Raw genomic sequence first — 72,089 nt, forward strand, 5'->3', positions numbered from 1 at the left:
AAATCAGGACTAAATATACAATAAGTAGAGCAGACAAATTCTCATCTCTTTTCAATGTTGTAACTGTGCATATCCAACATCTGAATACACATTTGCTATCTAAAACAGTGATTGCATGAGCAGGTGCTTGTTCTCCTAAATACCTAGGAAGATTAAAAATAAACCATATATGTATAACTAGGTATGACTTGTTACTGAGGGGGCAGCCATATGCTAAACCCTTACCAATATGAGTCAGTGGCAGAAAAGATTTAGTGATTACTAGTATATGGAATGATAATAGCCTAGGAAGATTGTTAAATTGAAAGGAATTAATTCTAATGTAACGCTTGATCGCACTGAAATGCCAACGACCAAGTTGCTGAATGACATTTTCGGCCAACCCACTCTTTGTTGCCTCTGTTGCAGCACCAATACAAAAACTATGCCCTGCATACTGTGATGTGTCTAAGCCAATGAATAATATAGCATGCTTTAATTGTGCTGTCACATACTGTGAGGAACTGGACGCCCTGATTTAAATGTAAATAGTGGGCAAGAACTGTGTTTAAATTGAGTAGTGAATGTTTTCAAGGCTTGAACTGGACAAAAATTGTGGTTGAGGGCATTTGCAGACAGTGTTAATACTATTGGTTGACTGTTGGTAAAGTTTTTGGCATGCCTCAGGATAATCTGCACCGCATTATCATCCAAAAAACTGAACATCTTGTCTTTGTATAACTTTCGTGTAAAAAGAGATGTTCCGCGGAACCAATTCGCCTAGCCGCATGAAGGCATGGAAGGCAAGAAGAAAAACAGCTGCCAATAAAACTTTTACGTCATGTTCTTGGACTGTGTGTTGTAATGCAGAGAGCAATTTGATAAGAATAGATTTTGTAATTAGAAGTCTGGTGTCAACAGATTTTGAAAGATTGTGTGAACCCTTAAGAATTTTTCTAACCAGAAAGGAATTGGTTGGGTCGAAAGCATTATACAGTTTATGGACATAACTTATGGCCGAAACATGTGAAGTGATTGTGGCTGGGCCTAAGCCTTGTGTAAATAGGTCACCTACGAAGTTACAAATAATTATTACTGAAAAGGGAAAGGAGAAAGGTAAGTTATTAGAAACACAGAATTTGTATAGTAGAGTCCAACTTCTGAGGTACAGTTGTTTTGCAGATGGGGATAATGATGCCTGAGGGAGTTGTTGACATGACTGTAGATCATTTCGTTTTGCACTACCGTTGGCGTCAAGTCCAACCATGGGGCAATCTTCTTGGCTTCCTGGAATTTAAAACGGTAAAGGTAATCGGCAAGTACATTTTTGCTTCCCTGGAATGTTTTATGCTTTGAATAAGATGTTGTTTTTCATTGCTGCTACTACTAATCGACGTACAAGCTTCATCAACGTTTTGTCTTTGCATGATTGTTTATTAACTACTTGAACAAATGCTGAATTATCAGAAAAAAAGAATTTTTTATTTAGAGAGATGTGTGTCCCAAATTTCCATTAACAGGACAATAGGGAAAAGCTCCTTGATGGAATTGTGATAATTTGCATGTATATCTAGCCATGATTCAACAAACCATTTTAACCCATAGACTGCTGTATAACCCATGGAACCCGAAGCATAAGTGTACATATGAATCTAATGTGAAGACTGCCATTCATCTGGATGAAACATAGATTTGCCAAATTATCTATAAACAATTGCCATGCTTTAATATATGCCTGCTCCTCAGATGTAAAATCTATTTCCTCAAATGGGTCAGAAACATGACACGTTAAATCTGTAAGGCGTCTAAGAAATTCGCGGCCACGGGTGACTACTTGGCAAGCAAAGTTGAGTGAGCCGATTAAAGACTGTAATTCCTTCAAATGAACTTTTCTACTATGTACCGTCTTTGCAAGGAGTTGTCTCAAGTTGACAAGTTTATCCTCTGGTAATCTGCTTATCATATGTACTGAGTCTACTTCTATTCCATAGATGGTCAAACAAGTTGTCGGGAGAATAGTTTTAGATTGCTTAAGGGGTACTCCAAGTCTTTGACATAAGTTCTCAAAGTTATTTACGTCAGCGAGACATTTTTGAGAAGACGGTGGTCCTATGAAAAAGAAATCATCAATTAGATGAGACATACCCGAGGCCTTGTATTTATTCAACATAATCCACTGCAAAGATGTGCTTAATTTCTCAAATAACTGACATGCTGAGCTAGCCCCCATAGGTAATCATTTGTCGAAGTAATACTGATTGCTCCATACAAAACCCAAGAAGTGATAATCTAGGGGGTGAATTGGAATGTTTCTGTACCCATCTTCAATATCTTGCTTAGCCATTAGTGCTCCTACCCCAAATTTCTTAATAAGCTGAATCACATTTTCAATAGATTCATACTGGACAACTGCCTTCTCTCGAGGAATATGTTTATTAACTGAGTTACTTTCTGGAAAGGATAGATCATGGATTATTCTATATTCTCCCTGTAGCTTTTTTGGAACAAGTCCCAATTGAAAGCAGATAAAGTTATCAAAGGGTTTAGAAGTATAAGGATCAGAATTGCGATTGAGACCTAATTCTTTGTCTAACTTTCTCCTGACCACCATCGGATTTTTTCTTACCGATGAATAATTGTTCTTATCAGAATTTGACTGATATTCAGAGCACCCAAGCCTAAATCCAAATTTGAAACCATCAACCAGAAACGTTACCAAACTGTTGTCATAACCTTGCAATTCCTGAAGTAAAACATCATGCTTTATTGTTGTGGGAACTGAAAATCTTGGAGTTTGCCTTGTTTCTGTCTGACTTGTCCCGGTTGTAGTTGATTTTAAGGTGCTGGCCATTGCATAGCTGGCACATGTGCTTGAAATTGCATGGTGAGTTTTTGCACTTTTTACCATTGTTATAGCTAAAGCAAAAGAGTCGTGGTGATCTTGCACTATACTGGGTGTATGACGAGGGACGACGGGAATGAGTGAGAGTAGAAGCTTTGACCATGTACTCTGTGATGGGGACTTGCCAAGGAACCTTATGTGACTGGCGCAGCTTACGGAAGTTCTCGTCGTAATATCTCCAGGCATTATCACCATTGGAGCTCCCGATTTCCCTAACTGTGAAGCAGTATTAAAGCAGATTGGCAAATTCTTGGGGCAACTTTTTGTGTATATGGACATGAATATCAGAAAGGCTGAAGTCCATTGATGTAAAGACATAATTGACTGTTTGAAGGGCTGAGAACTAAATTGAATTGAATTATTCTCTATTTTGATTGACAGATCTTCTTGTTTGAAATTTGGCAGCAGACATTTGAGATCAATGAATTGATCATTCCAAATTTTGTTTTTGACACGGACCGGAACAGTTGACTCAAGAGGTATGCCATCTGCAACTGTGATTGGGACAGGATGAGGAGAGTAAGTGTTAGGACCTATATCTGCCACCGACTCACCTGAAAATAGCTGTTGAAAGTTGTTGAATAGATTAGCATTATTCAAATCAATAGAACTATTGCCACTCGATGAAGCCTGCAGTTGTGTATCAGCAATAGGTGGGGCTGCTTGTAGTCGACATTGCTTGCTGTTGTTGCTTCAGGATGGCTGCTGCCAACTGGTCATAGTCGATGAGAGAGTTGCTGGCACTGCTAACTGATTGTGAGGTTGGATTGACTTGGCTTACAGGTTGTACAGACGTACCCGGATCTGCAACGGTCTGACTACTGGTAATTGTAGAAGCGCGACGAGTGGATCTCTTTGATGTCTTTGCTGGTGGAGTGGGTTTAGGAACTGAGGGTTTTCTTTTCTTCGGTGGCATTATGTTCCACAATTAGTGCATAGATGGTGTATTGACAAGACAATAAGCAACCCAGAATTTTATTAATGCGGAAGTGCAATTTAATATCATTAAAACACAGCAAACATGATGATGGCAAATGTTTATTTAAAACATCATTTGCAATTTTGATATCCTTAATTTCTTATTACATGTAGGGAAAGTTCATATTTCATAAATATTCTTTATCGCATGGCTAATATTGGTATCATATCCAGGAACACAACTCCTCAAAAAAATGTTTACAGCCTAATGCAATGTAGGTATTTACAACTTCTCAATTGTAACATATTATCTGCGAACATTGCCTATTTTTAAAGATTTACATATTTCTTTTTCGTAAACAAATGTGACTCGTGTTCACATATTCCACATTTTGTTTACATTAAATGTGCATATTCTTAACGAAATGCAATTCGGTTTTTAAATCACAATGTCAATAAACAAATCGTCTCTTTACATAAGTTATATAAGTTTGAAACTGATTTTGTCAGTCTCAGGTTTTTTTTATTTACTTTTGGACACATTCGTTTTTAATTTACACTGTAGTTACCATTGTAGCTTACATATTAATTTATTTGGATCTTTCGGTATTAATTCATATAGATTTTCAATTATGGTTTTTTTAGTTGCCTGAATTAAAAAAAAAATGAGACAGATCTTAAACAATGTTATATAAACCTCCAGGTTTAAGGTGAGAAATTGCCTATATATTACCAATTAGGCTTCTTAAACGTAATTGTGAAAATTTTTAACACTTCTTTATTTGCCATTATGTATTGTTTAAGGTAGCTCGCGGGTTTACCTGCTTGTGAGAAAACCTACCTTGAAAATGTGTCCACGTGATCCATAGGTTTTATAGTTTTATTTCTAAAATTTATTTAAGATTCGTCTGCGCGGTAATAATGTTATCGTGTTTCAAATACAGGGTCATTAATAAAATCAAGCAACGCCATTTCAATGAAATATACAGTAAAATGCACATTTTAACCAAGAAACGCATTTCAAAACTATGCTCCACACTTTTAAACGATTCAGACGAAATTAATCATACTCAACACAAAAACAGAGGAGATAATTATGAATCAATTCATAAAAAAATATGAGTATGTGTTCTCGGCCAATTTTTGGCAAAAAAAACTTTAAAGATTTAAAAGATTTCTCAAAACCTTATATTTTTATTACGACGTTAGCATGACGTCATCATCTCCTTACTTCTTACAACACCAAAATTGAAATGCATTTATTGACAAAACTAGCTGTTTAACACATTTTAGAACATGTAAATGCTTATTAGACATTATTGTGAATGTTATCAAATGCAATTAATGTAAGGCTGTAAAGATACAGAAAATTGCTATTTTTGTTTTTATGAAACTCTGAGTCAATCAATGCAAAAATAAAATGCCAGGCAACTACTGACATTATAAGTAAGTAATAGAATAAAACAGTTATCTCAAGACAAAAGAAATTTAAGAATTTAATCGGTAGTACAGATTACGGAAGTTTTAATTGTAAAAAAAGTGAAGTTAATGCATACATTTTATTTTAAAACATGACTTTGAATGGAAGAGTTCTAACGCACACTCATTCTTTATCTTTATAGAACAAAATGTGACAATGTATGTGACATCTTTAAATTTTCAGCACTTGATATTATAAATCTTTGTATAAACAGTCATAAACCGCATATAAGCTTTTTAAAATATTTTCTTTTATGCTTCTAAATATCTCATTTGTCATTTTAAAAAAAAATTATGAGTTTACTATGACGGTCAACTCTTTACGTCGATTCCTACTGTGACGTCAGCAAACCCGCGAGCTACGTTAATTGTCCAAAGTTTTCTTTAAGTAGGATCAAGAGGCCAAACATCATTCACCTGAGCGTGCATATCATAATGTCAAATACAAAAGGTTCTGAATAGTTTTATAGTCTGTATCTTGTGAGAGATTGTTTTAACATTTATTAGAATTCTAAGGATTTTAATTTCAAATTGACTTCGGTTTTCAAAAATTCTCATCCCCCGGCGCCTTGATTCGACCCACTGGGTTTAGAGCAAATATGGTATATAGGCTTGCTTTCATATCAATATCATAACGATTTTACAAAGATTTCCAAAAAACATATAGGTTTCTTAGAAAAATAATTGAAAATATGTTTTTATTTGTTTTTAAACTGCACATTTAATCCCTGGAGGGCACCATCTTGAAACCAGGGGTCATAGTTTGAACAAATTGAAATTTACATTACCAATGTCTTAGTTTAAATGTTACAGACTATTTGGCTCTTGAGTAAAAAAAAAAATGTCAAAACAACCACCCTCATTTTCACTCTTTCCTGTTAATCTCACATTACCTAGCGCTTTATTTGAACAAAATTGACAACTCCTCCTTTAAGGCTGCTTTGTGTCAAGTTGGTATGAAATTGTTGCAGTGGCTCTGGAAATGAAAAAGAGAAATTCAATGTGAAAAATTTACAACGACGACTACCGACATAAAACAAACTTTGATCAGGGAAGCTAATTCCACCTTTGGATAAAGTGAGTTGGAAATTGTAGATATTTGCCAGAAATTCTCGTACGACAATAGTTTACAAATTTTCTAGAAAAATTATAAACTACATTAAAAATCTATAATAATTGTACTCGGCCTTATATTTTTGTATGCATTACCAATTTTGGTCATTTTTGCCAAATATATTGAAATTTTTCACATTCACCATGTAAGCAATTAGTCTCACGTCAACCAATAAATTGACTACGCTCTCTCTCTCTCTCTCTCTCTCTCTCTCTCTCTCTCTCTCTCTCTCTCTCTCTCTCTCCTGATATGTGGTTAGCAATTTTAAGATTATACCCTGTCCCGTTTTTTGATTCCACTACGTTAGCTAATTTTATATTATCATATATACCTTTGTGCCCGAACTACATTTACTCAGCATTATGCAAAACGTCCCATTTTGCTGTTTTGACCCCCCCCCCCCTTTAATGGTTAATGTCCTTATTCATAACAAAATAAACTGAGATTTAGTATTTAGCCATTTTTGTTTTTTGTTTTGGTATTAATTCAATTTTTGATACAAGTCTTTCATCGACTGCACATATCCTTAGTATACATTTTAAATATTAATCGAATTATTCTTAAAACAAAAGATTAAAAAATTTCATCTTTAACTATCATAAGTCTGTTAAGATCGAGTTAATTCTGCTTTAGAATACCGTGTAAATCATCGTAAGGAAAGTTGTCAGACAAAGAGAATAAGTTGTTATTGATTTGATTAGGAAGACTATTATTTTAAATGCATTAAAAAGCAGGAAAGGGAAGATCGATCATGAGATGTATTTTAAAGAGTAGGTACAGTTCAGAAAGGAAGATATTCAAATGTTGAGTATTATATAATAAGTTGCATAATATGCGTCAGAGGAATGAGGGATTGTCATTTACAATTTCCTTATAACGACTGTTGTGTAAAACTCTATTCAAAATGGGATGCTCTTTTTTTACTGGTAAGTTATATGTTTAAAACATATTATCAGTTTATATATTTATAATTATTTTATGCAAAATTTCAAATGCTTTCAAATTTAAGTTTAACATATTCATAAGTCTCTTCATATTAAATAAGGAAATTATTGAATATGTGGTAAAAAAAATATTTAACAAACCAGCCTCTTAAATATCTAAATAACGAACATTCTGAAAAAGTCACTTATTTTGATGTAATTATTTTTATTGTTTTAAAGTATTTGTGTCTTTGTCTTCTTTTATAATTTAAAACCGTTTTATTACTATTTGTTATACTTAAATCTTAAAGATATAATCTTACATTGCTGCAACGTTGTTATACATTATCAAAAAATATTTAGCAAGAAATATACTGTTTGAGTTGCTTTAATGGTGCTTTTAAAAATTGCATGTTTCAGACAAAGATAACATTGGTTTCCTATGCATCACAAACATTGTCATAGGAATCATTTTTGGAATTGTACTGATGTTTCTACGTAAAAACAGAGACAAAACGGACGAATATGAAAGGTTTGCGTAGAGGAATGGCTTGAAAAGTATATTTAAAAATGAGTGTGTCTCTTTAATAACAAGAAATGGTAAAATGCAATTTTAAAATCAAGTATATATATATATATATATATATATATATATATATATATATATATATATATATATATATATATATATATATATATATATATATATATATATATATATATATATATATTATTCTCCTACTTTTATATGTCGATCTTACGAAGACATATTTCCAAGATTCTAGCTAACTAAATTTACTTTTTGATTCAGGAAAATTACATTATCTAGATATATAGCAAAATAATTTTTTTAAAAATCACCTTAGATGCACATATCCAGCATACGTTTTGCTAAAAAAAAAATTTCATTCGATTTTCAAAACCTAAAATTAGATATGAAATAAACGTATCATTGTGTAAAATATGAAGCGTCCTACAAATTTGCGAGAATGTCTGAAGATATTTGATTATAGTTCTATTCAATCCATATTTTGTATGTAAAATTTAATTATATGTTATCAAACTGCCAATCAAATATAAATTCAAACTTATTTTTTTCTGTTGCCTCTTCTGTAATGAGAATTTATAAAATCACATTTGTTTTTACATTTATTTGATGTTATTGACAATAAAAATTATATCTGTTAGTGTGCAAAGATCGACGACAATAAATGACGAATATGCGGGATTTTCCCCTGAAAACATAATACAACGAAATCATCTTCCACGATCAACCAGATTAATAGGAAGAAGTCGCCAGGTTCAACCTTTTATTAAAAATCCATTATAAACAAAACTGTAACATTTAAAACAATGCTGTAGTTTTGTGAAATTCAAGTATTAAAACGATTTCTCAAATTGTAGAGAAACCTACGATGTACAGAGCCAGTTTACGTGAATAGACGTTATGATTACTTAGATCCAGAATTTCACGAAAGGGATCCAAACTATCCTAAACCGATCCATTGTATGGAGGAAAATAGTGACCTAGACCGAACCCAGATGGGTCATTATATAAATGTATGCACGGGCAAAGGACAAGGCAATCAGAATCCACTTGATGATTATCTAGAGCCAGGAGAAAAGTCTTGTAAATAAAGAATAAGACAATTCTTATGAGTTATAATTGTTAATCATATTTAACCGTGAATATCCCTTCCGCAATATGTTTATATTTCAAATAAGGAACAGTTTCTGTAATCCCATTCTATTTCATTAATCTATTTTTCAGATTTCTTTGTTTTATATGTTGATAAGTATCACAGACACTTATATATTACCGATTAAAAAACAAAACTTTATTTCCGCATAGAGAGGAAATGACCTAAGAAAAAGCAAATAAAAAATTACTTGACTGAAACTTTTCAATTTTCAAAAAGAAAATTTAAATCATGTTCATACTGTTCATACAATTGCAAAATAAGGATTATTATAGTATCTTCTATTATACAGTAAATTTTCACAATTATTAGATCCATGTATATTTTCTTTTAAACGGAAGATAAATATTAAAATGTTTTGAAAATAGCATTTGCTTTGAACGAACTGGGCTTAGATATAATAAATACATGACATCTATATATAGATTCATTAAATCGAAAAAAAGAGATTTGATAAATGTGAGAACTCGATATATAATGATTTTATTTTATTTTATACGGTAAATACTTCGATAAAGAAAACCAAACAATTTTGTGCTTTCGCTAGCGATAAAAAAGAAAATTAATGGCAAGAAAACTCACAAGCACATATTGTGTAACATGCATAAACACAAAATTTATATGATTTGACAAGAACGGATAAAGGGAAACAAAAAATAGAAAAACTACATAGAAACTTTTACACGTTCTGACTAGTAATTTTTCCTCATAAATTGGTGAATGGCCTTGTAAGAAATTAATTGAAAATATTTGTGTCGCAACTGAAGGAATCTGGATCCAAGCAATATTGAACTCTAGTCTCGTTCGACTAGACACTCTTCTGTCTTCGTTTATCTTCGACAACCATCAGAGACTCTCTGCTTGTCGGAGATTTACGGAGACAGCCAAGCGTCTTGTTGAACGAGATTATATTGAACTCTGCCGTAGGAATACATACACTGTATGACTACAGAGTTCGTACAATTTAAAATCTGACTTTTTACAAGATATCTATAAATAAGTTTCCTTGAAAAACAATGATTTAGAACACATTACATCGCATTAAAACTAAATGTTGTCAGTGGTGTTGATTTGTAGTTAGGTCCTAAATCTTTCACTCCCAGTTTGCCTGAGTAACTCCATAGGAGTGTTGAATAAAATGAACTCCGAAAAGGAATTCCTCTTCAAGAAATCGCAATTTTTTTGTTGAATCAAAGAGAAATACATTTGCCATTAATATTCATCTAGCTGTCGATGTTGCTGTTGAAAGCAGTGCTTTCAATATTATGACAACTAGAGAATTTCACGTATGTTTCATACTCACGGAATTGGAAGATATATTTTTCTGACGGCTGCGGACATGTTTAGCTGAATAAGGATGTTGTTGCTCCTTTTGGAGCTGTAATTGGTTAACCTTAATACTTTGCTCAGATGAAGGCATTGTTTAGGCAACCCTGTAAAAGGATGTAAAACATAACAAGTTTAAGATGTGGCGTTTCTATTTTTCAATGAAATAATGATAACATGTCACGATGTTTATCATTTTAACTACTACACTCATATAAATTTTTTAAATTGATATAGCTTTGCCTTCATTTCCTTTATTTTTTTTTTAATTTTGAAGATATTTTAAATAAGTTTGTATGCTAACATTATTGCAATTGTTTTCATTTTTATATTATGATGACGTTACATAAATATATAGATTGGCAGAAAAGCTAATATAAATATTTTGTTTAGAAAATCGTATTTCAAAGTTCATCAATGATTGTTTTTGTTATTAATTGTAAAATCGCTGAAAATTATATAAATAAAGATAATGGAAATTCATTCCTCGAATATTATGACGTGGTCCAATACGATGATCAATTTTTTCTTACAGCATTTCAGGCTTTATTTGATTTGATCATCCGTTAAATTAAATGGATATAATATTTTTAGAAAAATACTGCTTTATATTTCGTTAATTATATTTTCAATTGCAAAGAGGTAACGTAATGTTTTATGGGATAATTTAACTCTATTAAATTATCTAATCTATTGAATTATTTACTATATTGCCAGAAAAATCAGGCAAATGCCTAATCTTTCTTTTTTGATTTGATCTAACTATCTATCTATCTATCTATCTATCTATCTATCTATCTATCTATCTATCTATCTATCTATCTATCTATCTATCTATCTATCTCTCTATCTACCTATCTAACTATCTATCTATATATCTATCTGTCTGTCTGTCTGTCTGTTTGTCGATCGATTAATCGATCTATCTATCTATCTATTTTTATATCTAAATATGTATTTATATCTTTATTATCTATCTATCTATCTATCTATCTATCTATCTATCTATCTATCTATCTATCTATCTATCTATCTATCTATCTATCTATCTATCTATCTATCTGTCTGTCTGGGCTTTGTTGAAAAATATTAAAACATATTGACAAAACACAATTTATTCTCTGTTACAAACTTCAATTCTTTGTGTATAATTATAATTCCCGTTGGTTCACCATTCCGGTTTACCCTTTGGAGAGCCCCTTGTTTTAATACATTGATCCTTGGTTACCGTGGTAACATATCAATCATGTGGGGAGCCCTTCGTTGGTACCTTAAATAGTTGGTAAAAGTAGGCACGGGTTGTACCCGGGAACATCAGCCGATAGACGTGGTCGTCATCCCGTCTAGTGCTCAGGGGCATGTTTTAGAAAAACATCAGATATTTAAATAACCCTTTTTTGTACGTTTTAACCACACGTGTTTGAATAGGTTTTCGGTAGTATGTTTTTCTTTTTGTTAATTTTATCAGGGTCTTTTTTGCCTTGTTTTGCTGTTAAATTTTCCGTCCCTACAGAACGTCAATACCTGTCAGGGAAGGAGGGTTCTTGGCTGCTGAAATATTTCCGGCTCCTGTAGTTATAAGTAGCCGTTTCCATTTTCAAGGGATATTTTATACAGACCGCTGTTCTACACTGAGTGAGTGAACTACGGCGGTCCTTTCGACACATCTCTAAAACTTCTTATGAATTTATACCTGAGGGTGATCCTCGCAGTTTTACCAATTTATTATCGTCAATGCAGATACATGCTTTAACTTAACATTTTAAAAGTTAAATATTTATATAATTTGTGTCATTTGAAAACTTTTATTCTGCATATTGAGTTCATTGAAAGAAAATTCCAATCAGCGTATACCAGGCCATGGGTCATTTACATTACCAAAGAAAACTTTCGTCTAATGCAGCCTTGATAGACCCATGCAGTATGTGAACATTTTATTTTAACTTAGTTCTGGTGGTTTCCGATATACCTATACCTGACTGTAACCACGTGTCCATCTGAGCGTTCTTCAATAACACGTGCGCCAGAACCGGGCTGAACAAATATAATTATTCTTCATTCAATTATTTCATTTGTTTGGGGTTTTTTTTTTTTTGGGGGGGGGGGGGTTCTGTTGAATTTTCTGTTGAATTTTTATTTTATTTTGTTATTAAATATTTTGTTAAAAATTTAATACTTGTTCTGTTGATTTATGTAAGTTCATCAGGATGCATAATCACACATCCTTACATTCTCCCTTATTTCATTTAATAAGGAGTTGTAAAACAAATCACTGCTAATATATTGATCTAATACAATTGTATTTTTAGTTTCAATTAGATTAAACAATTACACATTTTAAGAAATTCAATATTAAACACACGTTTTTTATTTTTTCACTAGCATTTGACGTTGTTTTTAAATCTCTTCGAAAGTTAATGGTAAAACAATTGAAAAGGAAATGGTATTTCAAAGAACAATTCATCATTATTTACAAAAGATAGCAAAAACTTTCATCAATTTATCATTTATTTGAGCTCCCAATATTATTCGAAATCTAAAATCATTTGCAGCTGATGTTGACGTACCTTTTTCAGCTTGTAAATCTTTATAAGGACACATTCCTTGGGTTACAAATGCATAGATAGTAAGTGCTTGTTCCAAACTTATTGTGCTTTCAAATAGAAAATATTCTTGCTACTTTTTTCTCATAAATATATCTAAGAAATGTTCTAAGCTTGACTAAAATACCAACCTTGATAAAGGCATTGACTGACTGTCTTGTTTCAGTAAGGTACACATGAACATAGGATAAGATACTATAAAAAAAACATCATTTCAGATCAATGAAACCAACGATTTATATCAGCACTAAATTTCATCGAATGCAAAATGTATCACCGTTATATCCACATAACCACTGAACAATTATAAATATACATATACGAACACGCAAACGAAAATGCAACAGCTTATCATTATAAATAGTTGAAAATGAAATGACACATGTATAACTTCAATTATACGTTTCATTTCATATCGTTAGAAACTTTATTGTAATTTAATAAGTTTTATATATAAATAAAAACACAGCACGTTACTTTACTGGGTAAATTGCCGCAAACTATTCCTCTATATCAAAAGGGACTTGGTTATGAAACAGGAAAACCCGATTTCCATGATAACTAACAGTTAGTATGTATTTGTTTGAATATGTACCTAAATAGATCTTGAAAATCATGTGCAATACTTTGTGTTTCCCTGTACCCTAATTTATCCTTTTAGTTACATTTGATAAAACATGTTTTTATACACAACACAACTTTCTGTTTTTGAAGTGTTAACGTTTTTTCAATGAGGATATATTCTCAAACTGAAGTCATTTTATTCCATGAACTCTCTCACCTTCTCTACGTGGTACGATGAGTAAAGATTTAAGAGAAATTTAACAAAAGAACATTTCTAAAACTTAAAGATGTTTTAAATATTTTTTTGAAATTATGTGACGGTTCATGTACAAAGTCCAACTTTTACAGTTCAGTTGCCATTTTTTTTGCAATTATTGCGGTCATAACTATCGATTTTAAGTATAAAACTAATAACCAAGTAAAAAATAATTGATTTATATGGCTTTTGAAGCGAGCTGGAATTTTTTTTATCTGGGTCAGAGTTCGACCCCTTTCTTTATTTATGGTTACATTGAAATCAATGTTAAAACGGGCATGGCCCCTGTGTATGTGTTCAATAAAAATACGTATGAATCAATGTTTATAAAATATATCCACGAGTATAGGTTAAACAAAAAAAAAATTATTATTACACATTTAGAGTATGACATCAATTACAAAAGCACATTAACTTATTACAATGTGTAAAGCTTGACTAAAGACATATGTACTTAAAAGTATGTATACATATGTACAAAACTAAATTGTATTCATTCTGAATTCTAGATGGGAATTAAATGCAACACTTTCCTCCCACTTCCCGCCCTCGGTAATTTTTTGAACGATCATTGCATTTGTCTTCTATACTTGTTTAAAAAATAACTCACTCTTAAAAATGACCAAATATATAATGAAATCTGATTTTTAAACACCAAGTCTCCTTAGGTCAATTTGTTGAAATGAAGTTGATATGTAAAAAGGCAACATAGTACACACAAAAACAACACCATGATGAAGCTGTAAAGAAAAAAACGCAATGCTGATATTTAAGTTACTGTACAAAAAAATTATGAAAGAGTTTAAAAATGACTTAAGTATGTTTTTAACCAACTCCCTTGCCATTTCTTAGGCTACGTTGACACCAAACCAAATTGTGTGATGAAAAATAGATCAAAAAATTACAAATTAGAAAAAATACATTATACTGATAATAAGAGTATTTTATAAACACCGTTTTATTTCATAGTATCTAGACTTTACATTTATATTCATAGATTGGTCTTGTTAGATGAAAAGAATTTGAAAATGTAGATAATCCAACAATATCCACAACAATTAAATTTTATAGTCGAATATCATAGATAAGACTGTCTTACCCTTGGTTAAATGGTATTGAACCCTTCTCTCTTAATATCTTTATCAAATCTTAATACTATTATAAATGTTTGGGCTTTAATATCGATAAATCAAAAGACTACTGTATTTTGTTTTACATATTTGAAACATCATTGGTACTTGAAGATTACCAATTTGTTATTATTTTTTTCTTAATCAAGCTTCGCTTATTAATACTCAACGAAAATTTCTCAAAAAAACCCCGGAAATTATCTGGATTTTTTTGGATTTTACAATCTTCCGCATGCGCAATGCATTCATGTTAAATCATAGGAGGCTCTTTAGTTTATGTTTCCACAATTTCATATTTGCATGGATAAACTCAGAAACAATAATAAAAATAACTGTATTTTTCATTGGAAAGCTATATATTCTGTTCATCAACAAAAATACGGGAGATAACGCTTACTCAGTGCATTTACTATGAAACATCCCGAGAGTTTCGGTGAAAAAAGGTTGAATTCAAATTCTTCAATATTAGAATTCAATTTTTAGTTTAAAGGTATATATATAGCCATAAAACGGTTTGTTATGAATAATTTGACTGTTATTTTCTATGCAACTTCAATGATTTTCTCCAAAATCGTTTCGGAGCGATTCTGAAATGTTCTGCTGCATAACGAGTATATTGGAGGCATTTTAACCCTGGTGAACTCCTGTCCCGAGACAGTTAGATTATTTTGACCAAGCAGAGTGTACTGAAATTAAAAGCATTATATTGTAGTCTGAAAGCTTGGTTATGGAAATGTCAACAACACGGTGTGTCGATGTATCTATTTCGAAAATATCCGATATCATATGCAATGTCAACCCGTGCACGCACGGGCCAAAGTCTAGTAGTTTAATAAAGTAATGTATTTGCGTTTTTAAGATTTTTTCCTTTTTCGACCTCTTTTCGTCACATTTCAAAACATGCTTTTTCAAACGTAATTGTAATTTCCTCCTAAAAAGTTCAACCAACGTTTTATTTATTTTTATACAATACAATGTAGATAATTTAAGAGCAACCCCAACACCCCCTTCATAAAACAAACAAACAAACACACAAAACCAAAAAAAAAGGCATAGAAAAAAAACACAACAAAACGCATACTTTTAAATGTTTGTGCCAACACCACTGCAAAAATGGTAGAGTAGAGAGGTGATTACAAATATTTAATGTTTGTTTCATTGAACAATACATTTTCGTTCTATGTTATGATCTAAACCCACACACACCTTATCCACCAATACAAAGGTTGTATGCAGTTAAAACATCACTGAGGATTAGAAAATTACAAAGTTTAAATTTATTCCGGTTCAAATTCTGAATTTTTAGGACTTTGTGGCTGATGATTTATCACTTAATGCTTGTAGAAATTTATTTATTCTGATTGGAATATTGGAGTTGGGTACGATAGTTATGATACCTAAAACAATTTAATTCTTCCAAATATTTTAAAAAAGTGTAAATGTTAATTTTAATCGCTTTATCTTAAGAAAATATTATAAATCCTATCCAATATCAATTAAACAAGAAAGACAAAGTTGAGGTGCAACATATTTTGATCATTTGGTTGGCGTTCATTTTAAATTGAATTTTGTAAAATCTAGCCTTCTGTCATTCAAAAATTGGAAAATGTACAAATTGAAGACCTGAAATTTGGTTAAAACCATTACCAGTGTTCAGACAATTGACTTTCAATGTCATATCAAAAGGTAAAATGTCAAATATGATGACGTCATTTAGGATTTTCACCCCCGTCAAATATACGTAAACCTTGATTAATGTAAGACCCCAGTCAATATTTTTATTCATATTTAATATATAATAAAAAATACTTTTATATTTACTTTAAATATGAACTTTACAATTTCTATTAGAGAGTAAAGTTGTGCACATATTCGTCTTAAAAGATGATTAACGAGTGATATTTTTATATTAGATAATATCCCGCGCAAGCGCGGGAATTCAGACTTTACACATTTATATGATACAGTGAACTTAATATTATAGACGTTATTAATTTTTTGTTCATTTTGGTATATAATATGTCCAATATTTTGTTATCTTTCTTTAAAGCTTAAATAAAAAAAAAAAAAAACAACTGCATGGCTGAATATTTGGAGGAGTGAGCAGGGGTGAAAAGTCCAAACTGAAATGGATGACGAAGGCCTATACATGAACGTGGATTTATCATTTTTTTTATTCAAAACAAACTGAAAACATTGTTGTTTATTTTATTTCAAACCAGTGAGTTGGTATTTAGTGCGTTGTATGTCTTAATTTTGTTCTACAAGTCAAATTTCCCCCAAAAAATTATCAGTGTCCCAAAACATAATTTTGCAGATAAAAACTATATCTAAAAATAATTTGGGGCGGGTTCACAACCCAATTCATTCAACTTTCCCGTTTTATGACATACATATTTTTTGCATATTTTAAAACCAGAGTTGTCAGATCCAAAGTATCTGTGCAATAATAAATTCGTAATACATTTTCCGCCATGACGTTAATTAATTAAATTGGTCCATAATATTTAATAATTCACTATTTTGTATTATCCAAAATATGTCCGATCCAAGGTTTCTGTTCGATATGCATGGTAAATCGTCCAACACTTTTCGCCATGACTTTAATTATTCAACCTGCGTTCTTGGTTACCCCGCTCTGGAACCTTCTATTCCATTTTCTCAGCAGACGTCGTGCTTCGCAAGCGTTCTATACATCAAAACTAAGTTTGTTCATTTAAGAAACGAATTGCCTTATTTTATTTATTCAACATTTGTCAATTCTTAACATTTTGTATACTGTAAGTATGTTCTCTGTGAATATGTAATAATGTATGTATTTTGATGCAAACCCCAACTGACTTAGATCCGTCAAAGCCTGTACACCACCTTACTCTCATTTTTTGCTATTTTGGGCTAGTTTATTGAAAATGAAAACTTTTTTTTTATTATTTCACAATAATTACTTATCGGGTATAATTCAATTATATCTTACGGACATCATGTTGAAAAATCGCAGGCATAAGCAGTAACACTGATGCAGACATTTTGTAATTTATTAACAACAAGTCTTGATTTTTAAGTATAAATTACACCGACATATTATCTCAAATTACCAGTTACAATTAATTTCAGAGTCTGTAAGAAACAAAAAGGTTTCTTGTATGAATGGCAGTACAAACATTTGTACATGAAATATGTTAAAAAGTAACTTATTCGCATTGCAAATTCTAACCATGACTGTTTCATTTTGCTCTCCACTGAAAGAATATTCAAATGGTAATTTTGGGGTGATGTGGACAAAAACTGTCAGATCATAATTTTGTTGTTCAAATTTTACATATTTATAGATTTTATTCTATAATAACAAAACATCACATTTTCAGACACTTTGAACCATAGAAAAAGTTTAGCTTATTTGTTTTGAACTACTGTAAAACTTTTCATATGTGTCATATGTAAATCAAAACATAAAAAAAGTTCAATTGTACCTTTAATTAAGGTTTTCCGCTCTCAGCGGAAAACCTTACTATTATTCTGAAAAATTTTCAAATTTCTTATTATTTTTTTTTTCTTCTAGACGCCAACTTTGATCCTTAATATCTCGCTCGTTTGTTCACCGATTGTTTTGAAATTTTCAGGACTGATAACATGCCGCGTGATGTTGTCGTTGCATATTTTAGTTGAGGAAAATCCCCGTCCGGTTTTGAGTTATTTCCCTTTTAGTAAAATTTAACGACTTCTTTTGTCCAGGAGGTTTAGCTTTAACGATGACTGGCAGAGTCTCAAAGATGGGCTGGTTTGGAAGCCAATACATTGAATTTGTGCGAGTTAATTTTATTTATTATTTAAATGCAATTAAAAGGGGTGGTATAGATGTTGAAACAAAGGTAAGAAAAAAAATCAAAAAAATTCGCGTATTTTCCGTGTTAGTTTTCTACCTGATAAAAATTTGTTATAACATGTATTTTAAAAGTTCTTGGTCTTACCCAGACCTTTCATTCGGTATACCGAAAAGGGGGCTAGCCCTTATAATTAAGGAGTTAGAGGCGTCCAAAGTTTCTTGTCAATAACTTAAAAAGGAATAAACAATTCTAATGCATTATTGAAGCAAAGTTGTAATGAAATTAATTTTGAATACTTCTATAGTATTCAATTTAATGTTTTCGTAATTTATAGTCAGTATTTGCAGAAACAATTGTTGTCAGTTCGGTCCATTTTTGTGGGGGTGCGCACGTTTATGAGGTTATGACAGGGCTTCTTGTAATGCACTAACTGATACATGTAGCGCGTAAAAATAATTCCACATAAAATTTCCAAATGTTTTTATACATATGTACATTTTCATTTCATATAGATAAACCTCTTCGACCTTATTTTTGTTGTTTGTTTCATAACTGTGCCCCTGTCTATATTTAGATGCATTACGAGACTCAGGTAACCGATCGATAGGAGAGTCGCTAGCTGTATTCAGGCCGTCGCCTAGACGACAGTGCATGTGCTTGTAGAGCTGGACGTACACGTTTAACGCCTCACTGTGTTACTGTAACAGAGACATTTGAATTGTTTCAGTACTGGGAGATGTGTTAATAAAATGGTTCCAATGCATGGTAATTAAACTCAACTTTTCTACAATACGTATACACGGCCGTCATATAAAGCACAATGTGTATTACTGACATGACAAATGTACGCTGGCAATTTAAACGAACGCGGGATTGCTCCCGATAGAACAATTCTTTTAAAGCAAAAAAAATAAAAAACTGATTTGCGATGGATATAATATAATTATCATCGTGGAGATGATTTTAAAAAGTGAACTTAATATTCGTATACGATAATGTTTGAATCCAAAGCCGCTAGTTTTAAGTTACGGTTATTAGGGATATTAATTATGACTTGCCCCGCGTTTCAGGATTTTTACTTGCAAAACATCTACAAACGAAAATACCAAACAACCTTCAGCAGCAACTTATAAATTATTTATTCCATACACAATTCTAAAGAGGTAATTAAATAAATTTTATAAATGTTTTATACTTGTATTCGCTATCTTCCATGGAAAAAAGTGGCATGGAAAAAATGTTGTTCAATGTTCATCAAATACGCTGTAGCCTTAGCAATCGAAAATAATTAACAAACTGTATATTGATAGATTGACATATCAACAAAGATTCAGACCCGCAATGTTGTTTTTACAAGTTCTATGAAATGTAGACTCAATGACTTAATTCTTTACCGTTTTCCGTCTGGGTTATTTTGAATCACGTGTGTACGTTATGTGTTGCCATATAGATGAACACTTTAAGTGTTTAATTTTTAAAAGAAATTGTGTACATGCAGAGCAATGCAATGCTAGGACAATAAAATTCCAACAATGTATATGGTGAGGCCGGTCAGACTGATACTGGTTCTGCTTGTTCTTCAAATAGCGAATGTAAGACGAAGTATTTAGGTTTATATTTTAAACAAATATAAGAATTGCTTTCTTAAAAGCTTGCATTAGTCAACAAAGTATTTTATTGGAATCATTCTTAGTTACCTTAGCTGCATATATGTACCGCTCGGTCTGTATCACGGAAAAATTGACTACCATCCGAAATTTTTCATACAAGGTCTACAGACTTGCAGCTAACATTACCTTTAAAAATACATTTTAGAATTTGCCGCTGTTTATAAATTCATTAAAAAGACGCACAGAATCAAGTGGTAATTTGTCGTTTGATATGGGATTTATGACGTCTATTTATATTTATTTCATTATTTCAAGCTTGTGGGTGGAATGAAATCAGTTTCACATGTTATATGACATAAAGATGTCCTCTCCCCACTTTTTCTCGAAGCAACTATTTTATAAAATTTACATTAAAAAATTGAATTATCATGGAGTTGCCCCCCCCCCCCCCCCCATTTTGGTAGCATGTACAAAAAATGGTTTGAAAATCATGAAATTATGAGTGAGATTTGTTGGATGAGTTTGCCCCCCCCCCCCCCCACTTTCAAAAACGATGCTACGTGCTTGGAAATTACTCGTTTCTTTATTCCCCTCTTTAATAAACAAAACAAACTAACAAACATAACCGATCCAGATAAATATAATTACATGTATCAAAAATAAACTTAAAAAACAAACTACACATTCATCCTTCACCCACAATATTGCCTTTTCGATATTTGTCATCGTTGTAGACCCGTGTAACAATCTGTTAAATAGGTGCTTGCACGAAAAAGAACCCCTTGCTGATCTACATTTTCATTAACGCATACAAAGAAAAAATATATTTTGATTTATTTTTGAATTTCTTTTGATGTAAAAAAAAAGAGAAGAAATTGGTTCTTAGTCTCTCTTTATGCCTGTTTGTTAGCGGTTAATCCAAGTTCATTTTGAATATCCTTTTTTAATTTAAAAAATGCGATGTAAATTTTTTTCATGCAATATTTCGGATAAAGCAATGAAGAGTTGTTTCTTGAAATTTTATTAGACTATAAAATTGTAAAATGCTAACATTGAAAAGTGTGCCCGATTTCTTTCTTTTTTTAAGGTAAAACTTTATTGATTTAAAAAATGATTCTTTGAGACAAACAAATTGACATAATCAATAAGAGTTTGACAATCTCTAACTGCAGGTCTGTAGTTTTTAGTCAGAAAAAGAATCGGATGGACGACCTAGGACACAGATCGTCCATCCGAATTTCTTGAAAATTGCCATTATTTTCGTACGCGGACGCAATACTCACCGAGACTAAATGGTTCGTATCTTACGTTTTAAGTTTTAACTGCTTTGAAACGTAATATTGGTTTTCTGATAATTATGAACATGAATAATTAAATAAAAATGGTTAAAATTACAGTAAAATTACCGGCATCGGTCTTCTCCGTGCGCGGATCTAGAAGGGGAAGGGTTCAAGCCCCCCCCCCCCCCCCCCAGCGAAATTTCTTTTAATTACGTGTACATTATAAACTTACCAAATATGCCTCGGACATCCCTTGACAAACTCAAATAACCGTCTGACTTTTCAACCCCTACCCCGGAAAAATTTTCTGATCCGCGCATGTTCCCCCTCCTCGAAATACAAAATTATTCTTCAAAACCCCTTGTAAAATTTCCAGGATCTCCGCATATATACTAAAATATTCATTGGCGCTTGCGTTCGATAAAAATGCGTGTAAAACGTTTGCCAATGGTCTTTTTACCGTCGTACCGGTCATAACCACAGTCCCACTTTGTGAATAAAATGCTGCGAATCAAACTAAACACAACGTGTTAAGATTTGTATTTGCTTATAAACATGTAGTATCATCGTGCAAAATGCACTGTTTAATTATATTTTTTTTTTTACTTTACTTGTAAAATTCAACATCTGTTTCGTAATTTTATCTCACAGTTTATTTCTTACATAGTACTTTTTAATTTAGTGATTGACACTTTTCAGACTTTATATGTGATTTCAAAGAGACAGAGTGTCATGTCTCAATGACTATTAATCTCTTAAAACAACATTGTGCAATTATCAGATTTTCATTTCTTGGACATCAAAGACTCATTGAGTTTATTTAATTATTTTATATCTGCGAACCTTTCACTCAGCTTACTTATATCATTACCTGTCAATTTATACTCATTGTTAAGATTCTTATAAATAGTTATGTACAATTGTCAATGCGCAGTCTGGAATACGGCGGCCAGCCCCGGCCACGTCCGACTCTCCCAGAGTCTTGAGTCCGGAGGCCACTTCTGGCCATATCCGACTTGTTTGTAACATGTCTGTCTGTTAAATTGTTATAATGTTGCCATCGTTGAGTCTCGTCCAATAATGTGGAATCCTGCATCAATTGCCTGTTTATTACTCTGGAACTGTATACTGGTGGACCTACGGGAATACGGCAAACCTACCCTTCGTTTTAGCTTACGGCCCACAGCGCGCCCCAACCTTTTACCTTATACACTTTACACCAACATTCCATCACCCGGTTCGTACTGCACACGACCGATGCAGATCCAGACGAATTCTCTATCACCGTAAAATCTACGCGGTCACAGAAATATAATACTTTTGTTTCTCAGTGTTTACACATCTAATATTGTACTATGGTCAGCTATCAATTTTTGTAATACGTCACAAGTATGACGCAGCTACGACGGAAAACCTAATCGTTGCTTGCAACGAGCTCGTCTCTAGTTTCTTATATGTTATTCAAATAGTAGTCAACAAATATTTTACTTGTTCTATGGCTTCTTGAAAATAGCAATTTTTCCGTACGAGGCTGAAAATAGGATAAAGAAATACTCAACGAGGACCTTATCTATACTACTGAGAATAATCCTTGCTCTGTGTTCATTCTAATGATTATGAATATAATGTTTACACTAGTGTTTTGTTCATCTTGAAATATATTTTTTATCTATATGCAGCATTTAAAATAATTATCATATGGTCATGTCTGCTTTTGAAAATATATTCAGCTTTGTTATTTGCTATATACATATATATTTATCTTTAAGCTTGCATTAAACATGTGTAATATTAGGCATACAATCAAGTCGGCGGACATTATGGAATAATGTTCACAATGTTTTGCGTGGTCCTAATACGATTTCGTCAAAACTTCAAAGTGGCGGACACGATGTTACGACTTTTAAAAAATAACACCTTTTTTAATGGCGGACATAATGTTACGACTTACGATTGAAACATCCATTCGTGTTAGCGGATGTTATGCCATTTCATTTTTCAATTTTAGCTTGGTCATTATATAATCTGTTTAAAAATGTAAAGGCGGATATAATACTACAACTTTCATAAAATAGGTGAACATTTTTAAATGGCGAACATAATGCTACGACATGCATCACAGTCGGATATTTTGCCACAATGTTTAGCTTGGTCATAATCATTTATGATTTCTCCAAAAGTTAATGCAGCTTTACATTAAAAATAGGATAACACTTTTTAATGTCGGACATAACGACTTACGATTTAAACGTGCATTCATGTTAGCAGACGTTATACTACAGTTTATTAAGCATAAAACGATTTTTTCAGTTAAACGCGGAAAAAAAATATGTTAAGACTTTAAAAAAAAAATAAGGGAACATTTTTTTAAAGGCAGACATAATGTTGCGACACATGTCCTGTATGTAGACATTATGCCATAGTTTTTCACAAATTTTAGCATGGACATAATACGTTTTCTACAAAATTTAAGGCGGCGGACGTAAGGTAACGGTATTTTAAAAATAGTAGAACATTTTATAATGTCTGACTTAAGGTTAAGATCTACGATTTAAACATGCATTCCTGTTTGTGAACATTATGCCATGATTTTTTTTACAATTTTCGTGTGCGTAGAACGAACTATATAAAGCAGTGGACATAATGTTTCGACTTACGATTTGAACGTGCATTCCTATGTGCAGACCTTATGCAATATTTACATCTACCAAGTATTATTTCCTCTATTTCTTACGGAAACTTATTTTACATTCATAAACCTATAGAAACAGCCATACAGAAATTGACACGCCCTGTTTATCGATTGGTTGAAATCTACAGCGACCTAAGACGTAATAATCATGATGATGTCAGACTGAAAGACTCACAGGAGACGATTTGGCTGTTTCTTTTAGCTAACGTACTTATGTATATTAACAGTAATTTATTATTGAATTTTATTTACTTTTCATAATCAATTATTAATTAGTTAAAGGAAGATATTAATATAAACAATAAAATGCTTCTTTTGATGAATCCTGCGGGTTATGATGGAAGCGATCATTGCAGAAAAAATTACATAACGCGCTAACTCGGGGTATGCATTTTTTCTCCAATGTCGCTACCTTCATATCCCGAATGAATCATTATAGACAGCATTTATTGTTAAAATAAATTTCCGCGTCGGAGATGATACGATCTTTTTGAAATTCTGACGGACACAGGTTTCAACGTTTCGAGATTGTGTGTATATCTATATATATATTTTAGTACGATCAGTGTAAAATGCAAAAGAAAAATTGTATACATGTATATAATTCTCATTCTTAAAAAAGTTTCAGATCAATGAAGGCAGACATTATATTACACAATGTGATAGCAAATATTCTATTAAGAAATAAATCGGGAGAGTAGTGTGTTCAACAGTGGTGGCGGACATAAGACCATACATTTTCCAAAAAACAAAGCTGGCATTTTTAGCGACGTGCATGCATGAAATACAATCTGATTCAAATCAGATCCTCAATGCTCCCGTTTTAATGATGTGAGCGACACATCATTAAAACGGAAGCATCGAGGATCTGATTTTAGTCAGATTGGCATGAAATACAATTTCCCCGAAACTTTAAGGCGGCGGGCATATGGTAATGACTTTTGTGGGAATATACAAAAGTTTTGTAAAGGCAGACATAACGTGATGATTTTTTTTTTTAAAAAGTGGCGGACATTTCGTGATGGCGGACATAACGTGATGCTTTTTTTGAAAAAGTGGTGGGCATATTGTTTCGGCGAACATAACGTGACGGCGGACATATCGTGACTCAACAGGCATTGAATGTTAAATGAAGTCTCATAAACAAGGAATTGTAAACATTATAAAGTTGTAAGAATTTGAGTTTCATTGAGACTGTCGCAATAATTGTTAATTAAGTACTTGGTTATCCGGAGCATTTCCGTGATTACTAAGAACAATATTGAGTCATATCAACAAAAGCGAATACGATAAGTTAATCTTAAGATTAGAAAATATTTAGATTTCCTTTGACAGTTTTTTCTTCTGGAACTCGTTGCAAAAAACTTGTGAATAATAGAAAACGACTGAAAATTTAGGTTTATGATTAAAATTGCCTTAAAGATCATTGTGTGACATCTCCTAAAAGAATGTTTTCTTACAAACTTAGCTTTATATTAAAGTTTATTCCTGTAACTATCACTTACTTCTTATTTGCGTCTAACTACTTAGTCATTCTATCCTATAGCTTTTGGCGCAATTTGGAGACGTCCCCTTCACAATCATTTCCGATATAAAAAGTATTTTGTTTCAAATTTTGAATGATGTTTGTGTTATAAAACCTTTAAATTAATGAAATGTATTCATTCAAGATCCGTGTGTTCGTCTAACAATGAGATTCTAAAAAAAGAAAAAAAGAAGAAATGTATATGGAAAACACAAAATTGATAAAAGTCAAAACCCGATATCCTCTCAAATGTTTGCAAAAGCTAATGAATGAGGACATGTTGTCAAAGATAGGGACACAAGTTTAACTTATTTAAATGCTCATACTTAATATATTTTAAGAGGATTCAGATGATGTATCATATTTCGGATCATCGTAACCCTTGTTTTTCAGGGTAAGTTCTTAAAAAATCAATCTTACAAGACAACACTATAAAACCCCAAATGCCAAAGTGAACTGATGTTTATTCTAAAAAAGAAACAAAGACCCTCTACATTCAACATTGTTAAATTCTTTATTTTTTATCAATGTAGTATTGAAGATTAAAATAGTTCTTTTCATAAGTTAATAAAACCTTTCTTTTATGCTTAGATACTGTTGCGTAAAAATATGAATGATAAAATTAAACAAGAAGATATATATATATTGTATTTTATTTTGTACTCAAATTCTTTAACGGTAGTACCGGAAAACATATTATAGTTTTTAGGTTTTAAACAAAATAATTTTTAAGACACAAAAGATTTGAAAATTTTCACTTTTATTGTCTTCTATAAAATTCGAGTCCATTTTGTCTTACATGTTGTAAATATCGTGTAGACAATTTTAAGGAAAACAATTAGGCAAAGAGAGGTATGTTTTATTGAATAAAAATCTTTATTTTTAGATGCATGAAAAAGCAGGAAGGAGAAGATCGATCACGTGATGTATTTTCAAAAGTAGGTACAGTTCACAGAGGAAGTTATTATATATGTTGAGAATTATATAACAAGTTGCAGAAAATGCGCTAGGAAATGTGGAATTGTTATTTATAATTTTGGAGCAATAAATTCAGCCAAGATTCTTTGTAAACATTCTTGTTGTGCAAAAACTCTATTTAGAATGGTATGTTCTTTTTTTACAGGTAAGAGATTTGTTTAAAGCACATTATCAATTCATATGTTGATAACTACTTTAATGCAAAAAAAAAATCAAGCTTAAGTTTAACCTATTCATATTGAATGAGAAAATTGTTAGAAATCGCGGCAAACAATATTTAAAAAAAACCCAATTTATTCTCAGTAATTATTGAAAACTTTGTAATTTCGATGTGATCCCAAGCTTGATGGCTTGAATGTGTTTTTGTCTTGTAATATGATTTAAAAAAATGTCATTAGTATTTGTTTTGATCAAAACTTGTCTCCTTAACATTTAAGATATATTCTAATTTGTTGTTACTCTTTTTATTATCATACACTATTCATACGATAAGTTTCAAGGAAAAATAGCTTAAATTGCTTTAATTGCGTCTTACACATGGTAATGTTTCAGATAAAGACAATATTGGTCTCTTATGCTTCACAAACATTGTCATAGGAATCATTTCTGGAATTGGACTGATGTTTCTACGTAAATACAGACATAAAACGGACAAATATGAAAGGTTTGCGTAGAGTAAAGGCCAATAAAGTATATTAAAAAGAGTGTGTTCTTAAATAACACCTCTTAGTAAAAGACAATTTTAAATTCTAATTGATACATGTATATTGTTTCACTTACCTTTTTTGTATCAATTTTAATTTCCGCATATATTATTTCTTACTTAATATTTGTTTTAGTTTTAAAAATCTAATATTTAAGTTAAAATGAACGTGTAAATTTGGAATTTGTAAATCGTCTTAAAATTAGTAATAAAGTTTGAAGATGTGTGATTATATTAATATAATAATCCATATTATATATGTACTAGTATATCCAAACTGCCTATCCTATATAATGTAATTTATAAACTACAGTACCGATCAGACCGAACCTAACAAAAAGTAAACCCCAACTAAACCCTGGGTTTTCTTTCTGGGTTTACTCTGACTGGACACAGAGAGTAAACCCAGTTAGAAGTATACCCCTTTAAACAGACGCTAACTGTGTATTCGGAATATACAAGGGGCAGCAATTACATGCATTAGGATGGTAAGATAAAGGACAGGTCTGTTTCACACTTCAGTGAGTACTGTTGACCTCAAAAGCAATATCCAAGTAAACCCCGAGTGGACCCAAATTGTCAGAAAGTAAACCCAGAGTAAACCCAAATAGTAAACCCGGGGTTTAGTTGGGGTTAACTCTGGTGTTAGGTTGCGTCTGACCGGTACTGTATCTTTTCTTTTTACCTTCTTAATCACATATTATTATATTAGTAAAAGACCATTTATAAATTCCTGTAATGTATTTTTATCTTACAATTTTTTGTCGATTTTACAAAGAGACGTTTACAAGTTTTCAATTATTTTACAATTCAATATAACAAAACACTGTTGATATATAGCGAAATGATTTAATCATTATGATTCTCTTTATATCTCAGAACCAACTTAACTATCTATGATTTATGAAAGAAAAATCAAACAATCACGACGTTAAAGCTAAGACTGTTGAAAAGTCAAACATTATTAGAATTCAACGTATTTTATGTAATCATATGTTGCTTGGTATAATAAAACGTTTATTGCATTAATGTTCTGGAAATATGAAGATGTATTCACCAGAAAAAACATTTTTTTGGGGCGAAGCCCTCGGGAAATATGATTTTTCTTGAGGAAATAAATCTTCATACATGTATTTCCCTCACCATCATGCAATAAATGTATATTGTAAATTTTATTCTTAAACAGAGAATAAATGAAACAGGGTATATATATACTAGTAGCAAAGCATGGCATATTGAGGTTGATAAATCGTGCAATGATAGTAAAACGTTGCAAGATTACATGAGACACGTTGAGCAACAGTCTCACGGTCGCAAAACAGACGCAAAAACGCCAGCGATTTATCCTACGATCTTTATAAATCGTGTAACACTCTAACGAGTACACACAACCTTGTAAAATGTTCGTGCGTTGCACTGCGATAATTTGGATCGCGTTTGGTCGCGTCTGAATATTGTGCATGTCCACTTTTCAGAGGAGACCTGATGCGACCAGTATTATGTATGCAACAAATGCGAGTGTTCGTGCAACGTAAGCGAGGGCTCGTGCAATGTATGCGCGAGCTCGAGCGAAGCTCAAACATTTCGATCGCAAAGTGGTGTAAAGTGGTCGTGCGCCAATTGTGAAAGGGGCTTAAAGCGTCATAAAAAGTGGTGGAAAAGTGTAAAGATGTGTGATTACATCAAATTTATCCATATAATGAATGTAAAATATGTATGTATCTAATTGCTTTTTGATATTGTCCTAAAAAATGCACCTCTTCAATAATGAAATTTCTTTTATTAAAAAAACTGTTATACATGTATCTGTTAGTGTGCAGAGATCTACGACAATAAATAGTGAATATGCAGAATTCTACCCCGAAAACAGAATACAACGGAATCATCATTCACGATCAACAAGATTAGTAGAAAGAAATCGCCAGGTTCAACCTTGTATTATAAAAAAAATATGAACAAAACTGTAACATATAAGACTTTTAGTGTACTTTTGTTAATTTTATATATTTAAAGGGATTTGGACACGATTTGAGCTCGAAATTATAAATTTTATTTTTATATTTTTAATGTTTAGAATGGTTAATATGGGTATTTTTTTATTTTTTTTTAAAATTTGAAAGTCAGATATTGAGATAAAAGCATGATACAAAGTTTGGAATTCTTTGGTTTTGTAAACAAAGCTCAAGCTTTGTATTGTTTACAGATGTGTTTTATTGGTATAAGTTTCAATCAAATGTTGCTTTCTTCTATTGATAATATCTTTAAAGAACACATTGAGCAAGTTTGCCTTGTTTCTTACAAGTATTTTGTCGAAGAAATGGTAATTTGATTTGAAAAAATAAATGATGGAAAAAATAAAATGGTTTAATTTGTTGGGTTTTTTTTTCAGATTGAAATAGTGCCTATTTGTTACTTTTTCCTGCTGTATCTTTTTTTTTGGGGGGGGGGGGGGGTGAATCCCTGCAGACCCCTCTTTTAAATTCTACATACGAGCGGTGTACGCTTGTCAGCGTGTAATCTCCATTTTCTTTGTCCACTTGCTGCTCTTAAAATTGACCCCCCCCCCCCCCCGAGAACGCGTATGTGTTATTGAATTGATAAGAAAATAATAGTATGTAATTTTTATTAAACAGGTAAGCAGGATATTCCATGAAGTTTTCTTCCGCCTATCTGAAAGTTAAAAAAAGAAAGAAATTTGTAAGCGTTGTTTTGACATATCTTTATTGTATTCTTTTAATAGAAAGTTTAATGTGTTAGATAAACAAGAGTACGCAAAATGAAATATTGTACTTAAAAAAAATTAATTAGTCTCTCATGAAACATATGATAATCATTTAGGTTTTTATATCAGCAACGAATAAATTAAAACAACGGAATTCATAACAAAGCCTACAAGAGATACAACAATCTATAGGACCTATAAATAGTGTTTATGTTTTTCCGGAATTTTTCCGGTTGAATATACTCGCTTTAAAATTAGGCCTCTTTTTGCATCATTTCTGGATTCTTCTTGAAACTGGTAAGACATGTTTTAATTCTCTGTAATAAAGTATACTCTTTAGATTAATTTAATCGTTCAAATACTTTTATCAATTTTATTAAGTCGAGAAAAGGCATAGATGCCACCGATTTCCGCTCGATGGCCACTGAGGTCCTTTGATTGTATGGATTTAGATGCAACAATCTCTCGTGTGCAATCTTCAATGGCGCACATTATTTTAGCTTGATCTTAAATTTACTGCTTTTTTCGGCTTAGCTACCAATATACCAATAGAATTTTATGAAATTGATTAACATTAATTTATTTACAAATTAATTAGGTAACAATTTTCGCGTTTGTTTTAAAATACCACGAGATCAACGGGGTCAATGCCAAGGCCGAAGAGACAACTTAAACGGGCGGTTGCCCTTGATACTCAAGACCCAGGACAAGCACGCAGGCCAGGCCGGCGCAGGGCTCAACGCCAACAGACCAACAATAACGAACAAGATGTCCAGGCTCAACTGGCACCCCCTCAGCCCCAGGCAGTCCAACTACTCCAGGCAGCCCCACAGCATCCGGCGGCACTGTTACAACAGGCAGCCCCACCACAGCAAGCCCAGGATCAGGCGGGTAATGTGATTTTTAATCCCTCTGTAGCAACATTACAACAAAACACCACTCTAATGCCTGGCCTCATTTCGCCTGTCAATTCTAGTCTCACATCTACATGCACAGATACAGGGATAACTTTCATTATCACCTCAACCCATCAGCCTACTCCTGAACCAATCAACTCTATTACAGTTCCCATTGGGTATCATGTAAACCAACCAATTAAGCAAAAAATCATCACGGGCGAATTTGTCAGTCTGGGAACATTATTGGTAAGGGACCCCACTAATGCCCATGCAACATCTACTCTCACAATTGATGCGCAGGGTAACATCATATCACAACCAAAACCCACAACCAGAATAACATCTATCGAAAAATGGACAGATGCATTTCTCATTTATTTTAGCATTTACACTGCAGTGCACCCACTTAGATCGCAACAGCTTATTAAATATATGCATGACGTTCGCTTAGGGGCACAAAATTCTAATGGGTGGGTTCGTACGATGAACAATTTAGGCTAAGGATTGCACACAACCCGTCACAGAACTGGGGAATCATAGATAATGAGCTTTGGTTATTATACATGACTGCCAATTCAAATAAATCTTATAGTACCCAACACCTCAAGTGCTTCGATTACAATCTCAAAGCAAACTGTTACAAACCCCATTGTCCGTACATACACCGTTGCCTTAAATGCAATGGCACCCATCCATCTATGTTGTGCAACAGTGCTAACCCACCCCCGAGTCATGCAAATAACTCCTTTCGGGCATCCACTCCAGTCCGCAACAACTCTTATGCCACATTCAGGTATCAGACACCAGCACACCAAACACGCATCAACCAACATTGGGCGGGAAACCCTCGTCAACCCCAGAGACATTTGGGTCCTAGGGTATTCTCCCATAATCATTAGCGCAATTAGCAATTATTTGAGTCAATACCCAGATAGGGTCTCGGCAAGGTATTTAGAGGATGGTCTAAAACATGGCTTTAAATTGCAATACTCTGGACTACGCATTTCAGTTTTCTCAAAAAACTTGAGTTCAGCTTCCGACAGTGAGGAGGTTCTCTTGGAAAAAATATATAGTGAAGTTACGGCAGGTCGAATGTCTGGCCCATACTTACTCCCACCCATGCCTAATTTACACGTATCTCACATAGGTGTTGTACCCAAAGCTGACGGAGGATGGCGTATGATAACACACTTATGCTACCCACCCTCTTTCAGTATTAATGAACACATATACCCACAGTTCACTACAGTTACCTATACATCATTTGACACAGTGGTCCAAACCATAAGCACACTAGGTCCTATGGCTCTATTAGCTAAGGTGGACATTAAAAATGCTTTTTCTCTTCTGCCAATTTACCCAGGGGACTTTGAACTTCTAGGAATTTACATTAATGGGGCTTATTACATCGACAAATGCCTCCCCTTTGGGTGTTCAATATCATGCAAAATATTTGAAACTTTTTCCACTTTCTTAGAATGGGCTGTCAAATTTAAAACACAACTCGATACAGTTCACCATTATTTTTATTGGCAAGTCCAATTCAGATAATTGTTCAGCTCTCATGCACACTTTTCAGGACATTTGTTCAGAAATAGGGGTCCCCCTGAACCCTGAAGACAAAACTATTGAGCCAACCACTAAGCTTACATTTCTTGGTTTAGAAATCGACACTGTGAATATGCTGGTCCAAATTCCTGTTAGTAAGGTTCAAGAACTCAAACTTTTGTTGCAGCATTGGGTCACACAGAAAAAAATTCTTCTTTCCCAGTTAGAATCATTAGTGGGCAAGCTCAATTTCGTTAGTAAAGCCATCCCAGGTAGCCGTGCATTTAATAGGAGATGTTACAATGTTATGCCCGGGGTGCCCTCTCTCTATCATCACATCAGAATTACGAACCCTATCCGAATTTTTAGACAACTTTAACGGCATTGTATACTTCCCAGAGACTGAATGGGTTACACTAGATACTTTGCAACTTTACACGGATAGTGCAGGTTCTGGCCATCTTGGTTGCGGCAGTTTCTTTCAGGGTCAGTGGGTTCATTTTACCTGGCCATCTTCATGGTTAAACAAGCCAATTTTGCGGGACATAACTTTTCTCGAATTAGTACCTATTGTATTAGCCTTCATGATATGGGGATTGCGTTTGCAAAACAAAAAAGTCATCCTCCATGTAGATAATATTTCCCTTGTACATATTCTCAACAAACAGTCAGCCAAGTCTCAAGAGTAATGGTACTTGTCAGATCGTTAGTCTTAATGGCTTTAAAACACAACATTCAATTTAAAGCACAACATATTCCGGGAAAATCAAACATTATTGCTGATTCTATATCTCGCAAACAGTGGGAAGTCTTTCGAGCAGCAGCACCTTATGCAGACCTTCATCCGCAGGCCATTCCAGCCCTATTTCAGACATTACTCTCACAAGTCACATCAAATCATTGTTCAACGCTTCAGTTGCTGTAAACACTAGGCAAACACACACAGCAGGCATCAATTCATTTGAAACATTTCGCCGGTCTCATAACCTACCCAGTCTGTGGTCACCTCTCGACACTCACATTACCAGGTTTATCGCTTACCTGTCACTTTCAGGTTACAAATACTCCACAGCTCAGTCATACATTGCAGCCATCAGTTTTTACAGCAAAGCAATTTTAAAATGTAGATCTTACTAATCATTTTATTATAAGAAAGCTACTTCAGGGCATGCAAAGAACAACACAACACAAGGACACTCGTTTGCCTATTACATTACAGCTCTTAAACAAAATTATACCAACATTGCAAACTGTATGCAACACCATATACGAAACCAAACTATTCACTGCAGCTTTCACTTTAGCATTTCACGCCCTCTTGCGCATAGGGGAATTCACAGTGTCTAAAGGCAACACACCAGCAACTATCATCCAATTTCATGACATAACAATGCAGCAGACCAACATTTAATTGACAATTTCTCATTCAAAAACAGACCAATTAGGTGTGGGGGCAAACTTGCAGATTCCTGCCTTAAATGGTGTTGCTTGTCCTTTTGCCGCCATGCATGCCTACTTACACATGCGCACATCTCAAACTGGCCCATTGTTTATTCGTTTTGAAGGTCAACCATTGACCCGTTATCAATTTATCACCAAACACACACAGCAGGCATCAATTCATTTGAAACAGTTTGCCGGTCTCATAACCTACCCAGTCTGTGGCCACCTCTCGACACTCACATTACAAGGTTTATCGCTTACCTGTCACTTTCAGGTTACAAATACTCCACAGCTCAGTCATACATTGCAGCCATCAGTTTTTACAGCAAAGCAATTTTAAAATGTAGATCCTACTAATCATTTTATTATAAGAAAGCTACTTCAGGGCATGCAAAGAACAACACTACACAATTACATTACAGCTCTTAAACAAAATTATACCAACATTGCAAACTGTATGCAACACCATATACGAAACCAAACTATTCACTGCAGCTTTCACTTTAGCATTTCACGCCCTCTTGCGCATAGGGGAATTCACAGTGTCTAAAGGCAACACACCAGCAACTATCATCCAATTTCATGACATAACAATGCAGCAGACCAACATTCAATTGACAATTTCTCATTCAAAAACAGACCAATTAGGTGTGGGGGCAAACTTGCAGATTCCTGCTTCAAATGGTGTTGCTTGTCCTTTTGCCGCCATGCATGCTTACTTACACATGTGCACATCTCAAACTGGCCCATTGTTTATTCATTTTGAAGGTCAACCATTGACCCGTTATCAATTTATCACCATATTGAAGCGTTGTCTTAATGCAATAGGGGTTGATAGCTCCAATTATAATTCCCACTCATTTAGAATAGGTGCAGCTACAACCCTTGCTATTCAAGGCGTTCACAGTGACGTCATCCAAGGGTCAGGACGATGGCGCTCTAATGCATTTCGTACATACATTCGGTAACCTTATCATTCCAACAGTATCTATCTTACTAACCATAAACAAGATAATTCTAGGTCCTGTTAGAGTTTGGATTATCGGATCTTCTATCATCAAACGAGCAGCTATGAGTGCAGTATCAAGACGGGGGGGGGGGGGGGGGGGGGGGGGGGGGCTTATTCTTAATCTCGAGAATACTTCAGTCTTATGGCAGGGATATAGTAGCATGAAGCTACAAGACCTTAATGCTAGGCTATCAACGTTGCTAACGTAAGATGATCGTCCTGAGTTTCTCATCATTCATTGCGGAGCAAACAATGTTGGCCAGAAAACCACTGAAGAGCTGCTGGAGCTCCTTTCACAACCTTTTCCCGAATTTGTGACATGTTCCCTACCACAACGATAGTTTGGTCCTCTGCCCTGCCTAGATTAGCTTTGCGCTTTTCAGAGAATGTTAAAGCAATGAATGAAATAAGGGGTCGAATGAATAGAGAAGCGATAAAATTTGTAACATCCAGGGGCGGTCATTACATCAAATACCCTCAGTTTTCCCCAAAACCACCTACGTTGTTTGACCCTGATGGAGTTCACCTGTCCCAGCTGGGTAATGATATCCTTTTAAATACCATTAAAGGTGCGTTGCAAAATTTATTAAATTGTGGCGGTGTTGGCCTTCCGGACTAACCACATCACAATTAACTACTACTGGCTCGTGGTGACCATTGGAGTTGCGGTCCTGCCGCCGTCACCAATGTTACTTTTGGAAAGTGGCGCACTCCATTGGTGGCGGTTGCAGTGTCATAAACAAACGTTCATGACCCTTGCTTGTGGCGCTATCGTCGCACCCCAACTCCAATGGAAGAGTGCAATCATTCAAATTATCATAGGAAACAGTTTTTTACTGTCAATATAATGTGTTTATAATGCTGTTAATGTGTTAATGTGTTTAAAATGATGTGTATTCATGCTTGTGCATTCGCGCACATACTTGCTGCACAAGAACTTTGACAATTTTAATGTGTTTTGAACTTTGAAACTTGTGCATTTGCGTTTACCCATTCGCACAAACCTTGTGTATAACTTTGTCATTTGTATGTCTGTGCATTTGCACTTACCCACTGTACAGAATATTATATTTTGTGACGTTTGTGCATTTGCGCTCACCCACTGCGCAATGAGCCTATTGATGGGCCGTCACGTATTGTTGTATTGTTTGAATTATTGTGAGGCAGCCCATTGGTAGCCTAAAGTCACTGCGGCCAGTAACGCCAAACCATAATAAAGTAATTAGTCCTAATCAATCTCTCTTAGTTTATTCATCAGGTATCTTGGATAACTGAATTTATAATAGTTTTATCATCTTTAATAAATTGCTATATTTTTTTATTGATTGTTTAGCGAAAAAAAAACTATGCATAATAAATGCCCTGCATAATTTATTATTATAATTGTTCAAAAGCCATAATTTTGTAATAAAGTTCCTTTTGTACAAGCGATTTCATTGAACCTCTAAAACCCAGTTACGATTATATAAAACTTTTAAGTGTTGCTGTTTTTAGAATTAGCTTTAAGATATTCATTTTCCAGCGCATAGTATTTGTCACTTCCCGCACTTCCTGTTGGTGACGCTTTTGAACTGCCACTAGACTTCGAAGACAAACTCTCTGTACACTTCACATAGGATTTCAAGGACGGACTGCCTTTATTACTTAGTATCATATCGTCTGCAAAGATATCTGGAACAGAATCGCTAAAGGCACTGTTTTGCTTTTCTGTTGAATCTTCAATTAAACTTAAATGATGGTATATATTTTCCCTAGATCTTGTCTCCGATGAGCTATCTTCTTTGTAGGAGGGAACTTGTATGGCCTTGGCTACCATCTAATATAAAAAATAATTCGTTTAGACAATCTTTTGTTTGGTTTACAACTGATTCATTTTCTTATTAGCAATACAAAAAATTTGTGTTTGAAAAAAAATTAAGCACAAAAGAGAAATTGTTTTATTCTTGTTTAAAGAATTCAAGCTAATAAATTCATATTATCCTGAAACGGTATTTTGCATCAGTATCATGAGACGAAATGTATTTTACTATGAGAATTCTCCATACTCTGATAGTTTCCTCAATGTCCGTATACTCTGTCTCCATAGGATTTGCAATGTTAAAAGCTCTATCTTCTAAACATTCACCCCCATCTCCATAATTTGGCTGGTAAAACACTGGGGGAAGTTGCAATCTACGCATTAGATGAATAGAGATAAAAGTATGTTTCTTAATTTTACAAATCTTTTTGATTGTTTTTTTTTATTTTCATTATGTTTTAAAAGATAACGCTTGTATTAAATGTTTTGTCAAATTATTGCATGAACATGTCTATTGAGAGACAAAATACACTCACTTTCTTTTAGTTGTTCTCAATCGCTTAACGAGTACAAAACAGCTGATTCCAAGTAAACTTCCAGCAACTAAACAACTCAAACTAATACCAACGCTAGTGACAGCCTCTGCAAATGTAATACAATGTGGTCACTAACAACAAATAGTAGTAAGTTATTTTGTTTAAAACAGTATAAACGTTAAACGTTACCAATGCACGATCCATCTTTTGCAGTTTGTTGAGATGTATTTTCTTCATCCGCCGTGAACACGCAATCAAAGTCTATTACTTTTACTATACAACTTTTAATAGAACACGCAACGTCCTTTAACTTTGTTGTCAATGTTTTGTTGATGTGAAAACTTATATTATAATTAACACATGCAACGTATTCGGGATTGGTGGTATATTTTCCTTTGCACCAAACTGAACAGTCTATCGTTCCTTAAAAAAAAGGAAATTCAGAAAGCTTCATGATAAGAAGTAACAAGAAAAATAAATCACATTTGCTCCATCGAGCAATTTCAAACGCGTAACTTAAAACTTATTGACGATAAAAAAAAACCATACGTTTTCCTTTTTTTTTTTTTATAAAAGTGTTTGAGATAAAAAGAATACTCAGTAAAGTCTCGTCCGAACCAACACTATTTCGTTAATTAAGAAAGATTTTAATCAGAAGTAAAATTACTAAGAATTTTTAAGAAAATGTACCTTTCTTAGCTTCCAATAGTTCATAAGGACAAATGTTCTCCTTTAGATGTGCATGAATTGTAAGAGCTTGTTCCAAACATATTTCACTGAAAATGTAAGTAAAGTTAAATATTGTTCATATTTTTTGTTTTCATTTAAAAAAATGATATTGATTGCAATATGTAAAGCTATGTTTGAAATAAATTAGAACTTACCTCTCAAAACTGTGCTCACAGTCTGCATAACGGACGAGAACCAACAAAAAATACGTAAAGTAGATGTTGGGGACTATAACAAAATTAGAAAATATATATCCTCTAAACAAACACAATCAATCGAGTATAAAATGCAGAAACATAAAACATAATCAATATAAACTTTTTATTGCTATCATTGCTACTATATATGCATTTGTTGCATCATTACTAAAATAAAATAACACCGAAACACTTATTATAAATCAAGGAACAACTATTCATCATGAATAACAATAAAAGGAAATTAAATTACTTCTTATTGCATTTCTTTTACCACAAACACAAAAAATTGTCAAAATAATTTAAAAAAAACAAATGTTTGTTAAATATTGAGTACTTTATTCCAATGATTTAAAATATAAATTTAATCAGTATCAAGATATGGCGGGTTAATTTTTTTCACTATATTTGCTAAAGACTATTCATTTAAAATGAATAAAAAAAGCCTTTATTTTAAAAAACTGGAAATCATTTAATGTAAATAAACATATTTTAAATATACAGGCAAATCATAGTAAATACTAAAATCATACCTGAATATATCATATAAAGTAGCATAGTGAGGAATAAAGCCTTTGTTTTCAATTTACATGTAAATTACTTTCTGTTTCCAAATACTCGAATTCTATTCATAAGTTACGTGTGTGTCGACATGTTTTTATACACAATACCACTTCCTGTTTTTGAAGTGTTATAAAGTTTGTCAATTGGCAAAATTTTTCAAAACAAAGTTGGTTCCGTGAATTAAGTTAAAACGATCAATGGAGATAAAGATTCATCTCCGGAAAATTCAAGAGAATACCATATATTTTAATGTGCAATTTTACTTTAGAATTAATGACTTATACATGTTTAAAGAATGTCTAAACACATAATTAGATAATGCTCAGAATAAATGTTGTAGTCTTTCAGAGAGTTTGATGGTGGAGACGATTTTTAGATTGTATTGATCTCCGTTATAAGAAAAGTTCTTTATCAGTAATTAGAGAAATACTTAACTTTAAAAGATAAACTGTATGGATTTTTTTTATCAAATATTATTAAATAGCTACACACATCATATATAAAAAAGTTAGATTTAATAACTGTTTTGTAGAACACCAGGTCTCCTTAATTTTTATCAAAATCATGACGCAGTTTTAAGAATTGATTAAACTATAAATTTATCAGTGACATTTAAGGTTTGTAAAAGCGATTCAACTTTAAATGACCTTTAGTTATAATTCCTAATAAGTAATTATGTTTCTCTTACTTTCTTCTGTGTGCCTTTGTCCATCTGAGAATAGAATAGAATGTGCTACAACACAGTAGTACATTTGATTAATACAGTCAAACTTTGTTACCTCAAACCAGATGGGACTATTTGAAAACTTAGAGATATCGGGTATTCGAGATATCGAGGTTAAAACACTTTTTGAAAAAGTGGTTGGGACTTACAAATCTATTCGACATCTCAATTGTATTCGAAATATCGAGATATCGAAGTTCAACTGTATTCTCCTGCTTTGAATTTGTATTTTGTTTTATGGATTTTTGAGATGGTTGACAGTTTGTTATTGTCATTTTTTCATTTAAACATTTATTTTCATCAAAATACGCACAGCTTAGAAATACTTTGTGTGACAACGGAAAGTAAACCCTAAAACCTGCTATTATCTCGTTTTTAGCATAAAACAGCTTATTTTTAAACGACTTTTATCACTGAAATGTATTCATTTAAGACTGAAAAACAACAAAATGTTCTCCCTCAAAGTGTCATAAACTGCAAGTGAGTGCAAATAATTAAAAAAAGTAGATGGAATATATATCTTATATCAAATCTTTGCAACCCCCTCCCCCCTTGTGATGTGTACACACAATGTGCTCTGGAATTCTGGAATATTCTCTTGCATCGGTTAATCTTTTTTAATGAAAAATGTTGATATTGCTTGCTTCTGTTGTCTGCACTGTATCGGAGAAGGTAACTTTCAAACCTTAGATATGCCTGAAGTCATGACGTCATGACGTCAGGCAATAACATACGAATCTGATGCACTTAAAAGTCGTTGAACAAGAGAAAAGCTTTCAATGTTACAGTTTTCTTTTGTGCCCAATAGCTAGTATTTTTTTTTATAAGTTATCAAAATCAAAATTCGAGCAATGTGCTCCTCTCTAACAACGGGGCTGTCCTTTTGGCAGCCGTCCGCCCGCCCGACCGCCATTTTAACCATTTCAATAATCGAATTTTTCCTTTCGAAAACCCGGTTAAAAAGGCAATTGGGGCCAAATTTGACCTATGTCATATATAGTTTTAAAGTAAAAACAAATATATTACTTCTTTTTGTAAATTTTAATAACAAAGTAAGTATATATTTAGATACATGAATTCTTTAAAATTTGGAAGTAAACTATTTATGAATGTTATGAACGTTATAGCATAAAGTTAAAGTATTTAATACTCTAGAGCAAAGAATGTAGGTTATCAAATACATTAACATTGTTTTATAAATACACAATTTTAACGTTGTAACTTAGAAGAACTGTTATTGAATAACACTAAAACTTTTGTATTTCTTAAAATTGCATGTTGTTTTGTACGATTACAACCACTTAAAACAAAGTGGATTTCAATTTTTTCATTGAAAAATACGTATGCTACTTTTTCACATAACACTTCTTTATAACCTATAAAATACCAAAAATAAATGTCTAATTTTAAAGGCATTAAGACGTGATTTTAGTTTAAAATTTTAATCGTATTTTTTTCATAGAAATAATTTTAATATCATAAACCAATTTACATGCCAAATACAGAACCTAGAATTCTTTGTTATATTAACAAAACTCGACTAATCTTTTCATTTACACCCACTGTAAAGAAATTAATATTTTGTCGACTAAATAACTCGTGACAAACAAAATAAACTGTCATATCGTGATCATTAATAACTCTATTAACAGATAAATTAAGATGTAACTTTTACCAATATAATACCATTATACACAAAAATAAGACTCGGTCTTAGTTGACATAACAAAGACGTTTGATCTCTGTATCACACTTAAGGAGACCGACTTTAGTTTGCATTGCGCATGTTTTTGCGCATTCTAATATAATACAGTTTATTTATACTTCTTCTGAATTTTTTTCGATATCATTTATAAAATTGAACACAATAAACAAAATACAGATACAAATATTTAGATTTTTAAAGGAAATTTTTATTTTTTTAACACGATTTTTACGTTGTGCGGTAGGTGAGCATTGCCATTGCGCTTTTAAGACGTTATGATAAAATGAAGCTTTGTAGGAGTACGTTATAAGAAATAACATAAAAGAAAAAGTAAAAATTGTACGCTGTTGAAATTTTATATACAGAATGATGCTATCTTCGAGGACATTTTCCTTATTTTTGGAATGAATCCATTATACCAATCATCATTCGTGATGATCCAAATATATAGCAAAATTTGGTGCATTTTAATATTTTGAGATGGCCCCCACTAAAAACCAGACGGTAGAATTTTGTGTTGTTTACATATAAGGTAGGAAATGATATTACTAATCATATATAACAGTTTGAGAAAAAAAAGCTAATGTAGTATTTTTTTTAAAAACTGCTTTGATGTGTGGAAAATGACAGTTTCCTATATATTCTAATAGTAAATGTACCTCTATTTTGAGATGGTCCCTAAAAAGAAACAGACGGTCGATTTTCACGAACCTTCGCAAATAAACTAGAGTTGGTTTAAATTACGTATGGTTAAAAAATAAAGAGCTACACTATTGTAGTTTTTCCGCAAAAAAACCAAAATCGGCCTCCTTAAAAAATGTTCACGTTAGTCATAAAAAATGAAACATTAAATCTGGAAATTAATAGTTTTAAATCATGTCTAAGTCCCTTTATGAGCGTGTCATAAACAAGGAAATAAAGACATCTCAGCATGTTACGTCGATCTATTGGAGACTGTTACATTGATTGTCATAAGAGTTGTTTTTTGTGGGGGTTTTTGTTGTTTTTTTTTAAGGGGGGGGGGGGCATATCCTCTTCATTTCCACAAACAAAAAAGATTCTATCAAAGCACTGAGTAATATTGAAGGCGATAAGTGATTTTGTTGTTGTTGAGATTTTAGAATTCTTTAGACATAATTTTTAGGAACTCTTAATTGTTTCAAGTGTTTTAATGAAAAAAGAGACCAATGATGAATATAAATGGATGAAAGATGATGTTTTTTCCTAAATAGACAGGATATGTTTGGTTTCGTATAATACAAGTTCTTCTAATACTTTAATTTGCCACAATTCTAGCTTCGTAGTAAAAAGCCTAGCTAAGAGAATGCATTTCATACTACAATACTTTCAACTAAATAGTTGTGCACCCCCCCCCCCCCCTTTTTTTTACTTCGAGATCTGTATCTCTTTCCTGTTACAAAACAATTAGGTTTTTTCCCAATTTTGTGTGATATAATTATTCATGTACATATTTCTGGATATATTAGCTCGTTTCTCCAGTGTTACGTCCAAATCCTCGACTACAATAACTAATTTTTCATACAAAACATTGTGTGCTTTCGTCATGACTAACGATAAACAAAGAAACCATAATTAAGCCACGCTATTTTTCTTTAAATAAAACATCCTACATGTAAACAATTTCGAAAACTAGCTTATTTTAACTAAATTATTCACCAGGAAATATAATAAAATGCTATTTGTATTCCTTCCTGAAGCGAAATACTTGTATATAATATGAAATTAATTGCTTTGTGTACAAACCTTATGTGAAAAATAACAATAATAAAATACCATAATATGAAATATAAGAAATGTAGAAAGTAGTGGACTTAATTGTTACAATGCAGAAAAAGGCGTTCTCATTTTAACAAGAACAATCAAACAAAAGTGGTCCATTATGATATGTTTTGTCAACAGTATCATTGATAATCAATATTGGTGTTTCCTAGAAAATTTGCAATGAACATTTTGAAAATAGAACATCATAATTATTATTGCGTGGCAGTTGTATGAACCAAATTAAGATGTTGCAATTCATCATAAGTAAGCGTGTGCCTGTCTTGTTATTCAATATATGTTTTAGCTCAATTTTTTTTTCTATGGTAAACATATCAACATAAATGATTGAAGGAAGTGATTTTTTCTACATTGTGCAATATAGAGCTTTGATATCACCAATTACAACAAACATTCAGGAAAATCATATATTTTTACAAGAACATTTTCGATTATTTCCGTGTTTGAATAATTTGTAAAATTATGAAAACTTTATTGCAATGTTGGTATTAAGTGTTTAAATATCGATATTAAGGTACCGACACATGTATATGTGTATAAATAACGCCTTGTAACTTCGACTTTAAAGCGGGGTGTAAATACAATACATTGACTTACAATCTTAGGTATTTCACACAAGATAAAACTTTACTGTGAACTGAAAGGTGGCCAAAAACTTTAAGGTGGCTGAAGGGCGTTGCAATGCTATCCCATCATCCTTACATATTTTCCAGCCTTAATTATATTACATTGATTTAAACTGCTGACTTTTAACCGAAACACTAGAGATAAATCACGATATATAAATATTTTCCTTCGCTCAATTGCGTGCGTTTAAGTTGTAGTAGAATATATAATACTTATTCAGGGTTTTATAATCATTTGGATACTTATTTCTTTCAAATAATTGTACCATTTTCTTATTTTCTCCCTTGATAATCGAATGACAAAAGCAGGAATAGGGAAGATCATGTGACTTATATTAAAGAGTAAGTTAAGTTCACAAAGGAAGATTGTGTATGTGTAGAGCATGACGTAATAAAAATGTTTAAATATATATATATATATATGAGACAACTGTGAAAATCGTATCTAGCAAATTTGGAGGATTAAAACTAAGTCAAAATCTATTGTCATTTAGGAACACTGTTGCGTAATCTATCTGTTCAGATGGGATGTTCATTTTTCACTGGTAAGATTTATGTTACGATTATTAATTGTTATGGAGATTAACAATTTAATCAGCCAGGATTTGGTTCAATTTTTTTTTAGATCATAAATTATTACAAATAATAATAATAATAATAAATATAGTTTTGTATTCTTATGGAGCAAAATTAAATTAAAAAACTTGTACGTGAAAAAATGAATCACTCACTGTGGCCTTCTACTCAACATTCAGGTATATCAACGACGTATTATCAATTAACAATTGTTATTCCCATACTTACATCTCGACTCGATATATCCCAGTGAACTTTAAATAAAAGATACCACAGAGTCTGCGTCATCTGTTTAATATTTCGATATTTTAATGGAAATGAACATTGATGGTAACCTAACAACAAAACTTGATGATTAACGAGATGACTTCAATTTTTATATAGTCAACTTTCCTTACTTGTCTTGCAATATACTTTCATCACCTGCATATGGTGTTTTCGTATCTCAGTTGATTCGATACGCAAGGGCATGGTCTTCGTATGAACAGTTTCTAAGGCGAAGCAAGCTACTGACAAACAATTTGATAAAACAGGACTATCAACAGTCTTGATTGAAATCATCTTTTCGTAAGTTCTATGGTCGATAAAATGACCTTGTCAGCAAATACAATCTTCCATTGGATCGCATGCTAACCGACGTTTTTCATACTAATTGTTAGACAATAATTAATCACCTAATTGTCTACATAGTTTTCTGCCCCCCCCCCCCCCCCCCCCCGGTTACGACAAAGAGCACAGGGCGGTTGTCCTCGGTCAGCAGAGGATGCTCACTCCTCCTAGGCATCTGATCCTACCTTTATCTATTTGGAGGTCCGTTATGCTCTGATTTGAATTTGTATTTCGTTTTATGGGTATTTGAGATGGTTTACGCTTTGTTATTGTCATTTTTCATATAGCAATTCATTGCGTACAATAACAAAAAAACTTTGATATAGTCAGACGCTTTAATTACTTTCAATTTTAGATTCAACGAACGAAAATAAAATCACACATGTAAACGTTTCATGCTTATCATTAAGTGATTATCATTTTGATTATTCAATGCAGTACAAATAGACAGCAAACATGTTATTCGGTAGGCTCATTTGTATTATGTATATTCTTTAAATTAGAATACACATTGTGACAGTCTATATTCAAATTTTTTCTCTCCCTCTCAATGTTTCTTTTACAGTTTTCTGTAATATATTTTATCTTCGTAACAAAAGGCTTCTTTTTATATTAGAATAGAAGATTTTTTGGATAAAAGCACAGTGATTTCGTTCTCAATAATAACGGTTAATATATTATTGTTTAAATAATCAAAGTTGATTTATTTTGGTAATGATACATTATTATTGTGGAATAGTTCTGCTAATATCATTAGTTTCAACAGGCATCAACTGCTTTAATGTTGCCTTTACATTTGGTATTACTGTTTTAGATAAGGACAACATCGGTCTTCTATGCTGTACAAACCTTTTAATAGGAATCATTTCTGGAATTGGACTAATGTTTTTATGTACAAAGAGGCACAAAGCAGAGAATTATGAAAGGTTTGTAAAGAAGAGAGGATCTTTGAACATAACCAATTTGTTAGAAAATGTTAGTTCCACTTGAAAATCAATAACTGTTCTGTTTTGAAAAAAAATATGTGTGCTGCAGTGTACAATTATTTTTTAAAGAAATTGAAAACTTTTTAAAATGAATTTTTCTATGAATGTTAAAAAGCATGATTGCAAAATAAAATTGGTGCAGTATTTAAAAGTTTACTTAGAATACATACTTTTCGATATAGAAGAAACGTCTTTTTTATTATAATAACGAAGATTTGAATATATGTGTTAAGCATTTGTTATCACTTCAAACTTTCGTCTGAATTTGATATGTTTCATATTCAATTTTAGAAGGCGACGCATTGTACTCAAATAAATTAGTTTATAATGAACTACCAAATATATCTTTGTGTCATCAAAATATTTTATGCTTAAAATTTGTCCTCTGCTTTCCAATTCTTTTTTTAGAAAAAAAAAATAATATGAAATTGATTAAATATTGTATGATCTTTCAGTGCGCAAATGTCGCTAGCGATTAATGAAGAATATACTCGGTTTTCAACCGAAAACAGACTACAAAGACATCACCTTCCACGATCAAGCAGATTAATAGAAAGAAATCGCCAGGTAAACGGATTTTATAGCGATTTGCAGAAGTTAGTAAAAACAAAATTGAAGTGAGGAATATATTTTTTGTTTCATCTGTCATATTTTACTAAGACATTAATTATTATTTTATATTCTAGAGAAACATACGATGTCCAGAGCCAGTTTACGTGAACAAACGCGATGACTATTTAGACCCAGAATTTCACAAAAGGGATTCAAACTATCTTAAACCGATCCATTGTAATGATGAAAATAGTGACCTAGACCGAGAACAGAAGGGTTATTACATGAATACATGTACAGACAAAAGGCAATGCATTCAGAATTCACTTGATGATTATCTGGAGCCACGAAATAAATTTAGTAAATAAAGTGTTTGAACATTCTGTATTAAGATTATCTTATTAATTAGGGTCTTCCGTTTCTGACGGAAGACCCTCTTGTTATTCTTTTGTTTCTTTTCCTTATTATTATTTTATTTTTTATTTTTTTTCTGACTTTTTTCGAACGCTATTTCTCGTGAACTACTCGACCGATTTGCATGAAATTTACAGGACGTATTGAGCATCAAACGTACTTGATGTAATAAAATTTCTGGCTGATGACGTCACCTCCGGTTTGAGATTTTGAGGATTTAGTAAATTTTTAAGGACCATTTTGTCCACGTAACTTCTCAAAAACTAACTGCGATAGAAATATGAAACTTTCAGGGATAGTAGATGAATGTTTGTAGATGATCCTATTTATTTTATATTTTGAAAAATGCGCAAGGCGGCGAAGCTCGCCCGAGCTCGAAAATTGGCACCAATTTTTTTCACGAAATTTTCGCACACTTTTGGCCCTAGCTTTTAATGTGTAAATATTTTGTTAAGACATGTAATGCAAAAGTTGTTAAGAATAACTAGATCTTTTGTTTGATTTAAGAAAAAAGGGGCTGGCCCCTCAAATTAGGGGCCAAAAGGGCTCTAAAGTATTTTTGCAATAACTCTTGATTGAAAAATAATTTGTTATCAATTATAGAACCAAAAATGTTCATTGTACATCTGTTTATCTAAACAGTACCATGTCTAAGTCATATGTTACGTCATTAGGGGCTTTAAGGGGCCAAAAGTCCGAAGTTTTGAACTTAAATATCTAGAAAAGGAGAAATATTTTGATAAGCATTATAGAACAAAAAATGCTTAAAATAATGTTCTTAATAATATGCTACCTAAAAAAATTTTGTTGGTGGTCCCAGTAAGGATTTTAAGGGTCGGCCCCTAAAACACATTTGTTCAGATATCTTTAGAACGGTCAACAATTTCTTAACACTTGTTGAACAAAATGCGTTTATATTTACAAGACCTTTTTATTTGATATCAAGAAAAAGGGGCTGGCCCCTCAAATAAGGGGCCAAGAGGGCTGTAAATTCTTTTTATAATAACTCTTAACTGAAAAATAATTTGTTATCAATTATAGAACCATAAATGTTCATTGTACATCTGTTTATCTATATGGTACCATACATATGTCAAATGATACGTAATTAGGGGTTTCAAGGGGCCATATGTCCAAAACTTTGATCATTAATATCTAGAAAAGGAGAAATATTTTGATAAGCATTGTAGAACAAAAAATGCTTAAAATAATGTTCTTAACGATATGGTATCTAAAACATTTATGTTGGTGGCCCTGGTAAGGAGTTTAAGGGTTGGCCCCTAAAACACAATTGTTCGGATATCTCTAGAACGGTCAACAATTCGTGAATACATGTAGAACAAAATATGTTTATATTTACAAGACCTTTCATTTGATATCAAGAAAAAAGGAGTGACCCCTCAAATAAGGGGCCAAAGGGGCTACGAAGACTTTTCATAATAACTTATTTTTGGCGATAATTTGTTATTAATCATAATCACAGAAAATAAGAGCTTATTATTCATAATTCAAAACTGAAATCCGTTCTAAAATCGGACGATGCAATACAGAGATATAGGGGTTTAAAAATTGATTTTTCCGGACATTTTGATTCCACATTCTTGGTAAAGAAAATAGTTTTATGTTCAGACTTAAATTAACTCGTACCTAAAATTATTTGATAATTTTTGAATCGAACTTTTACACATTCGGATTTGTATTTGCTAAGTCGTTCTTGAAATCGATAAGCTTTGTTAATTCGTACTTGGAATCATTCGGATTTTGTTAATTCGTACCAAGAATAATTCGATTTTTTTGTCTTAGTTTCTTATGTTAGTTTAAGAAGTTTTTACAGAAACTTCTAGCTTTACTTTCGACATTACCGGAAGACCCACTCGTTGCTTTGCAACGAGCTTTGCTCTAGTTAAGATTATAATTGTAACTCAAATTCAATAGTGAATACTGCTTCCTCAATATTTCTAAAGAGAGGAATATGAAACATGTTACATGTACATGATTAAATTTCATTCTATTAATTTATTTAACAGCGTTCTATTGTTGTATGCATTTATAGTCATCATGATAACTAATGGAAATTTCCAATTTAAAAAATATATTTCCGAATAAAAAGGAAATGATTGCAAAAAAAAAAAATTAAAAAAATTATTTGGATAAAAAACTTCATCTATAAATCAGTGTTCTTTTATAATTATAAATACCGGTATATCAATAAATATCACAAAAACAAATGGAGATTTTCAATTCAAAAACAAATTTATTTCCGCATAAAAAGGAAATGATTTGAACAAAAAAAATATTTGGGTGCCTGATTTTTCATAAGGAAATCTGTAACAAATTCCAATCTGGTCTTTGAATTGTTGTTGATTTTTTTTCACTTCTTTCAAACTGTTTTAATGAATTCTGTATAAAGAAAATCAAACATCAAACAAACAGTTTAAATTTACTCAATTCATCTGTAATCAGCAAATGCATTGTATGTTTTACGATTAATAAATCTGTTCTTCATTATTTATAAAATATATTTTCTGATGTATTCTAGTTAGGCAAATTGATAGTGCTTTTTTAATTGATGAAACAAATGGTGCAAATAGAGCAAATTAGCTGTTCAAATTTCTAAAATATCTTACCGCCTTTATAAGCATAACTTACGTAATTAAGGCGTCAACCATCAAACGATGGCATTCTCCTGTGCTTGTGATAACAATAGTTATTGACATAATATTATCATTTATTATGAAACCTAAGCATTTGATAATTAAAACGACACGTTCATGTACAATTTTGATTTTTGTCAGATGACTTACTTAATTCAATTAAAAGAATATTTTTAAAAAGCAGAACTATTTCAAATAAAATATACATTTTGAAGTGTTTACCGAGAGGAACGATCAATCAAAAGTCTTACGTAAAAGTCTACATATTTTGTGAAGACATTTAAGATACGATTATGACATAAGTAATCCAAATGGTAAAGTGTTAAGGTTTCTGAGATAATCTGCGCGTTTTAAATGAATGTGCATGTGAACTAATTTTAAAAAAGTATAATTATCTGAAAAGTGCTACAAATAACGAACTAAAGTGTACAAAAATAAACTCGTTAAGTGATAATGTAATCAAAGCTCATATCCAATAGTTCTTTAACGTTAAATGAGTATTATACATTAAAATAAGAATTATATACTTTATCTTATCTATATGGTTTTTTTTTTCGCACCTCTGCGCAAAAATCCACGCAAATGCTATGAATATGACTGTCGTAATTTCGTACATCAGAATAAAAGAAAATGATAAAATGTTCATTCTACTAAACATAATTTGTGATGCCGAAATATTTTTAGTGGAGAAAAATTAAGGCAAAAAATTAGTCCAAATTTTCTCTGTTTGCGACAAGTCCGTTATATTTCAATGGTTTATAAACCATTAACCGCCCAAAGGCAGTTTAAAGTGTTATTATCTGGTAGATTCTAAATTTATATTTTAACCTGACAATATTTAGGTATATTGCAGTTCATATAACGTTAGGCAATAATTATATGTGTCCTTTTTCAATTATATTTCTGAACAAAAATGAACCATGCAGTGAACTTTGACACAACCCCTCAAAAAATTTAGGTTGATGACCTACATTGTTTTCTGTTCATCGGTTAGCTGATTGAATTCTTAATATTACAATTTAATCAGAGGAAAAACTCTATTGCGGAATATTTAATATATCAGTTTTTATACCTCACCCCAAAAAATTACCATTACTTTCTATTATATCTGGGGATTTTGAACCCAAATATTAAAATGCCTCCAGTAAAATAAGGAAGTCGAGGATAATGTATTTTTTCAATGATTTTTACTCGCCATTAACAGATTAACATTACATAAAAATTTGAATAAGAAATCTGTTCTGGAAATGAATTGGGTCCGCCGTCCTTAATATCTGCATTGGAAATCTGCAACGTTCAAATTTCATAAAACACGTCAAATCTGATCACAGCGTATGATCACAAGAAAACGTCATTACACGTTTGAAATAGATTTATGATTGTAAGATACCCATTCGATCTCAAATAGTTTCCTTGCAAAGTTTATGGCATTATGATTCTAACCGCGGTAGCCGCACTATGCAAATATTTTTTGATGGTTGTTCCATCTTTTATTCATATCCTTGACAAAAGGCGAATATATTAGCTTAATAGCGAATATACAGAAATGTTTTAGACAAATTAACATCAAAATTAATATCAATAATAGCATTGAACAGTTAATTTTTTATCGTCGGTTGTATATAACACCAGGCCGTGCAGCCAAATCATCGGGAATACCCTGCAAACACGCGACATCAAATTTGTTTCCACGGACCGCCGGTATCCGAAAATAACCATCCAATGCTTAGATAAAATATGTTCTGAAAAATTAGGGGGAGTAGTCTTGACTTGGGGTGAGTTGGACTAAAGAACTTGACCCACGAACCATTAAAATTGGCATAGTCTCAAAAAATTTTGATTTTGATATATGTTGTTTTCTGAAATGTCTTATTTCAGGATCTGTTTTTCTTTCCTTAATGGCGTCAATATTTTTCTCGAATGGCGACTTCAAAGTTGGTGTCATAATTTTGTAAATTCGCCCGTCGTAACGTCAAGCCTAATACATTGTGTATATATACATGTATTATACATAATGTAGGGCGGTCGATTTGTCTTAGACTGGCGGCAACTTGTCTCAAGGGTGACATGCTTTGTGAGTGATTTGTGTAAATCGCAATATTATATCTTTATTTGATCTTTTTAATTTCTAACTGAACACTAATAAACATGTAAATTTGTATTTAATGTTTTGTTTTTGAAAAGTAAGTGTTTTTAATGAGCCAAACTTAGATATCATAACATTTAATTGATAGAATAGATTCCATAGATTTAAAAGAAATTTTAGATTGTATTCGTGTAAAAGACTCAATATATAATCATGTTCATATACTTTGTTAAAAACACTATTATGCTTTAAATTACGGTGAAAAAATGGCAAGAAAAGTTATGCACATTCATTGTTCACATGCAGAGAAAACAAATTCGACGTAAAGGAATAAAGGAAATAAATCAAATAGTTTTAATGTGTTTCTTTTTTCAAAACAAAACAGTGTACATTTGTTACATTTCCCATTTGTTTTTGATTGTCAAGCACAAATCCATCAGATCCCTCTCCTGTTACTTCTACATACGAACGGTCTTCGTTCATTGGACTCGTCTGCATATAATCTCCATTGTCTTTGTTCACTTGCTGCTCTGAGTGTGTTTTGGAAATATATTGAGCATGATCATACATGCTTTGAGCATTTGTGTCCGTGTCAAAAGCATCATTTAGATGATCGTAATCACTGTCCGTGTATTTTGATTTCATATGTTGTGTTGCTTTGGTAGAATTGTTGTTGACACTTTTCCTAGAATACTACATAAAAGGAAATGATGAAATATATGGAATTTGTCCTGTTATTTGTTATCATTTTAATACACGTGCCTTGTTTTTACATGTGCTTTACCAACACTAATATTTGATATAATACAAGTTGTCGTTGTGCTTCAATCTGGGGGGGGGGGGGGGGGTCCGCAAAGCGTAATTTTTATTAAATTAAAAGATGTTCTCATAATGACTTGTCTTTATCAATGGCCTAGACATTCAATCACCAACTCGCATTATAAAGCAAACTTTACACTAATTATGTTTTTTATGCACGTACAATCATGAATTTCCTACTGGATCGTAATCAAGTTTTGACATATAAATATTGAAGTTCAAAATCCAACCAAATGTTATACGTTTTATTTAATGACTACATTCATATATATATATATATATATATATATATATATATATATATATATATATATATATATATATATATATATATATATATATATATAGTTAATGTTCTAAAGTAGAAAATCTCACCAAGTTAGGTTGGATTTCTGTGTATTCTTCACTTTGGGACGCGTTTGTGTTATAGAATTGATCAGAAAATCTGTGGTTCTTATTGTAAGCAGGATTTTCCAAAGAGTGTTCTTCCGCCAGTCTGATGGTAAAATAGTGACGAAATTTAAAAAATAATTATAACACATCAATCTTGTTATGGAATTTCCAGTCCAAAACTTTGTTTTCTATTAACAAAATGGATGATACTGAAATATACAAATTCTATTTGTTTCATTAAAATAAGATAAGATCATTTTGATGACTTTAGCTACTTTCAAACGCTGATGATATCAAAGAGTTTTGAATGCTATGCTTGATACAGGTACAATATAATGTAAAATATCTGAAAGGTAAACTCACTGCGAACGCAAATGTAGTTTTCGTTTCTGGAGAAGAAATACGAAGAGTAAAGCAAGAACTGCTCCGATGATTATTCCTCCTATCCCCGATGCTGCTATGTATTTTACTGATATTTCTATGATAAAAGTGATAGAATATTGAATTTATGTCAATGGCGTACATGTAGTTTAGAAAATATGATTAGATATTATTACTCAATTTATTGAGACAATTAAAAAGTTCACCCTTTTGTTTTTCCAGCGGAGACGAATTCGTCTGCATTGTTTTGTTGTTTTGACAATTTCTTTCTGTTACAAAATAACATTCAAACAATGTTTTAAATAAAAATGAGTATAAAAATGCATTTCTGTACGTATAGCTGGGAAAAAATCATTATCAATAGTTAATGATACAGACGATAAAGACAATAATTTTTTTTTATAAAAACTACAAAATTAAAACAAAAATCCTAAATAAAAGTAGATAATGTTATGGCAAACTTAAATATATGTGAGAGGGAGAATGCACTAATCTTGATTAAACACAAATTGTTTAAGCAGACCTTCTGTTGATGTGGATGTTGTTGAGGTGTCTTTTAATGTGGATGGACCTTCTGCCGTGATTGAACTCACAGTTGACGTCAACGGACATGGTTTGCAAGCTTAAACATAGATTTTTTTTCTTTTAATTTAATATTTCAAGTTTAATCAGTACATCTGAAAATTTAAAGAAAAGATGCAAACTGACAAAATCAAAAGTTAGATTTATACTTTTATCGATATGTATATTTACATGTATATCTTTATTTAACTCTGAACAGCACTTTTTTTTACATTTATGTAAAAAGTGCATTATAGCCCAGATTGGCAAGGTGTTTAACAGTCACTCATTGTTATTGATAAAATTTTTGATGATGTATATAAACATGTCACTAAAGTTAATTTATAAAAAACTACTTCTATAAATTTATGGACGAGGTCTTGTTAAGTAATCAGCTATTATATTTTTGAAATGCACCGGTATGATAGTTTAAGTTCATAAGGGTTTAACATTGTGCCGGATAATTATGCCAGTGCCAAGGTGGCATTTTTGCACCTGCTTAAGCTGCATGTATCGGAAAATTCAAATATGCCATAGGATAGATCATTGCTTAAAGAGTTAACAACCACCTTTGGTATCAGTGTATCTCACCTGTCAGGTAAGATATTTACCTTTCCAAAAAAAATTCCTATGGAAAAATAATTTTTCCCATAGGAAAATCAATATTCCTATAGGAAATTTGAAATTTCCTATCGGAATACAAGAACTTTCTATAGGAATTTCAATTCCGATAGGATTTGATAAAATCCGATAGGAAAATTTAATATCCTATAGAAAAACTACATGTCTGAATCAAATTCCTACAGAAATCACCATTCTCCTATAGGAAATATAATTCCTACAGGACTCTTAAAAAATCCTATAGGATTGTCAGTATTTCTTGTAGGAGAGTCAATTCTCCTATGGGAATTATCATTTTTCGATGGGATATTAATTTCATAGGCAAATATCTCACCTGTCAGGTGAAACACACTAAAAACAAAAGTGGTTATATACTCTCTAGACAATGGTCTATCATTTGGTATACATAGTTTTTTCCGAAACTGCATCTTAAGCGGGTGTAAAAATGCCACCTTGGCACTGGCATAATTATCCGGCACAGTGTTGTTTTTAAAATGTTATATAATTACTAGGTAAAGATTCTTGGGATGCAGCTGTAGCTGAAGTAGTAGTAGTTTCTGCTGGATAGGTTAAACTGTCGGTTATAGTTCCTGGCCGTGTGGAGGCTGTACTTGAAATTCTACTGCATTCTACAAAAACAATTTTTGTATAGGAGATATTCTAAAACATTTGTTTACATTACATCATTTATTTCAAAGTATCAGTTACAATTATATTACATTCCCTGCAATGATTCCGTTGATAGAGAAAGTATTCTTGCCTTTTATATCGAACACGCTGTCAATATTGCAGTTGATAACAATGCTCTGAACATTATGACAATTAGAACATTTCACGGGTGATTTGTACTGACTAATAGGAAAAATAATGCTTTTAGTGGCTGCAGTTATGTTCAGCTGAATAAGAATGTTTTCTCCATTAGATCTGCAATCGGTCAACTTAGAAGCGGTGCACATATGGAGGCACTGTTCTGGCAACCATCTTGAAGTATCTAAAACAGACCAAAATATTAAAAATTATTCCTAACAACTAAAGTATTAAAATATACATGTACCAAAATTTACATTAATTAACAGCTGTGTAAAAAAAACTTGCTTAATTTACTGGACAGGTTCATTGGTAGATCTGTAATAGCTAAAGTACCTGTGTTTGTGAGATTTAGACATCTGTTGGTCCTAAATTGATCATACAAATATATTGCTTTTAAAATGCATTGGCCTCTGTAAAGAATAACAAAAAGAAATGTACTCCATAAATATACATTGAGTAATAATGAAGTCATTTCGCATAATTACACGTAGGGGGATCATACTTACTCTATGTCTGTATCCGTTTGAATGGCGTTCATGGAGGGACTTTGAAACACCAAATATAACACTAAGGAACTGGCGAAATATAAACTATCTGAAACAACACAAACAACTATTATTGTTATGACCTTCAGGCAAGTCACATTTATATTAGATTTTGTTTGGATTTCATTGTCGTTAATTTATATACTAAATAGACAAATACACGTACATATATTTCATAATCTTTTTAACACTTGAACACACTTGTGATAGACACACAGTGCTTATATACAATCTAATATGCACCGCTTCGATCAACATCGCAACAATGATCTTGTAAGTGTCAATGAAACTACAAAGGAAACAGATATAATGATAAACACATTTCCCTACCTTGTTTTGCCATATTCATCCGACAATTTGTTTTAAAACTTCCTTTATTTACCTGCTAAAGTTCCGGGTTATACAATTGTTTTGTGACAAGATAGACGAAACCCAAATCGTGCATTCGGCCATTACTGTGTTCTATTTCTGACCGGGTTTAAAAGGACCAACATCGTCATGAGAAATTCCGTCACGGGCTATTACATTTGCTTTCAGGGTATATAAAGACAGTTTCAGATTTTACGCATGAGAATTACCTCTGCAAGAGATAAACACATTAACTATAAATCAGAGTTTAAATGTTTCATTTGTTTTTAGTTTGCTGTGAGTACTATTATGATGTCCCTGTATTATCTCTAAAGCAAACATAACATATTATTAAAGAATAAATTCTGTCAAATTAAGGCTATGGAAGAAATATAATATAACTGTCATGTAATGTGCACATGTAAGCTGCTCCCCTCGGACGGACACAAAACAGGTTTTCTAAAAGGCCGAGTTGAGTTCGATTGCACTTGACTCTCAATATAGCTTTTTATTTTCATCCAGTCGTTCATTTTGATTTTATAAAGTTAACTTAATTCGGTTAGCGAAACTCATGCCTTCCATATTATCGTTTCCTGTTAACTATTCATAGTATAATGCTATAACAAAGTATAAATTGCTCGCATATACAAGACTGCCGTTGATATTTCACTAAATGTTTGTCTACATGGCATATATGTTCTTTAAAATTCCAGAGGGATGGAAAATATATTGGTGATATATATATATATATATATATATATATATATATATATATATATATATATATATATATATATATATATATATATATATATATATGAAATAATTTTTATCCAAAAAAAATGTTTATTAAAATAAGAAGAGGTTTAAGGGCAGAATTAAAAGCAGTGCGAAGAATTTACGATACCTTTTACCTTCAGCATTTTTTTTTTGTGTCTGTAATTTGCTCAAAACTTTCTAACCGATACATTTAAACGTCAGCGTTGTTATCTCTCTGTGACAGTGTTAATAATGACAATGTGCGCAATTCAAATTAGCTGCCTTTAAATTATTCAGTTGGGAAAATATGTTCAAAACAACAGAAATCTTACGATGAAAAAACATTTGAGAAGGAATTGAAATTGCTAATGAAGGCTGTTTGATATTTTCGTGTGTTGATACTTTGCAAATAGTTAAAAAAAAAAAGCAAAACACGGGGCGAGTCATAATTAATATCCCTTATAACCGTAACTAAAAAATAAAGGCTTTGGATTCAAATAGTAAAATATACGAATATTAAGTTCACTTTTTAAAAATAATCTATTCAATGATAACATCGGTACCTTAAAAGAAAGCGTTCTATCGGAATCAATCCCGTGTTTGTTTAAATTGCAAGCTTACATTTGTATGTCAGTTTTACACATTATGCTTTATAGGACGGCCGTGTATTGTAGAAAAATTGACCTTAATTACCATGTATTGGAACCATTTTGTTAACATATCTTCAAGGAATAAAACAATTCAAAATGTCTTCGGTACAGTAAAACAGTGGGGTGTTTAAACATGTGTACGTCCAACTCTACAAGCACATACACTGGCCTTTATTCAGCTAGCGACTCTGCTGTCGATCGGTTACCTGAGTCTCGTAATACATTTAAATACAAGAGGCACAGGGGCCACATCGCTCACCTGAACAACAATTGCCTTAACTGTGATTAAATAAACATTACAGTATCACAATCAAAATATCTTGACAACTAAGTACAGTAGATCTTGCTAAAAAATTGAAAATCTGCCAATTATTATACACAAATCTTTTTTTTTGGGTAAATATCAAGCCCCTTTTGTTGTTGTACCTGTAAGAAGATTTTTCTCTATTCCTATAGCCCCCCCCCCCCCATTTTGTGGCCCCACTTTTCTCTAGGGAATCATGGTTTCATCAAACTTTGATCAGCACAACCTGTGCTTTTGCACAAGTTACTGCGTTTTGGACTGAACATTTTCCCAATTTTTTTAAAAAAAATTTCTCTTTATATTCCTATGTAAAAATTCATCCCGCCATTGCACCCCGCCCTACCCCCAGAGACTATGATTTAGCAAACCTTAATTTACTCTACCTGAGGATGCCTCTACACAAGTTAAAGCTTTTCTGGCCCAATATTGTTAAAAAAGAAGATTTTTAAAGATTTTCTCTATATATTCCTATTCAAAAAGTCACACCCCCCCAAACTGAAAAATTCACCCCCCCCCCGACTGTGGCCTCACCCTACCCTGGGACTATGATTTAAACAAACTTAAATTTATACTATCTGAGGATGCTTCAACTCAAAATTAAGCTTTCCTGGCCTAATAGTTTTTAAAAGAAGATTTTAAAAAGATTTTCATTATATATTCCTATATAAAAATTTATCCCCCAATTGTGGCCCCGCCCTACCCCCAGATACAATGATTTGAACAAACTTGAATCTACACTATCTGAGGATGCTTCCACCCAAATTTGAGCCTTACTTGCCTAAAAGTTTTTGAGAACAGGATTTTAAAAGATTTTCTCTATATATTCCTATGTAAAAATCCATTCCACCATTGTGGCCCCGCCATACCCCCAGGAAGTATGATTTGTGCAAATTTGAATTTACACTACCTGAAGATGCTTCCATTTTAATTTGAGCTTTTCTCGCCGAATACTTTTTGAGAAGAGGATTTTTAAAGATTTTCTATATATATTCCTATGTAAAACTTGACCCCCCTATGGTGACCCCCATCCTACCTACCGAGACCATGATTTGAACAAGCTTGTATCTATACTACCTGAGAATGCTTCCATTTTAATTTGAGCTTTTCTGGCCTGATAGTTTTTGAGAAGAAGATTTTTAAAGATTTTCTCTATATATTCTTATGTAAAAATTCATCCCCCATTTTGGCCCCGCCCTACCCACAGGGACCATGATTTAAACAAACTATACTCTATACTTTCTGAGGATGCTTCCGCTCAATTTTGGGCTTTCCTTGCCTGATAGTTTTTAACAGAAGATTTGAAACAAATTTTTCTCTACATATTCCTATATAAAAAAAATTCCCCAAATTGTGGCCCCACCCTTCCCCCGGGGACCATGATTTGAACAAACTTGAATCTAAATTACCTAAGGATGCTTCCACTCAAATTGAAATTTCCTTGCCTAATTGTTTTCAAGAAGAGGATTTTTATAGATTTTCTCTATATATTCCTATGTAAAAATTCATTTCCCCATTGTGGCCCAACCATACGCCAAGGAAGTATGATTTGTACAAACTTTAATTTACACTACCTGAGAATGCTTCCATTTTAATTTGAGCTTTTCTGGCCTGATAGTTTTTGAGAAGAAGATTTTTAAAGAGTTTCTCTATATATTCTTATGTAAAAATTCATTCCCCATTTTGGCCCCGCCCTACCCACAGGGACCAAGATTTAAACACACTAAAATCTATACTATCTGAGGATGCTTCCACTCAAAAATGGGCTTTCCTGCCCTTATAGTTTTTGAAAAAAAGATTTTAAACAGATTTTTCTCTATATATTCCTATATAAAAATTCTGCCCCCAATTGTGGCCCCGCCCTACCCCCGGTGACCATGATTTGAACAAACTTCAATCTAAATTACTCAAGAATGCTTCCACTCAAATTTGACCTTTCTTTGCCTAATTTTAGATAAGTTTTAGGAAGAAGATTTTTAAAGATTTTCTCTTAATATTCCTATGTAAAAATCCATTCCACCATTGTGGCCCCGCTATACCCCCAGGAAGTATGATTTGTACAACCTTGAATCTACACTACCTGAGAATGCTTCCATTTTAATTTGAGCTTTTCTGGCCTGATAGTTAATGAGAAGAAGATTTTTTAAAATTTTCTCTATATATTCCTATGTAAAACTTGAACCCCTCATGGTGACACCAACCTACCCCCGGGGACCATGATTCAAACAAACTTAAATCTACACTACCTGAAGATGCTTCCATTTAAATTTGAGCTTTTCTGGCCTGATAGTTCATGAGAAGAAACTTTTTAAAGATTTTCTCTATATATTGCTATGTAAAACTTGATCACCCCATTGTGACACCATCCTACCCCCGGTGACCATGATTCGAACAAACTTGAATCTACACTACCTAAGAATGCTTCCATTTTAATTTGAGCTTTTCTGGCCGAATACTTTTTGAGAAGAAGATTTTTAAAGATTTTCTCTATATATTGCTATGTAAAACTTTGTGTCCCCGCCCTTCCCCCGTGGACCATGACTTGAACAATCTTAAATCTTAACTTCCTGAGGATGCTTCCACACAAGTTTAAACTTTTCTGGCCTAGTAATACTTTTTGAGAAGAATATTTTTTAAAAATACCAACATATTTTCAATAACTCGAAATTATCTCCCCTCAAAAGAGGGCGTTGCCCTTCATTTGAACAAACTTGAATTCCCTTCACTCAGTGATGCTTTGTACCATGTTTGGTTGAAATCTGACCAGTGGTTCTGGAGAAGAGGATGAAAATGTGAAAAGTTTACAACGACAACGCCGCCAACGCCAACGACGACGACAGACAACAGACAAATTTTTATCAGAAAAGCTCACTTGAGCTTTCAGCTCAGGTGAGCTAATAAAAAGGGGCACAGTTTTGAAACAAACAACAAAAATAAAGTCAAAGAGGTTTATCTTTATGAAAGGACAATATACATATCAATAAATAAAAAAAATTGGAATCATCTTTATGAATTTGCATAAAATATCATTTATATCAACATTTACATCAAAAGGTTTTACTTTTTTAATCATTTACAAACTTAAAGTTTACGACATACTTGCGCCGATTTCCGGTAATTTCCCAAATCTCGATGTAAACAACAAGTCGGAATGACAAAAACTGATGGATATTATTAGTGTATGACGAATATTGCGAACACAAACTGATGTCGGGTGTCATAAAAAGGGAATGGAAAAAAAGGACGAGACCATACACCAGTTCTCTGTGATCTAAACCTGCCATTTGCAAGCAGTAAGCATGGTAGGTGTCTTATCATGACATGTGCTATTGTATTATGTTCACATTACAGATTATTATGCTCGTATATTATCCACGTGAAAACAATATCGCCTAGCCTATATGCAGAATAGCTACACAATAATCCTAATTTGTTCAAACATAAAAATTATTCATTGTTAATTCAGTCAGTATTTGTAATTAAAATAATCCCAATTTTAGTTCGAATTTTCTTAAATGAAATTAACCATCTGATGATAAATGGTAAGGTTAACCGCATAGAGGGCCCTGAGTTTACTCTAGCATATGACAAGCTTATTTACCAACATTTACTCACAAACTATTTTTAGTGTAACACTTTCATGCACATTAGCTTGAACAGTATATTTGTAAGGAATAGGTTATATGTTTGTATTGATGATTTTTTTTAGCACATATAGTTCATAACATGAAGAATTAATCTTTTATTCACTATCAATAACTGATAATGTTGATTCTCTGTACTGTGAAAACATTTGAACAGCTGACTGATATTCACCTTTATTGAACTGTAAACATCAAAGTACAGTTGAAAGAAAAATTAGTATATCATGGTTTATCGGTTGATAGAATTGCTCACATCATATTTAGATTTCATGTGCTGGGTTCATTATTGTTACAAATTCTTATTTTTTTTCCATTATTTTCAAATCATTAAAACGCAAGATTTCTAAATACACACAGTTATATAAGATATGAAATTGTCAAGTTAAGTAACATTAATTTAAATTTTCAAGATTAGAATAAAATGTTGACAAGTTTCACCTGATATCAAATTTTTATATAGAATAATCCATTTATATAAGGTTCTGTCTGTCTATGTTGCATACACTTTCATAATATGCCTATATGAATTTTATTTTTCTACATGTAGCTTCTTAAAATCATCCTTTCATATAAGTCCTTCTTATATGTTATAAGTAATTGTACCAGTAATATCAGTTTTTTTTGTTTTTTTATACAGACTTTTCAAACCGCCAAGAGATGAGAACATCACTGGTATGTGTTAACGAGGTCATTCCTAATACAAGACACAATGCGGAAAAATATAAGACTAATGTAAAGAACTGAAACCATGAGTGATGAAGAGAAGAGCTAATAATCAGATTATTGTCTCTGTTATGTTCATCCTGATAAAGCCTTTCCCGATTGATGCCCTGGATCATTTATTTAGTAATTTAAGGATGACAATATTTATTTCAACATTTATGATATAATATTAAGACAATTAATAAGCAGCACAACATATCCTGAAATATGAAACTGGACCAAACCAGTGATAATCTACCGTTTATGATTTATTACATTTACTTGGATTTGAAAACCATTTCTGAAACTCCAAAAGTCATGAATGATTTGGACATATAATGCATACAATTAAGAATTAGTATTGTAAAAGAATATATATTATGATAATGCATATGCTATAAGAAGTACGATTGATAGATATCAAAAGGTGTTTATACTGACCAAATGCAGTAATGAAGTTTGTAATGGCTATATACTGTTCATGTGGAGAAACTGGTTTTTAAAATATATGTCAGACTCTTTATTTTTATAATTATGTTTAATTTGATGATTGCATAGTATATCAAATCATCATTTCTGTCTATTAGTGTGTGTCTGTCCATCCATTTATCTGTCTGAAGTCTATTTTATTTTATAACCCTGATGAGGTTACTGATGTAGATCAAGTTGAGATCATCATTATGACACTTATATACAACAAGCCTCATAGAAAATATCAGTCCTCTTAGATTACAAAGTTTTTGAATGAGTTATGAATATATGGTTGAGCAAAATTTTTATTTTAAATATTTTTTGAAATGATTGTTGTGAATAAGAATATTCTTGTTATAACTTATCCTTATCTATATTTTTATCATTTTTGCATGAAAAAAAATATACATATCCTAGTTAGGCCACACCAATATAATTTCTTGCTTGTCGGACATTAAGTGGAAAAGGGTACAAGCGGGCTAGCGATAAAATAATAAGATTATTATTTTTTGTTGCCGAAATTTTTAGGCGGTCCATAATGATATGGTTTGTAAAGTTTTATTTAAACGCGAGCAAGCAGGATCCGATGAAAAAGAAATTTAACTGGTGTGGCCTTCCACATTTTCTATATTTTAGTTCAAATTGAGGCTGAACCAGTGTAATATATTACCCTGCATAATCATTCTGATAAAGTCTAAATCATACATTATAAATAGCATCTAGACCAATATGGGGACCAAGGAAGGATTCAAAGTTCAAAGGAATTATAGGTTTGCATACAATCATGTATATACATAAGGACAAATCATTAATCATTTCAGAATCTGCAGTGTTGTTTAGTCCAATCAGATAATATGATTTAAAGAATTATCATGATTAAGTATCAAATTTCATTTTATACCTGTAATCATTTGAAAGATTCTCCTATTTTCCAACACCCATTTTAATGCAATACCTTGCAAATCAGACAAAACTTTTAAAGATTGATAGAGGAAATTCAAATTAATTACAATCAGTATATGATTTTTATGAAACCTGTGATCTATTTGGTTTGATTGTATTTTAAATCTTTCAAGAAAGGCTTAATAAAGATTGTGTGTATTAAAGTTTTCATGCATGTTTTTCTTTTTTGTGTACAGACACTAGAGTTTCTTGATTATATCAGATGCACAGCTATGACACTCTGTTAATTACCATTAAAATAAACTCTTTAGGAAGTGAAAAAAAATGTTAAATTAAAGAATCATTTTCTTTTTATATGATTGGTTTTTAGAAATACAATCATTTATGGCAGTGTTGACTTTCATGAAGCGCGCAGAGTGATTTTTTGTAAAAGTCAGATCAGAGGAAATTCGGACTTTCAGCCTTTTTAATTCAATTAGTTGTAGTATTTACAACACAACTCCATTAATTTTGTTCTACAAGAACTTATGCAGGTTCACAGTGTAACTAGTTGAAAGAAATTGCCATTTAAAACTGAAATTTTAACAGCATACAGGGTTTGTAGCATCTATTTCAATAGAGGTCAGAGGAAATTCAGACGTTATTATCTTTTTTTCTAATTCACCAACATGCCAATTATTGATTACTAATGTTTTGCTATTTATCATTTCTTCAAAATTACATTAAAAAAATAATAGTGTAATTATAGGAAATAGTATTTTTTGCAATTTTTCTAGCTCTGGTCACGTCAAAAAATGTCACTTTTTTAGTGGTCAGAGGAAATTCAAACTAAAATAGCGAATTAAATAAAAGGAATTCTTATAATCCATTTTCAGATAAATAGAGTATTTTATTAACCTTTTTAATATTTTGGTGAGAAAATTTTTCTAGTTAATTGTAAATATGTCTTTTATGACATTTTTAATTTGCATTTAAGTTTTTTTTTTTCTCGTTCTAATTTTTTGAACATGGGTAAGTTTGAAGGTCGTTGCCATGGAAACGAACTCACGAACATATGCTTAAAATGTCTTTTTTGACAAAAACAAATCGATTAGAGTCTGTTTAAACAATTTTTTTCAATTATTCAATTAGTTTCATGTCAGGTTCACATATCCTTAATGGAAACATTTGTGACATGTGGCAAAATGTTGTGCCAATGCTTTGAAAAGTATTGTACGTACCATCACCAGAAAACGGAAACATTTTGTTGATGACACTTTACAGTTAGAGATGTTCTTACTACATAAAGCTATGTTATCAGTTTAACTTTCTTGAATGAAATCACTTGATAGCAAAACACTTCCATATGATTCTGGATGATCTTCTTTCAGATATAACTGATAGAGTTTATTTTCCTTCAATCTTGGCTCATGTGGATCGTTTTCCTTGTAGTAGGAAACTTGTATGGCTTTGTCTTCCATCTGTCATAAGAAACACCAATATTGATTAGATTCGTCTAGATATGTCTATACATGAAGTCCGAGTGTGCAGTTCAATCCCCCTCTAATCGGAAGTAATATATTTGCAATTTTTGTGAACTATAAAACTTACTGTTTTTGTCCCCTTCGCGGCTATGTTCCCCTTTGCAGTTTGGCCTGCGATCATGACTTCTCTTTCCATCGGAACTTGACAACAGTCATCGGTATGTGGATGACAAAACTTTGATGGACAAAATCTGCTGATCATAATAATACAATTGCTATAAGAATTCATATAGGATTCTTGTAAATAAGTCTTAATAAAATTACATAAAACAACATTTATTTGATTTATGGTAATATCATTCTTTTAAAATTAACTCCGACCAAAAATGCTTGTATAAGCACCTTCGTTGACGTGTCCTCAAATGTTTTACCAAAACGAAAAAACATAGCACTCCTAGTACACCCCCAACAACAGCAAAGCTAAATCCAATTACAGCGCCAGTGTCGACACCTACAGATCGATAACGGAATTAATCAAGTATATTGTAAGAATAAATGAAAATTACATTTTGAAAGTTTAAATGATTTTTATGGTCTTAATGAAACATGATCTTAATCTCAATAAATTATTATGATGTTCAATGATAAGAGGGATCCAATTTGCAATTGGATATTGGCGTGTATCGTGTTATATTCTACCGGTTTTTATGCTTTGCATATAATTGCTTTGTTTTTTGGTTGTTTTTTTTAAATTTTTACTATTTGGGGTCAGCAAATTGCAATATATATTACCAAAGACTTTACAGTGTAGTCGGTTGTTTTTTCTATTCTATGCTCTTGATAATATATAGTAAAAATTAATATATATATATTAACAAGTGCAGTCATCTTTATGTTGCCCTAAATAACAAAGGAGCGTAAATAATTAATCAAAAAGGCATGCACAAACTTAAGAATTGTTATATAAATAGAAATCAAATGTTACCAAAGCATGAACTGTTTTCTACATCCATATTCTGTTTCTTTTGTAGGTCATTTTCTTCGTTTGTAGTCTTGTTCGATTTGATATCTGTATCCCTTTTGATAAACGTGCATTCAAAAGTGATCATCTCCAATACACAATTTGGTAAATTACATAAAAAGGATCTAAGACTAGATGTCAGCATTCCACTGATGTTGAAATTAATGGTATATCCCACGCATCTATGATATGCATATTCATTGCGGACAGTTACATATATTCCTTCACACCGTACTGAACAGTCTTCATATTCTAGGAGATATTACAAATACGATTTCAGTAGGATATTGATATGTAAATATCCATAAACTAATGCCATGAGTTGTTTAAAGAATATAAGACTATGAGAGATTTTCTTGTTTTCAAATATTTAAATTTTTACTATATTTTATAAACAATTTAATATCTATTATAGACCCCTCAAAGAATCAAGATGTTACAATACTTTATATACCTGCATTAGAAGCTAAAAGTGAATAGAGACATATCTTTTGTTCCAGAAGTGCATGAATCTGAAGTGTCTGCTCTAAGCACATTTCACTGTAAAAACCATGTTAGTTACATTTTAGTTTGAAATAGTCATGGTGTAATCTTAATAAACAATAATACGAAAAATAGTTGGAATAATTTTGAAACCAACCTTTTTAAACCTTCCGAATTGGCTAGTTCACACATCAGTAGATAATACGCGTAGAATACTATAATGGAAAAACATTACTAGGGACCTTTCAAAAATATATTTACATTACGTATTACAATCTTCCCAAATAAAAACTTGAAAAATGAAATGACAATATATATACTTACCAAACATTTTTTGACTGGCGCAATCTGTCATTTTTTAATCAAATACGATTTCAATACATGTACAAAATAAATATGAATTCTAAATCTAAAGAAATAAAACGTTAAGTTTACAGATTAAAAATTAGAAATACCTTATAACTTCCTTGTTTTAATCAAAAGTCATACATGTACACTATTGTTATTAGTAATTAGTTTAATGGTAAGTTTTATAAATAAAGCTAGTACTCATCTCTGCTTGTCACGAATAACTTAGGAAAATATAATTAATATATAAGCAATTCACCACTGGCACAACAAATCAATTAGTTATTTTCAATCATTAGTCATATATGATAAACATCCTTTAAGCTTCACTTTTATGAATAAAAAAAGTCAATCTTTTATAGAAAACATTCATAAACAAATGGAATTGTTATATTAAAAAATATGATATCTTATATATTAGGCACAAAGCTAATTTCTTCCAAAACTGCTTTTGTTGCAATAAGAAAATATTTTGATAACCAAATCAATTGCTAAGTGGTATACATATTAACATGACAAATGTGTTTTGATGGTGCATTAGTTATGATTTAACTTTTACACAACACAGATTAATACTTTGCCATGATTTCGAATTTATAATATAAACACATGTTTGTTTCAGTTCCATAACTATATTAAACACCGACCTTGCGTGCACTTGTTGAATACGATTTAAACTATTTGGGAACACTTGTTAAGCAAATATTGCCAAAATCATGCGATTTTGAAACAGAAACAACAGAAATGAAATATGTATATGGTGTATATATGGTGTAATTGTTTTTGTAATGGTTTATTTTTAACACTTTTTCCTTAGTCTGGGAATTAGTGCTCCAAATGACTAATGACCCGATGATTGGTACGAATATATTTAAAATTTGCGCAAGAGCTTTTTAAAGATCACTTGCCTTTTGGGCTATTTAGTAATTTTGTTTGCATATTTTATACTTTGGAACAAATATTTGAATGGTTTCTTTCGCTCTCTCACTAATGTTGTACATGACCTGCCATATGTAATACATTTATTTACAGTAATTAGTATTTTCCTCTTTCTGTTTCACATACACACACTTGTAGGTGCATGAGAATTAACGATGATTGAGCAAATCCATACTACAGTAAAATTCGTTTAGTACGAAGACGGATATAGCAAATTTTCGGATATAGCGAAGATTTTGAGTCCCCGGTCAAATTCTTAACAATTTTTTGCAACATTTACGGTTATAACGATTTCGGATATAACGAATTTACGGATATGGCGAACTGATTTTGAATCCCGTAGAGGTAAATAATAACGAAATTTAAACAAATTTATAACGAATTTTTTTAAACTTAAGAAAGTTTGCGCTAACATTTAGTATAAAAGTTTGAATGAATTTATTTTAAGATAATCTTTTAGACTCACAATCCGATTATAAGCGAGCGCAGCTCGCCGGTGCGCATCGCCGGCGCGAAACGAGCTCTACTGGCAAGGCGTGTGTGAATAGAAAATTCGGACTAGTTGCACATTCATTCGACGGATTTTTTTTGGCGTCAGTAAATCGGACCAGGCATGCCTTGTTTTAATCGTCCCAGTAATTCCCTGTAAATATGGTTTCCCATTTCACACTCTCACGAGAACAAGATAAAAGACTATGTACATCATGCAATTTAAATAAATTAATTCCATTACATAGGACAACAGTGTTGTCGTTCCTTCGAGTGACGTCACAATGGATTTCTTGCACATTGATCCCACAGAATTTTTCGGTGTCAGTAAATTATGACCCACAATGCAATTTATCAATGTCGGACGATCTCACTAGACTTGATTCCTTCTCGCGAGAATCAAAGTAAAAACTATTGAGAAACAGATAAATTGTGTAATTTCAAGAATAACATGCTTTTTAAGTAAACAAAACAGTATATTTCACTTTGTTTTTTTCAGGGTATTTTCAAAGAGACAGACGACACTTGACCGACGTGAACTTTGACGTCACAATAAGGGGAAATTACTCTAAGTAGTTATTGTAAATCTGCTGAAATATAAATACCAAAATCTTCTCAAAATCTTGCAAAGCTAACGTATGGGGACATTTTTTTTTAAATAGGAAACAGTTGTAACTTGGTCTCATTTGGATGAATGCTCACATTTATTTTATTCACTATATATTTACAGTAATTAATTTCCAGGAACTTTTTTTAGAAGGGGGCGCGGCAGCATCATTCAAAAAATATTTACAAGCAAAATGAAAAAGAAATTCTCAAAATCAGGGAAATTCTAATCCGGGTGAGGAATAGTGAGTGCTTAGTATGCATTTAGCTCTTTAACTGCTCAATGGTATCTTTATTTTTACATTTATTACATCCTCCCGGGGGGGGGGTCCAAAACCGTTTTTCTTATATGATCAGCAAATTTTTTTTATACGTAAATTATATTTTTTTTTAAACGGGGGGGGGGGGACTCTATGATAAGTCATTTTTTATATGTAAGTTTAAGAAAAATGTCTGCTGCAAGAAAAGAGGAAATAAACTGCAATAAACTGCAATAAACATTATGTTAAAATCTTTATAATTCAACAACATTGTAAAAACTGAGATAAATTGTATTTAAATAAATAAACAATCTTATAAATTATGAATAAGAAAATTTACTAGAAAAAATAGGCATGTTAATATTTTATTTTGCATTCAAATTCATTTACGTTTCGTTGATACTTTTATTTTTATTGATTTATCATAACTCATTATTTGATCACATGCTGCGCTCGCCCCAACGGTCGCACCGTAAAACATATAAAGGTATGAAAGTAATCAGCAAAAGTTATAGTCTGGTGAAAGAAAACATGTATATAGTGAATTTGCTATAGTTATTATATTACGAATTCGTTATACGGATATAACGAATTACGGATATCACGAAGTAAATCTATCGGTCCATAGGACTTCGCTTTAGCCGAGTGTTACTGTATTCAACTATTTTAGGGATGGTCATGACCCATGTGACCCTTAGGTGCCCGGACTAACATAATTATGTATCATGAATCCTAATACTATATAATCTTAATTAATAAGATAAAAACGTTTTTCTATCTACCTAATTAGAAGAGTTGCGACTATTTGGGTTTATGGAAAAGGTAGACTCACATTTAGTGATGAATAAAGGAATACGACTTTTTAACGAGAGTTATCCTCCTTCCACACCCCGAATCTATGCATGATGATAAGACTTGTGGGCATTGTTCTAGCTATAATAGGAGTCTTCGTGAAGATAAATTTCTACAGTTTAAGAACTTTTTTAAAATATTCATTGTATCGATGAAGAAACAAAAGTCCATTTCAAATTAAATAAAACAGAAAAAGTAGATCTGCTCCCTATATTAACATTCAATAGGTGTAAACAATCAAAGGACTATGTGCAGTATGGTCAAATATCTGCCCCCGATTTCAACCAATTTTTGAATAGTATCGTATAAAAATAAAAACTTCACAAATTATTGTAAAGAGGATGCCTATAACTTTAATCTTGATTGAAGTCATCATTGCTCATTCGCTGTTTATCTATGACGTCACTTAAATGACCTTATTCCCGCAAATTTGCAAAAAATGAAAATATTCTCATTTTTGCTGCATATTTTGCATTCGGAAGTACATGTAAAGAGTGCAGGTCTGCTCATGTGCGATTTTAACATATGTTTTTTGTCATATAGTTATACACATTATATTAAAAAATGGTACTTGAGCATGCCTACGCTCGATGTTTCCCAGTCGAAAAACCATCGGAAAACACCCATATTTTGCTACAAAACATCAATTTATCAAAATAATGCAATCTTAATGACGTCATTTCTACATTATGACGTCACTGTGGTGATAACCTTTTACACCTTTGATTCCAATATGATTTTAACTATCTTACATCTTATTTTTAAAGCTCTTTCTTAAACTTTGGTTTTGGGGGGCAAAAATGCATAAAACCGCACATAGTCTTTTAAAGAGATTGAATACATTACCATTCCAATTTCTGACTATGAGTCATTTTCGCCGATAATGAATTAATAAACACTTAGTCTAACAGAAACAATTCTACTGATTGGAACAATCAGTAAGTATCAATGTTACCATTAAGGAAGGAGTCTTCTTGTTATCAAACATACTTCCTATAATAAGAAATTAAAGAAATTTTGACACAGTAAAACAGAATTATATAACCAAATGATTGTATCAGTTTAATCAAATTTGACATCCTTGTTTTTACATAAAGGTCAGGTCAAGGTCAATACTTTTCATCCCAACTTAACGAATAATAAAGACACCTGTGGTTCTTCCAAGCTATTTCAACATCTATCTAAAATATGAAGATTCTATTCTTCAATGAAATGACAGAAAATCAGAAAGTCTATCAGCTTATACTACTAAATTGTAATAAATATTGAAAATAAAATTGATATGGCTTAGCCCGCATTTCCTCTAATTTTCTTAAATTTTGAAGATATTTTTATTATTGTTTTATGCTTCCAATTTTAATATAAAATATTCTGATTTTTACGTATTATTAAGACTTCATTTAAAGAAATAATTTGACAGAAAATATAATATATTGACCATTAATATGAGAGAAAAAAATGATTTCAGTGCTTTTTTCACTCATATCAATGTATAGAAATATAATTTTAGGCAAATCTCATTTTAAAACAAATTCGGAAATTCAAGTATCATATCAATCGTTCACATTAGTTAAAAAAACCAACATTAATGTTATTGTTTTAAGAATGCTAAAACAGACTCATTATTCTACATCAATCATGATTTACGAAATATGTGATATTTTCCTACGCCAATATCCCACCAAAAATATAGTTCTTGTAAGATTCTAAATATTAATTTACTATTTCTATGCCAAGTTGTACGATAGTAAAAAAAAGAAAAATATACTATCTTTATTTCCTTTCATCTTGATTTAATGAACAATTAATCGGATGTACATTTGACAAGTTTAAAACCTGAAAAGACTCCTTCTTTAAGAATATCTAATACTTGCAATCAATAGCTGCTGCCATTTTGTTAAAATCATCACCTCCCTGCTGGGTTATCTCCAAGTATCTGAGAGGGGGGTAGCATTGATACTGACATCACTGAGACAACATTGCATTTTTACACACGCTAAAAATAGAGTTAATTAAATAATAAAATGGCATCCTGAA

At 32.0% G+C, this 72,089-nt stretch overlaps 5 protein-coding genes and 1 pseudogene across 5 annotated transcripts; 3 read left to right on the forward strand and 3 right to left on the reverse strand.

Moving 5' to 3' along the window:
- The first annotated feature begins 7,241 nt into the window (after positions 1-7,241).
- Positions 7,242-8,967, forward strand: LOC128160499 (uncharacterized). The gene is made up of 4 exons (XM_052823832.1): positions 7,242-7,318; positions 7,736-7,847; positions 8,504-8,615; positions 8,720-8,967. The coding sequence occupies exons 1-4, from the start codon at positions 7,297-7,299 to the stop codon at positions 8,951-8,953; spliced, it is 480 nt and encodes a 159-aa protein (XP_052679792.1). The 5' UTR covers positions 7,242-7,296; the 3' UTR covers positions 8,954-8,967.
- Positions 8,968-30,424: 21,457 nt separating this feature from the next.
- LOC128160494 (uncharacterized) lies at positions 30,425-32,315 on the forward strand (annotated as a pseudogene).
- A 4,276-nt stretch (positions 32,316-36,591) lies between these two features.
- On the reverse strand, positions 36,592-38,978 carry LOC128160496 (uncharacterized). The gene is made up of 7 exons (XM_052823830.1): positions 38,921-38,978; positions 38,346-38,418; positions 38,152-38,237; positions 37,651-37,884; positions 37,462-37,567; positions 37,173-37,299; positions 36,592-36,943 (listed from the first exon to the last, which is right to left on the reverse strand). Exons 1-7 carry the CDS (start codon positions 38,943-38,945, stop codon positions 36,602-36,604), a joined length of 993 nt encoding a protein of 330 aa, XP_052679790.1. The 5' UTR covers positions 38,946-38,978; the 3' UTR covers positions 36,592-36,601.
- Positions 38,979-44,228: 5,250 nt separating this feature from the next.
- On the forward strand, positions 44,229-46,929 carry LOC128160498 (uncharacterized). The gene is made up of 4 exons (XM_052823831.1): positions 44,229-44,351; positions 45,806-45,917; positions 46,433-46,544; positions 46,664-46,929. Exons 1-4 carry the CDS (start codon positions 44,330-44,332, stop codon positions 46,895-46,897), a joined length of 480 nt encoding a protein of 159 aa, XP_052679791.1. The 5' UTR covers positions 44,229-44,329; the 3' UTR covers positions 46,898-46,929.
- Positions 46,930-52,022: 5,093 nt separating this feature from the next.
- Positions 52,023-56,156, reverse strand: LOC128160725 (uncharacterized). Its single transcript, XM_052824071.1, has 10 exons — positions 56,144-56,156; positions 55,775-55,862; positions 55,563-55,633; positions 55,219-55,449; positions 54,968-55,087; positions 53,800-53,898; positions 53,483-53,545; positions 53,259-53,373; positions 52,878-52,998; positions 52,023-52,376 (listed from the first exon to the last, which is right to left on the reverse strand). The coding sequence occupies exons 1-10, from the start codon at positions 56,154-56,156 to the stop codon at positions 52,038-52,040; spliced, it is 1,260 nt and encodes a 419-aa protein (XP_052680031.1). The 3' UTR covers positions 52,023-52,037.
- An 8,696-nt stretch (positions 56,157-64,852) lies between these two features.
- Positions 64,853-66,913, reverse strand: LOC128160726 (uncharacterized). Its single transcript, XM_052824072.1, has 7 exons — positions 66,883-66,913; positions 66,716-66,773; positions 66,530-66,615; positions 66,040-66,327; positions 65,457-65,565; positions 65,182-65,308; positions 64,853-65,051 (listed from the first exon to the last, which is right to left on the reverse strand). Exons 1-7 carry the CDS (start codon positions 66,911-66,913, stop codon positions 64,893-64,895), a joined length of 858 nt encoding a protein of 285 aa, XP_052680032.1. The 3' UTR covers positions 64,853-64,892.
- Positions 66,914-72,089: the final 5,176 nt, after the last annotated feature.

The sequence above is a fragment of the Crassostrea angulata genome, chromosome 8, assembly GCF_025612915.1.
Source record: "Crassostrea angulata isolate pt1a10 chromosome 8, ASM2561291v2, whole genome shotgun sequence".
Lineage (NCBI taxonomy): Eukaryota > Metazoa > Mollusca > Bivalvia > Ostreida > Ostreidae > Magallana > Magallana angulata.

Excerpts from the sequence above, each read along its gene's own strand:
- LOC128160499 (XM_052823832.1), top strand. The coding sequence starts at position 7,297 with ATGGGATGCTCTTTTTTTACTG. Across the intron at positions 7,848-8,503 it reads AAAACGGACGAATATGAAAG|TGTGCAAAGATCGACGACAA; the intron begins GTTTGCGTAGAG and ends TATATCTGTTAG. Across the intron at positions 8,616-8,719 it reads TAATAGGAAGAAGTCGCCAG|AGAAACCTACGATGTACAGA; the intron begins GTTCAACCTTTT and ends CTCAAATTGTAG.
- LOC128160496 (XM_052823830.1), bottom strand. The coding sequence starts at position 38,945 with ATGCTACTTTATATGATATATTCAG. Across the intron at positions 37,568-37,650 it reads AAAAGATGGATCGTGCATTG|AGGCTGTCACTAGCGTTGGT; the intron begins GTAACGTTTAAC and ends TTACATTTGCAG. Across the intron at positions 36,944-37,172 it reads ACATTGAGGAAACTATCAGA|ATGGTAGCCAAGGCCATACA; the intron begins GTATGGAGAATT and ends TTTTTATATTAG.
- LOC128160498 (XM_052823831.1), top strand. The coding sequence starts at position 44,330 with ATGGGATGTTCATTTTTCACTG. Across the intron at positions 45,918-46,432 it reads AAAGCAGAGAATTATGAAAG|TGCGCAAATGTCGCTAGCGA; the intron begins GTTTGTAAAGAA and ends ATGATCTTTCAG. Across the intron at positions 46,545-46,663 it reads TAATAGAAAGAAATCGCCAG|AGAAACATACGATGTCCAGA; the intron begins GTAAACGGATTT and ends TTTATATTCTAG.
- LOC128160725 (XM_052824071.1), bottom strand. Across the intron at positions 55,450-55,562 it reads TCTACCAATGAACCTGTCCA|ATACTTCAAGATGGTTGCCA; the intron begins GTAAATTAAGCA and ends GGTCTGTTTTAG. Across the intron at positions 53,899-54,967 it reads ATCCCAAGAATCTTTACCTA|CTTGCAAACCATGTCCGTTG; the intron begins GTAATTATATAA and ends TCTATGTTTAAG.
- LOC128160726 (XM_052824072.1), bottom strand. The coding sequence starts at position 66,913 with ATGACAGATTGCGCCAGTCAAAAAATGTTTG. Across the intron at positions 66,616-66,715 it reads AATTCGGAAGGTTTAAAAAG|TGAAATGTGCTTAGAGCAGA; the intron begins GTTGGTTTCAAA and ends TGGTTTTTACAG. Across the intron at positions 66,328-66,529 it reads ACTTTTAGCTTCTAATGCAG|AATATGAAGACTGTTCAGTA; the intron begins GTATATAAAGTA and ends AATATCTCCTAG.